At 37.0% G+C, this 72,089-nt stretch overlaps 1 protein-coding gene across 1 annotated transcript; it reads right to left on the bottom strand.

The window, feature by feature from the left end:
• Window positions 1-18,201: 18,201 nt before the first annotated feature.
• On the bottom strand, window positions 18,202-54,314 carry SGPP1 (sphingosine-1-phosphate phosphatase 1). Its single transcript, XM_082833013.1, has 3 exons — window positions 53,519-54,314; window positions 27,425-27,514; window positions 18,202-20,636 (listed from the first exon to the last, which is right to left on the bottom strand). Exons 1-3 carry the CDS (start codon window positions 54,212-54,214, stop codon window positions 20,085-20,087), a joined length of 1,338 nt encoding a protein of 445 aa, XP_082689139.1. The 5' UTR covers window positions 54,215-54,314; the 3' UTR covers window positions 18,202-20,084.
• Between the last annotated feature and the right edge of the window lie 17,775 nt (window positions 54,315-72,089).

Below are 72,089 nucleotides of genomic sequence, written 5' to 3'. Positions count from 1 at the left end.
AAGCTGAATAAAGAATCCAGAAAAAGACTAATATTTATATGGGAATTTAGTATATGATAAAGATGATATTTCAGAATAATGAGTAAAAGATGGCTGATTCAACAATAGTTTTGGAAAAATAGGATAGCCATAAAAGAAAAAGACTGAATTTAAATTATCTCACCACTTTAGAAAAATTATGAACTTTGAAAAGGTGATTTGCATTCTTGATAAAACAAAAAACCTTGAAACAGCACAAAAGTGTATACACTAAAAAGTGAATAGGGAAGCAGGTACTTTCATATACTATTAGTGATGCTATAAATTGATATAACCTATCTGGAGGGCAATTTGACATCTATCAACAATGAAATCCACAAAAACTTTGACTTGTCAGTTACTTTGCATAAATGCATTAAAATGTATATACAAGGATAGACTCTGTATCACTGTAATTTTTAAAAACCTAGCAATATCTTAAATTTATAAATAGAATACTGGTTAAACTATGCTACAAGAATACAATAATATGCAGCCATTAAAATTAGGTAGATCCTTCATACAATTTTTAAATGAAGAAACTGTACAGAACCATATATATAGCTCATTTTTATTTAACTTTCAAAGGGATTTTTATGCTAGTGTATACATTTTTTAAAAGTCTACAGGGTCAACAGTGGTTACTTCTGAGGAGTAAAAGGAAGACTTTTATTCTCCCCTTTGTATCTCAGTTATATTTTAATTTTTTATGTAACTATGAGCAAGTTTTATTAACTTGTGATAAACTTTAAAAAATATCAGTGCACCAAAATGGCCACATAAAATAGCTACATTAAAATGTCATGTACCAGGCTTCCCTGGTGGCGCAGTGGTTAAGAATCTGCCTGCCAATGCAGGGGACATGGGTTCGAGCCCTGGTCCGGGAAGATCCCACATACCGCGGGGCAGCTAAGCCTGTGTGCCACAGCTACTGAGCCTGCACTCTAGAGCCCGCAAGCCACAACTACTGAAGCCTATGCGCCTAGAGCCCATGCTCCGCAACGAGAGAAGCCATGCAATGAGAAGCCCGCACACGGCAACGAAGAGTAGCCCCCGCTCGCCGCAACTAGAGAAAGACCGTGCATAGCAACGAAGACCCAATGCAGCCAATAAATAAATAAATTTATAAAAAATAAAATAAAATGTCATGTACCCATTCAGAAATCTTTGCTGCAATCCCCCTTCTAGAAAAAAGCAGCCTCTAAGCTCCAAGAACAGGGTCTCTGTACAGACTGGAATAGCACATGAAAATTTGTTCTTCCAGATATTGACCGTAGGAGAAAATTAGACTCTCCATTGTTAAAGGAGAATTAAATTGTAGTTACAAAGTTATGGAAGTAATTTATTTGTAAATTTTCAAAGACTTTCATTAAAAAGGGCTTTCATTTAAACACAACTAATTTTTAAAAAATTAAATAGATCATCTCAAAGCATTCAGGTCAATTTCTTTTTAACTGACGTTTAGCTATAAAACAATACACTTTATCACTTTTTCTCTATCAAAGACAGCGAAAGTAAGCTGTTAATGTTACTTCCTGATTTTGCAAAACTCTGATATATGCTTTGAATGGCTACAAGAAATAGAGTTCTTTCTCTTGAAAACACAACTACTGTTCCACTCTTCTGTGGTTATACATATCACTAAATTTTGAAATATAAATGTTGATTCTCGAGGGAGCACTCTCTTCATAAGATAAAAGTATTGTGAATACTATTCTTGAAATACCACTTACAGAAATAGAACCTTTTTAAGAAATGCCAACTTATATCACCAGAATTTGTATTGAACACTTATTTGAAACATTTATATATTGAGAACCTTGAAAAATGTAGCATATGTAGGTTAAGGTCCCACCAATATTATTAATGATACATTAGTAGGTATATAATATTGGAAATCACCATCTTGCTCTCCTTTGAACATAGTGGAGAGGAAGAGCTGTGTAAGTCTGGCAACAAAGACTAATTTCCAATCTGGTAATAATACATATTCGCCTTTTATATTGAACTGGTAGTTAAATTATTAACAATTAGGAGGTCTTCATTCTTTGTCATCTGTTAAGAACTCCAATAGCATGAGAGGTATGGGTTTCTTGTAGTTGTTTTACACTTTTATAATTATTATGGTACTAACTTATGGGGTTTTTTTTCCCCTTGCAATAGAAATGTCTTTAAGTGCAGTATTTCAAATTTGGGATTTTAAGGAAAGTTTGCATAGCAGAAAATAAAATGCTGATTTGATAATCTGGATAAATTTAGGGCAATAGTCCGAAATTTCAGTTCAACTTACTCTAGAAGAAACCGAGTTCATTAAATACACATTATTGAATATACTAGATGTATTTTTATAGGAACTTTCATAAACGTTCTTCCTCTTTTCTTTCAAACCAAGCCATGATTTATAAGGATTATTATTTTTGAGGCAGGAGAAATTATTTTTATATTGACAGTTTTTCATCAAAATACTGTCAATTTAAATGTTGATAAATGTTTAGATGGTATTTGAAACATGGTAGTTTATGCTATTGCATGATTATTAATAAACATTAGTGATATATGATTTTCCATTGCACTAATTGAAATGTGGATTTAATAAAGACAGGAAAATAATGCACCTGCATTTGATTGGTAGAAATGAATTCAAAACAATTTGGAAAAATTTTTTAATGAATTGTAAATATGTTGAATACATGAATTTAAAACAATCATAATCACTATCAATCATTTCAAGGTTACATGATAATTCTGAAGCACAGATTGTCTAGACATTCATATAGTTACAAGATAAATTAAGGACAAAGTTCAGAAGGAGAAACGAAGATGTCACTCTTAAGGTTATTGTTAAAAAATGCTTTGAATCTGATGATGTAGATATCCATTAATCCCATGCTATAACTTTCACTATAAATAAAATGTTGATTAGTAAAGAGCATTTTCAATTTTTATTTTAAAAAAACACTGACAATAAATGTTCTCAGTTTTACAAATATGAACCACACAATTATTGATCTCAATGGTGGGGTTCTGTCTTAGACCTTCCCTGGCATACACAGCATTGGCAAGTGTGAGGATGCCACTTCAAGCCTCGTGCCCATAGCACAGATTGACCAACGGAGGTAACTAGGACGAAACCAGAGTCAGAGAAAGTAAGAGAGGGCCTTGGGTAGTGAGCACAGGTTCAGCAGAGTCAACACTATGCCTGTAAATACTGGCTAGATCATCTATTTTCTGACACTGGGTTTATATTATACAAAGAAGCGAGCTTTTAATTTCTTTATGTAAAGACCTTCAATAATTGCGAGGCTGAAAGGAGAACTCAGTAGGAGAAGCACACTTTCTAGATGAAGGGATCTTTTTTTTTCTTTCTTGCGGTACACGGGCCTCTCACTGTTGTGACCTCTCCCGTTGCGGAGCACAGGCTCCGGCCGTGCAGGCTCAGCGGCCATGGCTCACGGGTCCAGCCGCTCCACGGCATGTGGGATCTTCCCGGACCGGGGCACGAACCCGTGTCCCCTGCATCGGCAGGCGGACTCTCAACCACTGCGCCACCAGGGAAGCCCGTGAAGGGATCTTTTTAAAGGATCTGATCATTTTGAAATGCAGTATAATATATTATTATGTAATATTATATGTAATACAGCAATGTAATAGATGTACAAATAAACTTGTAAAAAAAGGGGGGGGGAGAATTTTTGCAAGGCATATGTTACAAATGGGTAGTGAGGCAAAAATTCAACAAATAGTTCTGTTCTTCACAAATATGTCAAAAATGACTGTACGGGAGCAGTTTCTCAGAGCTATCTGAAATGCTGGGCTGCAGTCCTCATTTTGCCCCCAAATAAAATTTAACTTGCAACTCTCAAAAAAAAAAAAAAAAAAATGACTGTACGTAGTTTTGATGTGTCAGGAATCGGCTCTGAGTACCTGAGACTTCTGAGTTCAAGCCCCAGGGACTTAAGGAGAGGAACTTCTCTCACTTGTGGGATCGCTGGTGCCCAATGTGAGTAATCATTTTTCCTCCAGCTCTGAGGTTTCTTAATACATCACAACTGGCCAATAGACCACAATACCCTTAAAAGACTTTCAGTTGGCTCTGAGGCCTTGAAAGGGTTTGGCAGTATAGCATCTAGGCTAAGCCCACCAAGTAGATTAGTAACTTAATAACTATGTGGCTTATTTAATAAGAAAGTACCATTATAATATGTTACAATATAATAACTCAAGTGTACACCCAAATTACCTGTTGGGCTTGTTAAAAAAATTGCTGGTTCCAGGCTCCAAATCTTTTTTGATTCAGTAAGTCCTAGATGGGGCCTGGGAATATGCATTTCTAACAAGTTCCCAGGTGATGCTGATGCTGCCGGTCAGGGAAATGCACACTGAGAATCACTGCTCCAGGTAGTTTAGCTAATCCCCTAGACGTGGTTCCCTGATGTTTTCTCTTTGTTTGACAAATGTGAGATAAAAGCTAGATTATGGTACTGAAATTTATTGCTTAAGATCAGGTGCTACAAAGTCATTGGATGGATAGTCTTAGCCTTAGGTTTTACATTCTTTCCGATTCATATGCAGTCTAATCTTAGATTTAATGTAGATTTAAAAAACTGTATATAATAAAATTAGTTCTAGCATGTAGTACCTACCAATTTCACAAATTTATAAACTTCAGAAATATACTTACTGCCTCATTCCCCAATTATTTTGTTCCCCCTCTAACTCATTATAATCTGACTACTAATCCTACCACATATATTATTGAATTTGCTCTCTTTAAAGTTAAACAAGAAACCCATGGCTTTTCTCTACCCTTATCCTGAATCCTTCCACTAGCATTTGACACTATTGATCTCTTTGTTCTTCTGGGAACCCTTTCCTCCCTTTCAGTCTGGATTTTAGAGACCTTTTCATTGACTTCTTATCTTCCACCCCCTTTCTCTTGCCCTTGGCAGATATCACTATCAACAGAATTTGAATAATTCTTCACAACACAGCCCTTTAACACTCTTAGTTGATTGGTTTTTGTCCTTGAGGTGAAACATGTGTTGTAAAGACTCCCTCCAGAAGCAGATTTTAAGTACTAATTTTCTTAAAATAAATTATACATTTTTGATATACTTCAGTATACCAACAGCTATTAAATATAAAGGGAATACAAATAGCAATAAATATCCATTAAAAATGATAGTTACGAAATGTCCGGTACTGGACTTTTAAACATTCTAGTATAACTTGCTGAAGACGTGTACAGGCAGGGAGTCAACAGAGATGAATAAGATGACAATGATGAAAGATCAAACTTAAAATTATTTGTAGAGGTAATTTTAAGGGTCTTCTATCTTCTTACAATCCCATGGTGATTTCTGAGACATAAGAGAATTTCAGATCTAACTAGACTGGGACAGAGAATACATTCTTGATGATAAAGCAAAAACTTTCTCTTTGGATCTAGCTATTAAAAGAAACAAACTTGCTTTATGTTTCAAAATTACTTTGGGTACGAGGGCTCTTTAAATCTCTGTGGAAAAAGGAAATAGAAATGCTGTTAGGAAAGAGGACAGGATATAGTCTTATTTATTCACCTCTGTTGGCTCCCTGCCTATTTGCAGTCACATGCAATTACAAAATAATAATAATAATAAATAAAGACACATAGAAGAATCTTTAGAGTAGCATTGTTATAGCAAAAAATTAGCAGCAATCTGAAAGTCCATGAATATAGTAAGCATTAAGTAAACTCTGGTAGATTTATGTAATTATACCATGCAGCACTGTAAAATAATAAGGTAGATCTATTCAGTCATTCATAGGATCTATTCAGTCATTTATTGAGTTGGTGCTGGGAATAATGCAGAGAACATGATAGATATGGTTCCTGCCCTCATGGAGCTTCCAGGCTAGTGGGGAAAGAATATAACAAGCAAACAATTAAACAACAAAATTTCAGTGCTATGAAAAAAATACAACAGGATAATGTGATAAAGAAAAACATGTAGGAGATGGGGGCCCATTAGATAAGATGACCAAGGAAAGCTTCATTGAGGAGGTGCTATTTAAGCTGAGATCTGAATGATGAGGGGAAGCCATGCAAATGAAGACGTAGGGAGAGATGGCAATGGCAAAGGCTGTGATGCTTGAGTTAGAGAAAAAGGCCATTGTGACTGGGATGAAGTTTAAGTCAAAGAAGTAGGTAGTAAAATCCAGATGGAGTAACTATATACAGATGGGAGTGGGGGACACAAATTCTATAAATACTAGAAGAAAACATGGGGAAATATCCTCTGTCTACAAGGTAGGGAAAGCTTTCATAAATAAAACTTAAAAAGCATAAACCAGGAATTCCCTGGCGGTCCAATGGTTAGGACTCGGCACTTTCACTGCCGAGCGCCCGGGTTCAATCCCTGGTTGGGGAACTAAGATCCCAGAAGCCACTCAGCGTAGCCAAAAAAAAAAGAAAAGAAAAAGCATAAGCCATAAAGCAAAAGGTTAATAAGTTTACTATCTTAAACTAGAAAAAAACTCTATACTGCAAAAGATATAACAAACAAGGCTCAATAAGTGATGTAGATAAAGATTAAAGACTTCCTACAGGGGCTTCCCTGGTGGCGCAGCAGTTGAGAGTCCGCCTGCCGATGCAGGGGACACGGGTTCGCGCCCTGGTCCGGGAAGATCCCACATGCCGCGGAGCGGCTGGGCCCGTGAGCCATGGCCGCTGAGCCTGTGCGTCCGGAGCCTGTGCGTCCGGAGCCTGTGCTCTGCAACAGGAGAGGCCACAACAGTGAGAGGCCCACGTACCGCAAAAAAAAAAAAAAAAAGAATTCCTACAAATCAATTTTTTAAAGACAATCCAGTAGAAAAATGGGTAAAACACTGGAGTAGGCAAACCACAAAAGGAAACTCGAATGGTCCTAGAGGGAAAGGTATTCAATTGCACTGAGGAGTAGAGATGCAAATAAAAGCAACAAGATACCATTTCATACTCATATATTAGCAAAAACTAAAAAGCATAAAAATAGGATATGTTGGCAATGATGTGAAGCAAAAAAGTACTGTTATTGGGATTGTAATTGGTACTATTGCTTCGGAGAGCAATTTGTTTGTAGCTACTAAAATTATGAATGTGCATAATTCACAACCCAATACTTCCACTTCGGATATGTACCCAAGAGAAACTCTTGCATAATTCCACAAGGAAATTGTCACAAAGGTTTTTATAGAATTTTTTATTTTTCATTTTAGTTTTAAAAAAGTGTACAATTCAGTGATTTTTAGTATACTCTCAAAATTGTGCAATGATCACCAATAACTAATTAGAAGATTTTCATCATTTCAGAAAGAAACCCCATATCCATTAGCAGTTATTCCCCAATCACTCCTCCCCCACCTCCCCCTGTCGCTGGCATCTACTTTCTGTCCGTCCATATTTGCCTATTCTGAACATTCCATGCAACAGATTCACCAAATATGTAGTCTTTTATATCTGGCTTCTTTCACTTAACACAATTTCAAAGTTTCATCCATTTTGTAGCATATATCAATACTTTTTATGGTCAAATAATACTCCATTGCATGGACACCCCACATTTTGTTTATCCATTCATCAACTGATGGGCGTTTGGATTGATTCCACTTTTTGGCTATTATGAATAATGCTACTATGAGTATTTGTGTTTAAGTTTTCGTGTGGATGTAAGTTTTTTTTTAATTGAAGTATAGTTGATTTACAATACTGTGTTTCAGATGTACAGCATAGTGATTTTTTTTTGCAAATTATATACCATATAGGTTATTACAAGATATTGAATATAATTTAACCCTGTGCTATACAGTAGATCCTTGTTGCTTATCTATTTTATGTATAGTAGTTTGTTAACCCCACATTCCTAATTTGTCCCTCCCTTCCTCCCTATCCCATTTGGTAACCATAAGTTTGTTTTCTGTACTGAAACAAACTCACAGACGTGGACATATGTTTTTAATTCTCTTGGGTAAATACCTAAGAGTGAAATTGCGGGGTCATATAATTACTCTGCTTATATTTGAGGAAGTGCCAAACTGTTTTCCAAAGACACTGCACTATTTTACTTTCCCATTAGCATGTTTGAGAATTCCAATTTCTCCATAGCCTCACCAACACTTGTTATTGTCCGTCTTTTTTTTTTTTTTTTTTTTTTGGCGTTACGGGGGCCTCTCACTGTTGTGGCCTCTCCCGTTGCGGAGCACAGGCTCCGGACGCGCAGGCTCAGCGGCCATGGCTCACGGGCCCAGCCACTCCGCGTCATGTGGGATCCTCCCAGACCGGGGCACAAACCCTTGTCCCCTGTATCGGCAGGCGGACTCTCAACCACTGCGCCACCAGTCATCCTAGTGTGTGAAGTGATATCTCATTGTGGTTTTGATTTGCAGTTCTCTAATTGACAAATGAGGTTGAGCATCTTTTCATGTGCTTCTTGGTCACTTGTATATCTTTTTTGGAGAAATGTCATTCAAATCCTTTGCCTATTTTAAAAATTGGGTTATTAATCTTCTGTTATTAAGTTGTAAGAGATCTCTATATATTCTAGATACTAGACCCTTATCAGATATTTTCCTCCCATTCTGTGGATTGTCTGTTTCCTTTTTTGATGGTATCCTTTGAGGCACAAAAGTTTTTGATTTTGATGGTCCATTTTATCTATTTTTTCTTTTATTGTTTGTGCTTTTGGTGTCATATATAAGAAATTATTGCCTAATCCAAAGTCACAAAGATTTATTCCTATGTTTCCTTCTAAGAATTTTATAGTTTTAGCTCTTAGTTTATCCATTTTGAGTTAAGTTTTGTCTTTTTTTTTTTAACCTTGAGATTTTTTTTTTGAGCAAGTTTAGGTTTACAGAAAAACTGGGGGCAAAATACAGATATGCCCCCTAATCCCCTCCCCAACTCCCCCTATTAATTTTTGCATTAGTGTGATATTTGTTACAATTGAGGAGCCAACGTTGATACATTATTATTAACTAAAGTCCATAGTTTACATTAGGGCTCACTCTTTGTGTTGTACATCAAAGCATGTTATTTTAATATTATTATTTAATTAATTTATTTAATATTTAATATTATTTTAATATAAAATTGCATATTAATATGTGAAAGAAGCCAATCTGAAAAGGCTATTACTGTATGATTCCAACGATATGACATTCTGGAAAAGGCAAAACTATGGAGACAGTGAAAAGATCAGTGGTTGCCAGGGCCTTAGGGGGAAAGAGGGAGGCATAGGCAGAGCAAGGGAATTTTTAGGGCATTGAAATTATTTTGTATGATGCTATAATTGTGGATACACGTCATTATATATTTGTCAAGCCCACAGAGTATACAACACAAAGAGTGAACTCTAAAGTAAACTATGGGTTTTGATTAATAATGATGCGTCAGTGTTGGTTCAGCTATTGTAACAAATGTACTGCACAGGTGCAGGATGTTGATGGTGGTAGAGGCTATGTAAGGTTTGGGGAGAGGAGAGGTGGGGGAATGTGAGAACCCTCTATCCTTTTCCTCAATTTTACTGTGAAACTAAAACAGCTCTAAAAAATAAAGTCTATTATATTTTTTAATGAAACATATTGATAATTTAATTGTCCCTTCTAGAGGAGTAAATTGTGGTATAATTATATAATGAAATACTATACATTAGATAACAAATGAATTAGATCTATAAATTATACACAGGGATATATCTCAAAAACATAATGCTGAATCAAAGAAAAGCAATTGTTGAATGATACCATTGATGTATATTTAAAAGAACACATAAAATATTGTACACTGGTTATGGATATACAAATATGTGCATAAAAGTAAACAATGGACTGGAAGGACTCATAACAATTGCCTCTGCAAATCATGAGAGGAGATGGGAATATGGCAATGATTAAAAGAAGCTTAGGTTCATCTGTAATGTTTTACTTCTTTTTAAAAATAAACTAAATCACTAATCATCAGGGAAATGCAAATCAAAATCACAATGAGATATCACCTCACACCTGTTAGAATGGCTATTATCAAAAAGACAAATAAAGATATGCAGAAAAGGGAATCCTGTACACTGTTGGTGGCAATGTAAATTGGTGTAGCCACTATAGAAAGCAGTATGTTAGTTGCTCAAGAATTTTAAAAAGGACTACTGTATGATCCAGCAACTTTACTTCTGGGTATTTACCCGAAGAAGGCAAAAACACTAACTTGAAAAGGTATCTGCACCCCCATGTTCATTGTAGCATTACTGATAATAGTTAAGACATGAAGCAACCTAAAAGCCCATCAATGGATGAGTGGATAAAGAAAATAAATACACGTATGTACACACACAATGAAATATTATTTAGCCATATAAAAGAATGAAATCTTGCATTTGCGACAACATGGATGGAGCTTAAAGGCATTATGCTAAGTGAAATAAGTCAGACAGAGAAAGATGAACACCATATGATCTCATTTATATGTGGAATCTAAAAAACAAAAATACAAACCCATGGATACAGAGAATAGATTGGTGGTTGCCAGAGGTGGGGGGAGAAGAGTGGTCAAAATGGGTGAAGGTGGCCAAAAGGTACAAACTTCCAGTTATAAAATAAATAAGTCATGGGGATGTAACATACAGTATGGTGACTATGGTTAATAATACTGTATTATATACTTGAAAGTTGCTAAGACAGTAAATCTTAAAAGATATTACCATAAGAAAAGAATTGTAACTGTGTAGTGATGGATGTTAACTAGGCGTATTATGGTGATAATTTCATAATATATACATATATCAAATCATGTGTACACTCAAAACTAATATAATGTTATTTGTCAATTATATCTCAATTTTATTTATTTTATATCTCAATTTTAAAAAGTAAAATACAATAGACTGGAAGCAAATATGACAAAATACCAAGGGTAGTTCATTCTAGGTAATGGGAATATAGATATTTATTATATTCTTTTAACTTTTCTGTAATTGTTATAAATTCTCAAATAAAACACGGAATGGGTGGTGAGGAAGTGAAGACAATATACAGACAATTCGCAAGAAGCTGAGAACAGAGACATGAGGCAGACCATGTTTGTGTGCTCTTGGCAGCAGTTTAGTAGATAGGGAAAAGTCCATGTTTCAGGATAAAAAAGATAACTCCAGGAGAGAAATTCTCTATGAACTCCAATATATATCATTAACTGGAAAAAAAAGAGGGGAGCAATTTGCAGAACAATATGTACAACATCCTGCTTTTGTTTAGAAAACCCAACTTTTATAAAACACAATTATGTATTTCAACACGTGTGAATATATACATACAAAAGAAAAAAAAAAACCCTCCAAATGGCAACACTGGTTACTTCTGGGAGGAGAATGCAATTGTTATAATGGTCAAATAGGACTTCTGCTTTTCTTGTATTTGAATTTTTTTACACCACCAATGTATCCATATATATCTCATGTAATTTTTTGTGGCAAGTTAACTTCTCATTTCTGTGAAAAAATTTCACTGTAAGAAAACAGCTGACTGACATTCAATAACCTCATGTTTTCTAACAGAACTTTTGAAACATTTTTTAAATGCCTTACTGCAATGAGCACTGTTGAAATTTTAGAAATGTTTTCATGAACAAAGGTAGTGATTTTATGTTCTGCTTATTTTATTTTTACAAAATATAACTTGATAATGTGCTCTGCAATTTTTAAATGTCTTGAATTTATTACAAGGGTCTTATTTTCTAAAATACAACATGAATCTTCAATGTTCATACGAGATTTATGCTTGTAATGAAGTAGTTTTACATTCTTTATCAAGCATTCTCTTCTCTGTTTTTTCTTTTAGTTCTGATTGAGATTCCCAAAGGGAATTTTCTTCTTTCTCTTTCTCTCTCTCTCTTTTTCATTTACTGTTCATCTCCATAGCTAGCAAGATTTGTTGAATGAATTATAGAATTACTGAGGTCTTTGGCGTCTACCCTGTCCTTGCCCCCCTCCCTTTATTTTTTAAAGAACCATCTGTTTAGGGTGATTACAGTTCACAGCTATTTGGATAGTAGGCTGGATTAGGTAATGCCTAGTGGTCACTTTAAACCTTGTGATTCAAACAAGAATTATAACGGATACTTATAACCTCTTATTATGACCCTTCTAAAGCTATTAACTCATTGTTTCTCTTTGGAGAAACTTGAAACTTTCTTAAACGGGTGTCTACAAACCTTTTACGGACAGGACAAGATAGGTTCCTTCGACTCTATTCCCTTAGTGAAAAGGGAGTAAAATTTTTTCCGTTATATTTCAGTATCCTCATAAAACCAATAGAAATATTCCTTTTGCTTTTGCATGCTTCGTCTAGTACAGTTTATTAAATTTTAGTGTTGAAAGGGATCTCAGAGAACATCAAGTCCAACGTCTTCATTTTATATGTGAGAACATGGTGTTTCACGAAGACGGAGCTAGTGCCTAAAGGTATACAGCAAATTATAGTCAAAGACAAAACAAACTCAAAACAAAAATTCTGCTCTTCTGACGTCATCTGTAACATACTGGCTTGAGTCTGTTTCTTTTATTCAACATACTTGTTTTGTTGTATTTACTGGAGAAAACAGACATAGAAGGGGAACATAAAAGTCAATACCAGTTTGGCACCAGCATCTTCATGCAGAATGGAATTCATACACAAAAATTTTCACAAGGATGAACAAGAGTTCTGTAAAAAATGAAGAGTTCTTTATCAGGGTCAGGATTTGAGAGAAACCACTGCTTGCGAGCTGGGAATCTGAAGTCAGCTTTATGATAGACTTGCAAGGGCAAGAATAAGAATGTAACATATTATGACACGGAACACCTTAAAGTTCCCCAAAACAAAATTCTATGATCTTTCTGTTCTACTTACAAAACCATCTCATGGAAAAATCGCCAAATAGTTCTTTGAATGAGAGTTTCAAGTGAATGATACGGAATGGCTATACTTGCAGATCTGCACTGTCTAGTAACATGTTTGAGGGCTAACTGGAAGGTAAATATAAGACAATATAGTTATTATGTCCTTTTAAAATAGGTAATAGACACACATACACACTTCTAATGAGGAAGCTAAGAGCCCTCCTGAACAATAATGTTGAATCAGAAAAATCAGGTGCTCATGGGTGTACTGTGGATTATCTGACATATATAGAACATATTCATGGTGTCTCTGTGATTCTACTAGCAAACATCCTTCCTACACTCACCCCACAATCCATGTCTCAAGCAGTTGAGGTTGATCAGATGTGTGATAGGTTCTGACTTCAAACCAAAGAAGAAAGTTCAGTCTCAAGTATGGTGGGATAGGAGATAAATTGAAGAACACCAACATTACTCCCAGAGCATGTCTAGAAATCCCAGTGCATCCCCTGGGAGGTAGTCCTTGTCATGGAACACGTGAAAGGCCTGCAAACTCTGCAGTCCTCATGCTGCATTCCTTAGGGTCATTCACGGGGTTCTTGGTGTGCCATTATTTGCTTTACAACCCTCTAGTGAGGGTGGAAGGTTGGGGGCGTATAACCTCACATTCAAAGTTCTCCTAAGTCACTTGGGGCTCCTTTAAATAACTGCAACTGTAGCAGTCATGATCTCATGTCACCAAAGTTCAAGGCCTTGGCCTTCTTCATATAAAATCCAGGATTAATAATAAAAAATTGCCTTACTTCTCTTCTCAATAAGTAAACAAGACTTAAAGCTAAACACACAACTCTCTTCCTTTATCACAGATTAAAAATATATCCTTATTTATTGAACAAACAATAGTTTTGATTACCTTCAAGTTGGGTGTAATTTCATCCACAAGCAATAAATAGTGCAGCTCTTCTACTGGTAAAGAAAGGCAACATCCACTATTACCATTGTTTACTGAATAATTTAACAAACTTCTCAGCTTTACATTCTACCACTCCCTTCCAGGTACCTTGATGCTCCAGACAAACTGCAATCCATTTGTTTGCCAAACAGGTCTAATACATCCCATTTCCATGTTTTGGTTCATCCGATTACTTCTACCTAAAATGTATCCTCTGTCCCACCACACTGCTCTTAGCCCATTGAAATTTTATTTCACTTATTTCATTCGTTCATTTATTTCAACAATGCATCATAAAGTTACAATCTGCCTAAGTATTTAAGAAGCCTGCACATGATTATCTGCTAATAATATTATAGATTTATGCACTTGGTAAGAAATTGCCATATATGAGCTCTAAGATGCCAGATACATCTAAAGTATTTTGTAATTCTTACCATATGACCCAGCAATCCCACTCCTGGGCATATTATCCACACAAAACTATGATTCAAAGAGATACATGCACCCCTATGTTCATAGCAGTACTATTCACAATAGCCAAGACATGGAAACCACCTAAATGTCCACTGACAGATGAATGGATAAAGACGATGTGGTACATATATACAGTAGAATACTATTCAGACATAAAAAAGAGAACAAAATAATGCCATTTGCAGCAACATGGATGCAACTAGAGATTATCATAAGTGAAGTCAGAAAGACAAAGACAAATACCATATATCACTTAAATGTGGAGTCTAAAATATGACACAAATGAACATATCTATGAAACAGAAACAAAATCAGGAACATTTGAATAGACTGGTGGTTGCCAAGGGGGAGGGGGGTGGGAGAGGGTAGGAGTGGGAGTTTGGGATTAGCAGTGCAAATTGGTATATATAGAATGGATAAACAAGGTCCTACTGTATAGCACAGGGAACTATATTCAGTATCCTGTGATAAACCATAATGGAAAAGAATATGAAAAAGAATGTGTATGTATATATACATATGTATATATAAAACTGAGTCACTTTTCTGTACAGCAATTAACACAACATTGTAATTCAACTATACTTCAATAAAAAATAGATTAAAAAAATAAAGTATTTTGTAAATCTACGATTAGCCTTAACATATATAACATAGTTGGAAAATGTAGACAACTTATTTTTAGAAAAGGAAGAAAAATATTTCCGATATAAATGTCATGTTTGGGTTATAATTAATTAATGATATTTATAAATTAAGTTATATGTTAATTTAAAAAATTTACAGCTTGTATCCATGAATAATTTAAATAAGATTTTGGGAATATACTGCCAAGAGAAAGAAATATTTTTAAAATATTTATTTTGTAAAGCTACTTGAAAATTTTGCAGAGTGGAAATGTTGAGGGACTATAACTTCTTTTTTTTCTTTTACTTTTTCAAGTTTGTCATCACAGCATTTCAATTAGAAATTAGCAAAAGTAACGCCACCATTAAAATGAGTTTGGTGAATTTTGTCCCTTAAGTCAGCCCAGATAAAAGCAGGGAGGGGGACACTGGGGGAACTTTAAATATTAGGGGAATTAGAATCCACTTTATTGTCACCAACCCCAGTTGAGTCCCACAAGTCTGGGCCTGGAGACATTTGGAATCCAGGGGAGTCTTTGTGCTTAAGTAAAAAAATTGATATTTAAGCTCTGACTATATCTCATCTACATTTTAATTATAAATATCACTTTAATTATAAAAATCACAGATTGTGAAGTAGTTGGTTATGTGAAAGATTAAAGATCAAACTGTACAAAGTAATATTCTCAAGAACATATTTATATAGCTTATTACTAGAAACTAAAGTTATATCCCCATATATGCAGAATATTTTCTTCTCAGATTTTATTTTAATTCCAAAGAAAATAACATCTTAAAACTTATTTGGATACAAATCACATTCTATACAATGGGGTATTATAGTAATTACATGTAAAACATTTCAAGAATCTAAATGATTATCCTTTAAATATTTGCATGAAAAGTGACAAAATTTTTACTAGATGAATTGGATGCATTTATTTACAATCTAAACCTTTAAAACAGCTAGAACAAGAAGTAAAATGTAGACTATTACAGAATTTTAAACTTTTTTAGATCACCGATCTGAGAAGCTGATGAAAATTGTAGAATTTTTCACCCAGATAAATACACATACTGAAGCCTGTCTAGGGACTGGGTATTCATTCAATATATATTATTATGCGTGCTCTGTCCCAGGGATCCAGAAGTAAATAGAGGCACAAGCCACTTTTCCTCATAGAGCTTACATCATGGAGATGAAGACAGAAAATTTAATAATACATAAATAATCACAGGTTGTGATATGTGCTACAATGGATTTCAGTTATGAGAACCCCTAATTTAGGACAAGGGACAAACCTCAAATCTGAAGAGGTAATATTACCGTAGTAACTATTTTTTAAAAAGAGAATCCATTTTACATCTCATAAGAAAATGTCATTATGTAACAAAGGAAACTTTAAAAATATGTATTAAATCAAATATTTTGCAAACAGCATAATAGGTAAGTGTATGAACTTTTAAAACCTGAGATAATGGACTTTATGACATTTAAGGTTGAAATAAACCCAATGATGTTGTAGACATCATGATATAGTATACATCACAAAGCTATTTTAAAATTCACTTGGCTTTTAGAAAATGACAGGAAAATACCCTTTAAAAACACACTTTAGATTTCTGTCATATCCTGTCACTTACAGTACTAGGAGCTAGGCTTTTTAGACATCCATGGAAAGTGCACCAAGACTAAACATGATGAAAGGAAAAAAGGACAAATTAGCAGATACCAGATAGTTGAGGTTAAAAAGTTAGTGTTTATTTCTGTAAACATTTTTATTTAAAAAATATATTTCTTTTATTTTTCTTTGAATTTTCCCTCCTGTGTGTCTCACAAGGAAGACATGTCATGCTTTGTTTATAAAGATTTGTAGTGGTCTGGTGTGCTTAAAAATGAAGAACTTTCTAAAATGTCCTTTGTAATTAGCATGTTAAAACTTATTTTTATTGTGCTATTTATAGTCTATGTAACCACCATTAAAATCCAAGTGTAAAAGTTATTTAAAATTCAAGTTTAAAAGTTTTCTTTTTTTTTTTTGCCGTACGTGGGCCTCTCACTGCTGTGGCCTCTCCCGCTGCGGAGCACAGGCTCCGGACGCGCAGGCTCAGCGGCCATGGCCCACGAGCCCAGCCGCTCCGCGGCACGCGGGATCCCCCCTGACCGGGGCACGAACCTGAATCCCCTGCACCAGCAGGCGGACTCCCAACCACTGCGCCACCAGGGAAGCCCTAAAAGTTTTCTTTTTAACTTATGTATATAACAGCAAAAACTGGAAGAACATGACCAAAACTTGACAAAATAATAGCGTAGTAACATCCACTACATCATATTACTTTCTCAAACTATTGCCTCTTCCCTTTCTCAAAATAATCTCCACAGTAAACAACAAAAACTCCCTTCAGAAAAACTAATTCAGCTATAAAGTTGCATTTTAAAAACTGGGCCTTATTGATGTCCAGATTAAACAGTTTGGTTTTAAATCTAGAGTAAACATTCTTCATTAACAAGAATGAAATTGCTTTGGCAATAAAAAAATCTTTGCATATAAAGTTGTGTGATTATACACAATTTTACTCAAAATAAAAACATTTTAACATTTACTCATCTTTATCAAACATTTTATGAAAATCTGCCTTTAAATTATACTCATATCACTGAATTAATTTTTATGTTGTCTTTGAAAGACACATTTAATAAACATTACTTGTAAAGAAAGCTAGTAGATAAAATTAAATTACATAAATCTACTATAGTAGCATTGCTTTATATTAGGTCTTATAATGACTTTCAGGAAGCCCTAGTTTTTGCAGTTCACATGTCATGGTACTTTATAATTACAAAATGAAATGTCCATATGTTTATTTTGCTTGTAAAAGTACCTGTTCTTCGTATTATGATTAATTCCTGGATTAATGGATTAACAGCCAACTACCTACAATACTCAGTCGTGGATTTTACTGAAACATGTTTTATGCATAAGTTTTAAAAATAAAGTTATGAAACTTTTCACTAAAAGTACAGTGTCAGAATGATCATATATAGAGTCCAAAGCAGTTTGAAACTTAAAGAATTTCTTCAATGTCTTCTATTTCTAAAAACAGTACTTATATTGAATAAAATGCTTCACAGGAAAAGACTGCTAGAATGAAAATACTAGATATATTTTATAAATCTCTACCAGACAATACAGAAACAAATGCATAGAAGGCAAACAAAACACCCTCCAATCTTGAATTTGGCTTTTATTTTAAAATACATTTAGCATGGAACTATCATAGGACAGAAAATAATAAATCACAAAGAAATGGAATATTTTTGAATACCTTTTAAGCTAGATATAAAAATTAATAAGATAGTGTATACTCAAATTATGGGAAATAGTCCCTAAAATTTGACTAAGTGAACACATTTTGAAAGAAAAGTTCTTTGCACATTTTCCAACGTACCGATATGTTCCTAAGTGCCTTGGTTTTCTGTTAACTAATAGGTAAATGTCGAAAATTTAGTTGTTTTACTTACAATTATCAGATTCACTATTGGCAAAAATTACCATGTCCCTAAATTCTCAATCATAATTATAAAAATATGAGCTCAAATAGTTATGTTGCCCAAAATAGAAACATCTTAAGTTGATACCTCTGGATAATCAGACAGATATTGCACTAGGTCAGTAATTCCATACCTGATGCTCATTTACATGGAAAGTTAATTCTCTTCTTTATGAAAAACTTACTACAAATAAACTTAATGTTAACCTAATTACAATTACACTTCAAAATATAAAGGCACGAACAGAATAAAGAATAGTTTAATATTTATACTCAAATATTCCACCATGAAAATAACAAAAGGTTGAAAAAAATAATAGGACCTAAAATACTGATACTTTAAAATTTTATAATTTACCACAGTAGCTAATAAATGGTATTAAAAGTTAACACTGCTAAACCCAATCATTTCCAAATAATTTAGAAAAATGGTTTGTTTACATATGAAATGTGCATTGTCCCATCTATAAAGTTCAATTACAGTTCCATTCACTGGAAATATCTACCTGTAGTATAAACGATCAAGACAATGTACAAAAAATATATCTTGTTCCTATAACTTACAATGCACAGAAAAATACGTACAAAAATGGAAATATTTATCCATTTAGGTTCCCAATAAGTGAGAAAGTTTAGTCCATTCCACATTTCTTTCTAAACAAAGGCTGAAGAACTGAAGGTGGTTTACTGCTAGCCCTGTTAGCTTGACAGATATTTTTTAAAATATTTGTCTGATTATATGTAACTTAAGATAAAGTTAGTCTTATTTTTATATCACAGTATACATGGCATTTCTTAATTCAGCAACAGAAAGGCACAATTAGCAAGCAATAAAATTCAGTACCTGAATTATTAAACTAATGTTCAGAACAAGTGCAAATAAAGTACATTCAACACAGTGTACAGAACTGGGAAACAAAAAAAAAAGGAATTCAAAAACTAATTTTTCTGAAAATTTGGTCCATTAAAAATGCCTCCTATGTTCAACATCATGAGTAACATGAAAGGTGATGGCAGTATAAAAAGAGGCAGGAAACCAATATGTGGTAGCATACGAATTCTGGTCTAGTAATTATGCAATTTGATTAGGAAATGGCTTCCATAGTAAATAAACATTAAATATATCTGTTAATAACAACATACCTGTATTAAGTCCAAATACACAGGCACAACTGTTTGCATATTATTATTGATTTTATAATACACCCCCATGGTTTAAAAAAAAACTTAGGTATATTATTTTATATATAACATATATTAGATACATAATTATATATTATGTTCCTTAATATATATTATATATAACTTGAATCCATAACAGCATAAAACTCTCCAAATATTACATGAACATTCCAAATGGATACTTATCATTTTCTCAATGTTGAAATAGCTCAGCTCACCTAAAACAATAACTGGATGTGCAATGATAAAATGCACTGACTCCTATGAATTTACTTAAATAATTATTTAAGTTAAATTCCTGCAAAAGCCTAACTCTGATTTGGCTTTTAACTAGAATATGGTTTTAGGTATCAGTAACTGATACCCTCCTTTCTTATCGTAAACAATATTTCTCCATCAAGAGATACCAATAAAGAAAAATATGTAAGGAACAAAAAATGTGATCGAGAAACCAACCATTCCATAGGTAATATACCGATAAGGAAGTTCAACTTCCATGTGCTGTCTTGCTTTTCGAACATCATCACATGGTATATTGAAGATTTTACAGGCTAAAGGAATAGTGATCCTTTTCATTATATCTCTGACTACTAGTACAAACAACATCCCTATGAGAATCCGCAATATGGCTTTTCCAAACAGAGTCACTGAAATGGGGGGCCTAGGTAAAGGTAATATATCCAGAGGAGGATCTAATATTAGACCCATTTTATAGGTAAAATGAGATCCACATGCAATCCCAGCACCACTTCCTAGAATCTCAGCTGTGTCTCCCCGGGATGTACTCCAAGTGTCTAGAGTGAAAGAAAAGATCCCCAAGGCTAAATGAAGCCCGATGATGATTAATGGAGCATATTTGTGAGTTTGGTTGAAGTTGTCAATCAGGTCCACAAATGGATAGAAGATAGCTAAGATTAAAATGGTATATACGAATCCAGCAATAACATCCTGAGAAAAGAAGAAGGTAGAGTTGTTTAGTATAATACTTTTTTGGCATTTAAGGAAATATATATATATATATTTCACATTTCAATGTTAATAAATGTACATTTTTAAATATGTCACATTCTTAAAGTAAACTTTATATAATAGGTACTAAAAGCTGTTTTAATAATACTAAAAAGATTCACTGATGATAATAAAATGATTATGCTTTTATAGCTCTGCCCTTTTACAAATTAATACATATATGCTATACACAAATGTATATTCAAATGAACAATAAACTATGCTTAACGTATGTAGTGATTTCTGGGGAAAACAATATACAGCTGACCCTTAAACAACATGAGTTTGAATTGTGTGGATCCACTTAACTGCTGATTTTTTTCAATAGTAAACAGTAGTACAGTCCTACATGATCCCCGTTGGTTGAATCTGAGGATGCAGAACCCCTGATACAAAGGAACTGCAGATACAGAGGAACCAAGTTTATGAAGGGCACTCTGTAACGATAGGTGGATTTTTGATTGTGCTGACCTCTGCGTTGTCCAAGGATCAACTGTACTTATTTTTCAAAGACTTCATCTTCATGCATTTAATATAATAATCACACATTTAAATACATAATTATTTCCATGACTAAAGAGGATACAAAGCCTATTTTTCCTTTTCCCATTCATTCATTTATTCACTGAACAAATACTTATTGAGTACCTACATGTGCCTGACGCTATTTTAGGGGCTGAGGATACACTGCTTAATAAATGAAAAGATTCCTACGCCATAGAGCTTACATTTTAGTGGGGATGACTGACAATAACCATGTGAGTAAAAAATAGATAAATATTACAATTTCAGATTGTTATAAAGAAATTAAAACAAGACAATGGGATAGAATGATGAAAGACCCTATTAGAGTGATTAGGGAAACCTGTCTGAGGAGGTGACCCTTGAGCAGAAATTTGATTCCAAAAAAGAGTCAGCCCTATCTTTAGATCTAAGAAGTGTCCCAGGTAGAGGGAATACCAAGTGCCAAGGCCTTGAGGCAGAAAAGAACCTAGTGAGTTCAAGGAACTGAGAGAAATTCCGTGTGGCTCAAATAGTGAGAAGAGTGATGTGATATGAGATCCAAGAGACAGGCAGATGTCAAATCATGTAGATAGGGCCCCTGTAGGCTAGGTAAGAAGTTCAGATTTTATTTCAAAAGTGATAGGGAGCCTGAAAGATTCCCAAGTAGGAGTGTAATAAAATCTGATGGATATTAGAAGAACATTGGATGGATATAGAAGAACATTCCATCTGCTGTGTAGAGAATATATTATAGGGGTAAAGTATGGAAGACAGGAGACACTAGTGGGAGGCTACTGTAGTGGTTCACTCTAGATATGGTCCATATAAAGAGACATACATAGATGGATTTAGTAAAATATTTTAAAATTAGAGTTGACGAACTTCAACTTGGTGATGATCTGAATGTAAGAGAGAAGCAAAAGAAAAAGGGATCAAAAATGACTCCTACTCCTACTTTTAGGTACAAACAACTGGGTAGAAAATAGAAGATGGTTTATTGGAGGAAATAACACTATTATTAAAAGAACTTTCCTTTCTGAATCATTCCTGACATGAACAAAACTGTTTCAGAATTTCCACCTTAAAACAAACAAAACGAAACCCTGGGATCTAGTATCACTGAAAAATTTATCGGAAGAGTTGCTTATATTCACTGCCTCCACCTTCTCACTTCTTATTTTTTCCTAAACTCATCACTGCATTGAAACCACTCTTTTCATGGATACTAGTGACCTTTATGCTGCCCAAAACAATGGTTACTTCTCAACAGCATTCAGTACAGTTAAGCAGCAGAGTAGGTGCTTAATGTTTTTCTGTCCTAAGATTTTTATTATGTAATACTTAGTACATAGAATAAGATACGTAAAGTATATGTGAAATTACAAAAAGAATATCTATGAAATCACTGCCCCCAAAAAGAACTATAATATTACCAGTACTTTGAATCTATTGGTATGCTGTTTCCTAGTTCTATCACTCTGCATAAGCCTGAGTATTAGCTGAATAAATACCTGCTTTTAAAAACTGTTTTATCACATATCTCCAAACAAAACATTACCTAGTTTTGCTTCTTCCTGAGCTTTATAAAAATGTTAGGCAGTATGCAGTCTCTTTTGATTTGCTTTTTACACTTAACATTAAGTTTTTAAGATTCATTCATCATATGTAGTTAGTTATAGGTCATTCACTGTCACAACCATGTAATATTTTATTGTGTGGTTATACAATTTATCTATTTTCCCACTGATGGTCACTTAGGATGTTTTCAGCTTTTGGATTAGTTCATTGGTTATGGTTGAGCTTTCTTAATTGGTATATATTCTTAAACCAAGCAGCATTATAAACAATGCCTCTATGTTCTTTCTTTTTATGTTCCCATATGGGTCTATGAAAGTTTCTCCAGGACATATGCCTAGGAATGTAATGGCAGAATCATAGTATATGTGCACGTTCAATTTTACAAGACAATAAAAAATTTCCAAAATGTTTACAGAAATTTATATCCCATCAGTTGTTGGTATTTCTTGATGTTTTATTTGCATTTCCCTGATAATTAATTAAGCATTATTTCATATGTTTATGGACTGTTCCTTTTCTATACAATGTATATTTGTGTCTTTAAGGCAACTATTCCTTTGGATTTTCTATTTCTTACTGATTTACATGGTTATATATATATATATATGATAACACATCAATTATATTTTTAGATGTATATTTCAGTATGACAGAAAACATCCAATATTTGTTATCCTCTGCTTTTCTTTTATAGCTCTATGAATAATAAACTTAGATTACTACAAGTCTCTATACAAATCTGCCTCCTTTTCTGATTGAATTATTAATTATTTATAATATTATCCTGGATAAAAAGGCACATTTAATTTCCATGCTACAGAACCAGAAGGAAGAATGATTGAATTCAGGACATAAACATGGTGGCTATCACTGTAATATCAATTTAATGTACAATATTAAAATGTGTAAGTGGTTTTAAGCATTACAGCACAAAGTATGCAATAAAGAAAAGCTGATGTTAAAGGTAGCATAAAGAACTCAAAGTAGGAAATTTTCCAAAAAGAAACAGGAAATAATTTTAGATACTTATTAATTATAGATAACATATATGCCATAAAAGTTAATAATTACACATTTGAACGGAATGTTCATGGTTATCAAATTTATGGTAGAAGATATCAAATACCATAAATTCAATAAAGATTTCTTATGTTTTAAATCTGAAATTGTCTCCTTTTCATTTCTTCCAATCAGTAAATAAAACTAGAGAGGCTAGTGATTCGCTGAGGCTAGAATTCAAGACTTCTGCTGGCTCCTAGGGTTTTTTTTTTTTAATTGTAACATATTTCAGGTGTTCTGCTTCTAATTCAACATGTCAGTGATGCCAACAGGGTTTCTAACAAAATGTATTATTGGAATGCAATTCTTGATTATAAAGGCATTATTAGGGATGGATTTTGAAATTTTTATCTTTAATTAAAATTCAAATTTAATACATGTTCAGTACAGAAAAACTAGAAAATATGGATAAACAATAACAAGTAATTATTACCCAGAAATAACCACTATTAAAACTCTTAGTGTTTACTGTTCTGGATCTTTCTCTATAACATGATTTCAGGATTTTTCCTGTTGTTTGGTTAGTTTGATTTTTATGTCTTGTTATAAAAATGGGTTTGAGAGGTACATTCTACTTTATGATCTCATAATACCTTTCTAAAAAGACTTTCCACATATAGAAAAATAAACTTTTAGTACAATTTTGGGTAAATGTAATTATAACATATTCATAATTTTACTAATGTAGAAACAAAACAGTAATTTGTCAAGTACTTAATCTAGTAATTTAAAAATGGCTTGTGTTTCAAGAAATTTTTAGAGCTAGGTTTGATGATGAATAAAGGAAAAATGGGGACTTCCCCATTAAGTTACGACTCTGCACTCCCAATGGGTTCGACCCCAGTTGGGGAACTAAGATCCCACATGCCGCATGGCACGGCCAAATAAATAAACAAACAAACAAATACATACATAAATAAATAGAGGAAAAATGGATGTGGTAACTCCTCTACTTTTCTGGGGATTAAGAAAATCTATTTAGGAAGGTAGGCAAATGTTAAAAATAAACTTAAGTGTTGCTCTTTGTGTTATAACAATAAAAACAAAGCATATGGAAAATACTCAACAAAGTGCTCGTTAATATAAATTATTTAGACTACATTATTAGAACTTTCTTCTTAATATTAATAAAGACATCTGCTTAGATAATATGGCATCTAAGCACCTATTAGCAACTTCTAGGGCATACTCTGCCTATAGTTCCATAGTAATTTCACAATAAACAATGAAGATACAAATTATGATTAAGAAAATAGTTCAAAATGCAGGTAACTACTGAAGCATTAAAATATAGGAAAAAGTGAAAATTGTGGGAATATATTAGATCCATAATGTAAAAAGGGGGGGTTCATTATGACTATAATTTCATATATCAATTATCAAATGATAAAACCAATATATTATTGATTAGGAATAACTGTGCTTCTAATACAGAAACATAATTTACGATGCTTGCAAGTCATCTGTGATTTTACTTTTAAAAGGAAAACAACTTGCAATGCTATACATAATAAAATTCAGTAGCTAGTCAGAATAAAACTGATAAAGACATTTTATGGGACAAGATCGTTTTTGAATAATTAAAAGATGGGCTGGGGAATTCCCTGGTGGTCCAGTGGTTAGGACTTGGTGTTCTCATTGCTGGGGCCCGGGTTCAATCCCTGGTCTGGGAACTAAGATCCCACAAGCCTCACAGTGCGGTCAAAGAAAAAGACCGAGGGTTATCAGACTCATGATTTGGTTGTCAGACTCATGATTTGAAAAATAATACATCAATATTGTTTTTACTTCAGCTGATTCAAGAACAGATGTTATCCAGTATCTAAACATGAACTGAACTCAGCTTAAATATTTAATTAATTCACTATACATTTCCTTTTTTTTAAGAACAGCATGGTTGAGATTACATATTCAATATATTAAGATTCTTATTCCTCTTTTATGATGATAATGAATCTAGGGATAATATTATCATTCATAGATGCATAACCTTTTGTTAGTTTTTTAGGTGCAATATTGCTAATTGGTAGTGGAAGGGAATAACTGTAACATGGCACAGAGATGGAAAACATTTTCTTGTGACTAATATTAGATTTGATATAAAAATGTGATACTTAGTCTATTATAAAACTAGTAGAGATTAGTCAGAAAGAATTATATGCCAATTCATAATTTTCATTAATATAAATAATTATAAAAAATAAAACACAAATAGCTTGCTTCTTAACATAGCATTTGGCACTTCTGGTAATTTACTAGTGAAGGGGCAGCTGCTGGAAGCAAGCAATCTGAGGAAGAAGTAGAAACCCAATACTTCTACAGCTACGAAATAAGCTAATGAGACACTTTTATGAGTAGAAAAGTCTAAAAATGTGAACTTGTTAAGGACAAGAAAAATTTTATATAACCTATTATAAACTTTTGGATTCCATGAATTCATTTCTATCTCTCCATCTTTCTTCTGATCCTTTATCTACAAGATAATACATAATACATTCACAGAGTGTCATAAGAGACACCACACTAAATGCAAGGGATAGAGGGTTACTTTTCTCATGTTATTATCTAGTGGGGATGAAAGATAAAGAAAAAAGCAATAGCAATTTAGCATAAGTGCTATGCCAGAATTATGTTCAATATGCTCTGGGAGAAAGGCTACCTAACCAGTCTTGAGAAAGGAAAGATGGGGAAGGTAATGAGGCTTTAGGAGATAATGTTTTTTTGTGTGTCATGAAGAACAGGAGAGGATAGTCTGTTAGGCAAAGAAAAGGGAAAGGGCATTCCATGTGGCGGTTAAGGCATTCCTAACGGTACTGGGATATGAAACACCCTTTGCATTTGAGGAAACATAAGTCATTCAGTATGGCATCATACTTGTGTTTTGGACAGTAAACTACAACAGGAGGCTAAACACTGTACGGAGCAGTGTCTTATTGGAAGTGGGGCTGCTAATTAAGAAGCTGCTGCAGTAATCTGGTTAAGAGATGGTACAGGCCAGAACTAGGAAATGTCAATGGGGTGGAGGGGAAGGGAAGTGAGTAGGCGTGGCTGGCTGAAAGAGCACAAGGTCTCTGTGCTGCTGCTTTTGAAACTGAATTGTATTCTCAAAATAAAATATCTGATGTAAGCCCTAAAATACTGTCGGGAAAGAGAAGAAAACTAGAGTTTAATATTCAAATACAAGTGGCACCAGGACAGTTCTAAGTTCATTTAGCTTCTAGTCACTGGGTCCTCACTTATAAGTAGAGCTCCTTGGTGTCTATATTTACATTGTTGGTTTTGACTCAGTGGTAGGAAAGGCATAGAAGAGAATGAGAAAGAAAAGAAAAGTGAAAATGGAAGGAGGGAGAAATGTTATCCTGAGTATAATACTTGGTTATTGTGGGAACTGTTTGTATGAAATACGTGATAACTACATTAAAACTTTACAAAGCATCCTGTTTCTATTTTTGCAAAACAAAGAAGATTTACAGTAACTATATTTTCTCATTTAGGTTTCCAGTAAGTTTGAAAATGAGTAAAAATTATACAATTGCCTGTCGATTTTAGAAAAAAATAAAGCTCTATGAACACAATGTTTTCCTTACCAGAATGGAGTGCATGCCCATGTAAATTCTACTTAGGCAAACTAGAGAACACCAGCAGGGAATAAGAATCAGTCCATATATAAGAGGATACTAAAGGGAAAAAAAAGTAAAATTAGTTAAATAAATTAGGTTAAATATAAACAAGCAAATAAAAAATCACTACACTACAAAACTCCAGGAGAACAAGAACTATGTGTTTTTTACTCTCCGTTGTATTCCCAGCACCTAACCATAAGCATGGCACATAGCAGACATTCAGGAAATACTTTTACATGAATGAACAAATGAATCAAATGGAATGCTTCTACAATCTTCGTTGTGGGAATTGGCTCATTTTTGCTTCTACAGTAAAGATTCAATCACTGGTATGCTACAGAAGAAAAACAGGTAAGAGACATATTTTTACTGTAGCTCCAAAATGAAAGTGCCTCTGGAATAACACCTGAATCTGGTCCAGGTGAATATCATTGCTCCCTTGGGCAGGAGGCATTATCTCCCTCTCACTTCCATCAGTGACTGACTGCTATTTGCCATTTCCACATCTTCCTTTTGATATTCAGCATCACGTAATTTGTTGTCCATTTTTGCCCCTCCACTAAAATTTCAAATGGCAACCTTATTGCAAAAAATTTTGGTGGGATACTGGGAGCAGAAAGCCATAAATTGGGAAAAAACTTAAAATGTAGACAACTCTTAGTATTAATGGCACTGGTATTAGACTTGGCTTTGAAGCTCCTGATATTAAACGGAAGGAGGAAATGATTGATGGATGGGCATGTGCCTGATAACTTCAAATTTCTCAATGAAATTGAAGCCGAGATAGTTCAATTCAATAAGAATTCAAGGTGGTTCAATAAGAAGTGGAGTTGAAAGAGTTAAGTAACGTTGCAAGAAGAGTGGTCAAGATTTAGTACACAGTTGTTTTGATTTGACTTCTCTACTGCTTTTAACATGGCCCACATATTTCTTCCTGAAAGTCTAAATACCTTGATTTCTACAGCATCACACTCTCGTGGTTCCCCTTTCACCACCTATTTTTTTCTGTGTTTTCTGCACAAGAGCATGTATTCCTCTAATTGTTCCTTAAACGTTAGTTTAACTAAGGGTTCTGCCCTTAGTAGTTATTGGCAGTCTCACCTTTTCTTATCTTTTAACTACTACTTAGCATGCTGAACACCTATCCATGTCCTTGGATTAAGAACCATTTAGCCAACCCCTGCACATATCTCCATCTTGAGATCCTTATGGAGTTAAACATACTATACCTCAAACCCAACTCATCATCCTACCACCTAGACTTGTTCCTCCTCGCATATTCCCTATGTCACTTGGAAGTATCATAATCTAAATGAGAAGTATGAATTATCCTTGATTTCTCCCTTATCCCTCATATTCAACCAATAAGCAAGTCTTGCTGATTTTACTTTCTAAATATTTCTTGATTCTGTCATCTCTTCACCCTACTTATACTGTCCTTATTCGGATCCTCATAGTTTCTTTTCTAGGCCCCATGTATTTCTCCAGACATACTTCCATATGCATGAGGAACTTGGTTAATGGGGCAGACAGACATGTAACCCTATAAGGAGGTTAAGGGCTATGATAGGAGTATAATAAAAATTCAGAGGGAGTCTAAGGGATGGGCCTTTAACTTAGTTTAAGGATGTTAGTCGAGTCTCCCAGATTAAGATTCAAATTGTCCCAAAAGATAAGTCAGATTTACTCTTTAGAGGAAAAAGGAGCACAGGGCAAAAAAGATAGAGGACATTACAAACAGCAGGAGCAAATGAAGAAATGCTTGTGTCCAAGAAGCTGTAAGTAGTGAGGTTTTCTAGGAGAATAAGTTTTAAATTCTTGCTGAGGAAAGGCACTAAATAATAAAAACAAAATATGCAAATTATACAATATGTAAATATATAAATGACATTTTATATAAAATATACAAATTATACAATAAAACATGATAAGTACTATGGAGAAATAAAAAGAGAACAGGTGTTGAAACAGTAATGTTCACCAAATATTCCTTGTGCTCCTTTTGCAGTTAGATTGGGGCCATGTGACTGGTTCTGACAATGAACTGGGAAAAAGGTGACTTCTGCCCCTTTCAATCATTCTATGAACTCTCTCTTCCCTACAGATGGGACGCTGGAAGCTGCATGTTGAGATGCATCACAAGATGGGCAAACTTCCATCAGCCTGGGTCCCTGAGGTTCTAAGTGGAACAGAGTCGTTTGCTAACCCATAATGGGTATGAAACACAAATGAGAAATAAGCTTTCGTTGTTAAGCTGTTTTCAGGGTTAAGTCATTACCAGAGCATAACCACACCTATCATAATTAAAACTGTAACAGAAATAGGATTAGGAGTATGGGAGTGTGAGTGGGGCAGGTTAAAGTATTAAAAGATAGTCAGTGGAGGCTTTATATTGACAAGCTGAGATTTAAGGCAAGACTGGATGGAAGTGAGAGAATTAGCCAACCAGGTATCTGAGGAAAGAACCTATATGAGGGAGTGGGATCAGGTAGAGCAAAGTCTTTAATGAGGAAATGTGACTGGCAAGGAAGCTAGTGTGGCTGGAACAGAGAGAGCAGGTAGGAGGAGAGGTGAGAGAGGTCATGGCAACCAGAGCCTGAGAGCCCTCCGTAAGAAATCTGATTTTGTGGGGAATCAAATGGGGAGCCATTGCAGGGTTTTGAGCAGAGCAGTGTCATGGAATTAGACAATAACGGAGCAAGGGTGGAAGCAGGAAGACCAGTTAGGAGGCTGCTGTTACAATCTAGGTGAGAGATAACAGTGGCTTTTGTCTCTGTAGCAGGCACTCAGGTATTTTCAATTTTTCTGTTAATTTTTTTTTAAACTGTTAATAGTAAGGGAGAGGCAAAGAAGTAAAAACTACCACCACCACCAAAAAAGTCTCCTATGCGTCTTTCTTCTTTCTCTTTTTTCACTTAGACCCCATAAGGAAGTAAAAAAGTACAAAGTTATTGGTGGGAATTCTCTTACACAATAGATAGAAGAAAAATTCATTTATTAAGTCTCAAAAGCTAGGACTGAAGGTAGGCAAAGAAGCATTTTAAGTTAACTGAATTTAACTTAACTTAATCCACCTTTATTCAGGTTTACTAACTCCAAGGTGTTTAACTGGGAGAGTTAGGAATGCAAACAAGCTAGATGTGGAAGCTTTTCCCCTATTCCAGAGCACCTTTAGATCTCACTGGGGTAAGATGACTACTTGGGAAAAGAACAAGTCATTTTTTTTTCATTGATGTTTGATTTTTTTAAGCAATTAGTCTCTACCTTCACAATATTTTCCCTAGATTTTTTTTGTGGAAAGAAACACATTTGGGGGAAGACCTGATTCAGTTCTGACTACATAACTTTCACATTCGCTCCCCACAGAACAGAATTCAGTATAATTACAGTATCAAAGCAAAGAAGTATTTTATCAAGCAATCTTTTAAGCAGATAAAAAAGATCACAGATTTTAATGACTATAAAAAGTAAAACCGGGCTTCCCTGGTGGCGCAGTGGTGGAGAGTCTGCCTGCCGATGCAGGGGACACGGGTTCGCGCCCCGGTCCGGGGAGATACCACATACCGCGAAGTGGCTAGGCCCGTGAGCCGCGGCCGCTGAGCCTGCGCGTCCGGAGCCTGTGCTCCGCAACGGGAGAAGCCACAACTGTGAGAGGCCCGCGTACCGCCAAAAAAAACAAAAAAAAAAAGTAAAACCACCTAGAAAAACTAGATAAAGTAATATTCCTAAAGTGGGTTCATGTTGGGGGAGGAAGATTATGCATAATAACCAATTCATCTGGCACACTTATTTTATATTTAAGAATATCCAAATTATAACTACCTTTTTATTTTATGTTAAACTGTCTCTAAAATTTAGGACCACTAATATTTAGGACCACTGTCCTCATTTAGATATTGCTGGAAAGAAAACAGATTTATGTGGAATTATCCTTTCCTAAGAAATGACAGAATCTATTACAAATATATAAAATATACATAGACCACTCCTTTTCAGTCATTTTTGTTAGTTCCCCCCTTTATTCACAGCTCTTTAGTATTAGTGTGCCCATTTCCCAATCTACACTCACTCCCTTAGTGATCTCATCCAGTCCCAAGGATTTATATACAATCCATATGTTCATGACTCAAATTTCCATCTCTAGCCAGGACACGTCTCCTGAATCTCAGACTTTTATTATCCAACTGCCTACGTGATCAATGTCTAACAGGCATCTCAAATGTAACATGACTAAATCTGAACTCCTGATTTCTCTGCCGTCTCCACATCTGACCAACTTAAATTCCTATGGTTATCTCCTTCCTAATAAATGACTTCTCCACTGTTCCATTCCTCAGGCCAAATACCTTGTTGTTAACCTTGACTTCCTCATTCATACCCATCATCCAATCCATTAAAAGTGTCAGTTAGACCTTCAAAATATATCTAGTTATTAATTGTAATCCCCATGGTAACCACAAAGAAAGTATCTAAAAAATATACACAAAAGGAAATAAGAAGGGAATCAAAATGGTATGCTATAACCCTCCAGTTCCCTTTCCCATTGGATCTGAACCCTGGTCTCAGTGGTCGTAAAAGGAGGAATAGCAGTCCTGAAGCTGTGCTCATAGTGTCTGCTATATAGCATGTGGGCTAGTTTAAAACAAGGTAAAAAAAAAAAAAAAAAAAAAAGGTACACTATAAAAAACTCAAACACAAAAGAGAACAGCAATGTAGGAAATTAGAAGTAAAAAACGCATAAGACACACAGAAAACAAATAGCAAAATGTCAAAAGTCATTCCTTATCAGTAATTACTTTAGATGGAAATGGTTTAAACTCTCCAATGAAAGGCAGAGATTGGTAGAATGGATAAGAAAGCACAATCCAACTATATGCTGCCTAAAGAGACTCACTTTGGGTCCAAAGACACAAATAGGTTGAATGTGAACAAATGGAAAAACATATTTCATGCAAATAGTAACCAACAGAGAGTACTATGTGGCACTACTAAAATCAGACAAAACAGACTTCAGGTCAAAAATTGTTACCAAAGACAAAGGACAATATGTATTGATAAAAGGATCAATTCTTTAAGAAGATATAATGATTATAAACACATTTGCACCAAACAAAGCCCAAAAATAACTGAAGCAAACATTGACAGAACTGGAGAAATAGTTCTATAAGCCAGTCTCATCAGCATTGAAAACCTGCTTTTCCACATAGCCTTTTTCCTAAATAACACTTAGCAGACAACCTAAAGATTCTCCCACAGCCTCTTGATCTTGACTCAGGATTATTGCAAGTTTAACATTTTTCATGCTGTATAGTCTTTTGAAATGTGCAGGCCAGTCAGTACTACAAGAGAAGAATTTAATATTTTCCTTACTCTGGGTAACATGATTTCATTGGCTTTCAGCTTCATAATGATGCTGTCCACTATGCTTTCTTTTTTTTAATTGGTTATCATCTCATGAATCCACAAAGTCAGACACTTTTCCATCTTTTCCATAGCTTCATCAGACACTACAGACACTACTTCAGCATTTCCAGAGTGGCCTTACATACACATAAGTGAATTTCCTCTTCCATTTTCTGGATGTACTATATTGTTGATGCATTAATATTGAACTCATGGCCAAAAGAACTATAACTGGTGCCTGAATGAATCTTACTTCACACATGTATATTTCCTTTGTAAAGCATATCACAGCCTTCTTGTATGTAGGAACACAAAACAGCACTGCAGCTTGGGGACCCTTTTAAACAGCAAAGCCATCAAAAAAAAAGCACAAAGACATGACAAATGTGGTACTGGACAGACTGCAAAAAGGACTCTTGTTTACAGTATAACAGCTGAAACAAGAAAGCAGTTTATTGCCTTGCTCAGGCTTGGCTGGGAACATGTATACCAGATGACTCAAATTTTTCACCACTCTGCACAGGTCTGAATGTACTGATTCTTGAGTGACAAATTCTACTGAGTAGGTAAACTTACAAACAAGCAATGCATGAAAAATGAGGATCAATTGTATGTAGAAATTAAACTACTCTTTTTTTTTAATTGTTGTTTGGCTGTGTTGGGTCTTAGTTGCAGCACGCATTGCAACTCGAGGGCTCTTCCTTGCGGTGTGGGGGCTTCTCCAGTTGCAGCCCTCTAGTTGTGGCCCGCAGGCTCTAGAGCGGAAGGGCTCAGTAGTTGTGGTGCAGGCTTAGCTGCCCCGTGGCATGTGGGATCTTATTTCCCTGACCAGGGATCCAACTCGTGTACCCTGCATCAGAAGACAGATTCTTTTTTTTTTTTTTTGCGGTACGCGGGCCTCTCACTGTTGTGGCCTCTTCCGTTGCGGAGCACAGGCTCCGGACACGCAGGCTCAGCAGCCATGGCTCACAGCCCTAGCCGCTCCGTGGCATGTGGGATCTTCCCGGACCAGGGCACGAGACCAGGGCACAAACCCGCGTCCCCTGCATCGGCAGGTGGACTCTCAACCACTGCACCACCAGGGAAGCCCAGAAGACCGATTCTTAACCACTGGACCACCAGGGAGGTCCCGAAATCACACTACGCTTAAATAACCATAGGCCAAAGATAAAATCACAGGGAAGTTATAAAATAGAGACAAGTAAAAACAAAACACAACATAATAAAAATCATGTAATACAATAAAAGCAGCACTCAGAGGGAAGTGTATAACAGTGGAGCCCTACGTTAAAAAGAAAGAAATCAGTCACAACTCTGTACCTTGAAGGCTAGAAAAAGAAGAGCAAACTAAATGCAAAGCTAGCAACTGAGGGAAATAATAAAATGATAAGAGTGGAGAAAAATGAAATACAGAATAGAAAAACAAGAGAAGCAACACAATTAAAAGTTATTTCTTTAAAAAGAACAACAAGGGCTTCCCTGGTGGCACAGTGGCTGAGAGTCCACCTGGCGATGCAGGGGACATGGGTTCGTGCCCCAGTCCAGGAAGATCCCACATGCCGTGGATCGCCTGGACCCGTGAGCCATGGCTGCTGAGCCTGCGCGTCCGGAGCCTGTGCTCCACAACGGGAGAGGCCACAACAGTGAGAGGCCCGCGTACTGCAAAAAAAAAAAAAACAACAACAAGACTAATAAATCTACAGCCTGGCTGACAAATCAGAAACGAAAGTGGAAACATTACTATTGATCTTACAGAAATAAAAAGGATTACAAGACGGACTTCCCTGGTGGCACAGTGGTTAAGAATCTGCCTGCCAGTGCAGGGGACACAGGTTCAAGCCCTGGTCCAGGAAGATCCCACACGCTGAGGGGCAACTAAGCCTGTTTGCCACAACTACTGAGCTTGTGCTCTAGAGCCCACAAGCCACAACTACTGAACCCACGTGCCACAACTATTGAAGCCCTCACACCTAGAGCCTGTGCTCCACAACAAGAGAACCCACCGCAATGAGAAGGCCACACACCGCAATGAAGAGTAGCTCCCGCTCGCCGTAAGTACAGAAAGTACAGAAAGCCTGCACACAGCAACGAAGACCCAACACAGCCAAAAATAAATAAATAAATAAATTTTTTTAAAAAAGGATTATAAGAGAAAACTATGAACAATTATATGCTAACAAATTAGATAACCTAGATGAAATACACAAATTCCTGGAAAAACACAAATTACCAAAACTGACTCAAGAAGAAATATAGTCTAAACAGACTTACGAGTAAAGAAAGTGAGTAAGTAATCAAAAACCTCCAAAGTACTAGAGAATGGACTTGAGGATATGGAGAGGAGGAAGGGTAAGCTGTGACAAAGTGAGAGAGTGGCACGGACATATATACACTACCAAATGTAAAATAGATAGCTAGTGGGAAGCAGCCGCATAGCACAGGGAGATCAGCTCAGTGCTTTGTGACCACCTAGAGGGGTGGGATAGGGAGGGTGGGAGGGAGAGAGACGCAAGAGGGAAGAGATATGGGAACATATGTGTATGTATAACTGATTCACTTTGTTATGAAGCAGAAACTAACACACCATTGTAAAGCAATTATACTCCAATAAAGATGTAAAAAAAAAAAAAAAACCTCCAAAGAAAAACCTGAGTCCAGACAGCTTCACTGGTGAATTCCACCAAACATTTAAGGAAGATTTAATGTCAGTATTTCCCAAGCTCTTCCAAAAAACAGAAGCAGAGGGAACACTTCCTAACTCATTCTGTGAGGCCGTTATTACCCTGATATCAAAACCAGACAAAGACATCACAAGAAAACTACAGGCCAATATCCCTTGTGAATACTGATGCAAAAATCTTCTACAAAGTATTAGCAAACAAAATCCAACAGCACATTAAAAGTATTATACACCACGATCAAGTGGTATTTATCCCAGAAATACAAGGGTGGTTCAACAAAGAAAAATCAATCAATGTAATACACCACATGAATAGAATGAAGTAAAAACAAAACAAAACACACAGACTTCCCTGGTGGCACAGTGGTTGGGAGTCCGCCTACCGATGCAGGGGACACGGGTTCGTGCCCCAGTCCGTGAGGATCCCACATGCCACGGAGCGGCTGGGCCCGTGAGCCATGGCCGCTGAGCCTGCGTGTCCGGAGCCTGAGCTCCGCAACGGGAGAGGCCACAACAGTAAGAGGCCCACGTACCGCAAAAAACAAAACAAAACAAAACAAAAAAATCACATGATCATCTCAATTGGTGCAGAAAAAGCATTTGACAAAATCTAGCACTCCTTCCTAATAAAAAGCTCTCAAAACCTTGGAATAGAAGGGAACGTCCTTAACGTGATAAAGGGCATTTATGAAATATCTACAGACACTATTATGTTCAATGGTTGAAAGACTGAAAGGTTCCTCCCACCCTGCCTTCCAAGATTAGGAACAAGACAAGGATGTCTACCTCTCACCATTGCTATCTAACACTGTATTGTAAGTTCTAGCCAGAGCAATTAGGCAAGGAAAAGAAATAAAAAACATCTAAATTAGGAAGTAAAACTATCTCTATTCACAGATGACATGATGTTAAAAGCAGAAAATCCCAAAGAATCCACAAAAAACTACTAGAGTTAAGAAATGAATTCAGCAAGTTGCAGGGTACAGGATCAATGCACAAAAATAAGTTTTGTTTCTATACACCAGTGATGAGTAATCTGAAAAGGAAATTTAAAAAACAATTCAATTTACAATAGCACCCAAAAGAATAAAATACCTAGGAACAAATTTAGCCAGATAAATAAAAGAATGGTATACTGAAAACTACAAAACATTAATAAAAGAAATTAAACTGAAAACTACAAAACATTAATAAAAGAAATTAAACACCCTTATCTTTGACAGGATATATTTATGCATTAGGATATATTTTATGTATATTCTATATGTACATATATATTACAAATACTTATATGTACGTAAAATAATAGTATTTATTTTAATTATTGTCTAGTGTCTGCATATAGTAGGCAGTCAATAAATACTTGTTGAATGAAGTAAATGTAAGCCTTTAGCCACTAAGAACATCAGTCTTACAGTAACTCATTCAAGATAACTTGGGGTCAAAAGCCATGGTATCATTCAATTCCTGGCCTCAATCCTGGGCTATGTTAAACTTTAGTTCTAAGAGCATCTCTGGAATTCACCATGATAAACTGCAATCTGAAAATCCTGTTGAGTAAACTAGGAAAGGGAACTTCCAATACTTGTTTTAGAACAAACATTATTAGGTAAGGATTCTGTAGCTTAAGCTTTTAAAAGTAATCTACACTTTCTAAAACAAAGTAACTCCAGATGCATAGAAATATAAAAGCCACTTCATTCAACAACACAATATGAACTATTATTTTCTACACTAAAAGCAAAAATAAATAATCAAAAAAATTTAATCAAAATAGCATGTTTTCCTTCATGGTACTTTCCACACCAGTAGACTAATGTAGAGTAATATGTCGGTTCAAATAGGTAAAACAAAATCTGACCCATATACAGTCATTTAATGTACATATTAATAAAAATGTGTACTAAAACATTTTCAACTCAATCTACTGTTTTGACCTATACATATTTGTTGTCATCTTAGTTACTGTTTCACTGTCAAACTTTTATATCACAATTTAGCAAAAGAACTCATCAATAGAACTTAATTATAATTTTAAATGTCTTTTATATTACAAACCACAATAAGGAAATACTATTTATTAGCAAACTAGTTGATGTGACCTTATGTTAACAAAATAAGTCCATTTCCCAATTCCTATTATAGGGAAGGGATTTGTGAGGAAAAAAGATAAGGGCTACATGTAAGATTATATAGATTGCATCATTTTAGAGCTGCTAAAGGAAGCTCTAAAGCCCACAGCTTTCCAGATAGTTAAGGTGAACAACAAATTCTTAATTCCCTCTGCAGAAACCATAGTAGAAACAAAAGAAATTTAGTAAATCCCGTCTTCCAGGCAGTATCCAATTCATTAATTCATTATGATTGTAACCTGTCAAATCATTTTTAATCTAATTGTCTCTTGGATAATATAGCCTATTTGCTCACAAGGTCCCAGAAAATCTCTCCAGTGTCTAGTACAGATTCTGTAGAGACTTTTTTTTTTTTTAATTCCTAATTCAAATCTCTAGGGTTGGGAGCAAATCTAGTCTGGGATGACAACAGCTCTTCTGGAGCTGCCTCAGCACTTGGGAGAGTAAGTGGAATAAAGGCAATTAAGTACAGTAATTTTCAAAATGCAAAAGGCATTGCAATAGAAAACTCAAACTGGATTTTTTTATACCCCAAATTCAATTCTAGGCAGATGTTAGAAGAAATGTGTGTGAGTTTGTTTTCTACTGAGATGTTAATAGATTAAATAATTTAACGTACAATTTACCATGTACAGGCACTATTCTAAGAGCTTTACAAATATTAGCTCATTTAATCATCAGAACAACCCTAAGGGGTAGGTGTTCTAATTTAAATGACACAGGCAGAGAGAGGCCCAAAATCAAACAGGTATTAAGTTACAGAGATGAGATTCAAACACTGGAAGTCTGATTCCCAAGTCTGAGCTCTTAACCACTATACTAAGCTGTATAAAGTGTATTATTTGTTTAATTCCTTGTATCCCTAGGATCAAAAATACCACAGATACATTTTACTTAGTTTTTCTTAGAATGGAGGCTAGGTACAAACTTCACTTAATTGCAAGTACAAAGGATCTTACACTAATTCCTCTCCCTTCTCTTTACAAAATAAGAAACAGACCCAGCAATGCTAAATAACATTTAGTATTATATTCTAGTGGCCTATTCTGATGATTTTTCCAATTTACCATGCTTATTACTTTACACTTTTATCACTACACAAATAAATTATAATTTTGAGTTTGGTAAGGGTTCCTAGCTTCTATTTTCTTTTTCTTAGAGAATGTTGAGCTTTATCTGCTGAATTTATGTTATTTCCTCTAAAAAGAATGTTTTTACTTAAGTCTTTAGATCTTATCAAAAAGGATGAAAGAGGGAATTCCCTGGCAGTCTAGTGGTTACGACTCCTCACTTTCACTGCTGAGAGTGCGGGTTCGATCCCTGGTTGGGGATCCTGCAAGCTGGGCAGTCAAAGAAAGAAGCAAAATGACAACAACAACAACAGCAAAAAGATGAAAGAAAAATGTACAAATCCTTCCTATTTTCAAATCAATAAAAAATTACCAAACCCAAAACAGATTATATGACCTCCTAGATGTTTTTAATTTCATGCCACTATTTAATCTTTTCATTGCAAATCCTACCACAGAACACTTATCTAAACATTTCCTTCAGTTATTCTACCAAATGTTTTTACTCTTACTGATATGCTTTCCTTAAATATTTATCACTCATAATTGGAATTATGTTTTATATTAGGACATTTTCCATTCACACTCACTGATGTCAGTAAGTTAATAAAATTACTTACAATTAAAGCAGTTATAGGGCTGCCCTGCTGGCACACTGGTTAAGAATCCGCCTGCCGGGCTTCCCTGGTGGCGCAGTGGTTGAGAGTTCGCCTGCCGATGCAGGGGACGCGGGTTCGTGCCCCTGTCCGGGAAGATCCCACATGCCGCGGAGCAGCTAGGCCCGTGAGCCACGGCCGCTGAGCCTGCGCGTCCGGAGCCTGTGCTCCGCAACGGGAGAGGCCACAACAGTGAGAGGCCCTCGTACCGCAAAAAAAAAAAAAAAAAAAAGAATCCGCCTGCCAATGCAGGGGACACAGGTTCGAACCCTGGTCTGGGAAGATTCCTACATGCCGCGGAGCAACTAAGCCTGTGCGCCACAACTACTCAGTCTGCGCTCTAGAGCCTGTGAGCCACAACTACTGAGCATGCGAGCCACAACTGCTGAGGCCCACGCGCCTAGAGCCCGTGCTCCACAACAAGAGAAGCCACCGCAATGAGAAGCCCGCGCACCGCAACAAAGAGTAGCCCCCACTCGCCGCAGCTAGGGGGAGCCCGCGCGCAGCAACAAAGACCCAAAGCAGCCAAAAAAAAAAAAAAAAATTAAATTAAAAAAAAAGCAGTTACAAAGACTGTTCTTAGTAGAAGTCAAAAATTTTTAAAGTAACTTAAACATGGGACAAAGGCAAGCACCAAGAAAAAATATTATATTTTCCATTTGAGGAATGGACAGTGTTTATATGAACAACAAAGGACAGGAAGAACACATTAATGATATATCTTGCATTGTTCTCGTACACTGCTAGTGGAGTAAAAATTGAGGCAACCTTTCTGGAAAGCATTTTGTCAATACACAATGAGCTATAAATGTTCATATACATTGAATCAGTAACCTCTGTCCTAGAATTCTTCACTAAAGAAATAGAAATGAGGGCAAGGATTATATATAAATGTTTATAATAAAATTATATATACCATAAAACAATGAATAAATCAACATTTATTGATAATAAAGTAGTGCTTAAAATATCAGTTTTTGGGAATTCCCTGGCAGTCCAGTGGTTAGGACTCGGCGCTTTCACTTCCGAGGGCCTGGTTCAATCCCTGGTCGGGGAACTAAGACCCCATAAGCCACGCAGCGAAGCCAAAAAAATAAAATAAAATATCAGTTTTTGGAGCTACACAGACCTGGATCTAGCCACTTACTACATGCATTTATTGGGACTCTAAAAATGTAAATTGCAGATATTAAATTATCTTGAAGGGAAAAAAAGAGATGTATCTGTAAAGATACAGAGCATCTCACAGAACCCTGGGGCAGAATGAGGCTAAGCTTCAAGAAGAAACTGGAATTATAAACTGGACAGTCACAGGACCATCTCTTCTCTTTACATATCCACTTCATTCTTCTTTTTCTGCAGACTAGTTTCTCTGTTCTTCAGTCCACATGGTAGATAAAGCTTTCTGAATTCACTACTTCTTCATTGAGGAACCTGCCCAAACAATGCTCTTCTCAGTTCCTGATGGGCAAGAACACGTAGAGAAAATATGGCAGCCCTATAGGTGAGGGAACCTTCAGAGGGCTGGGAACTCGGCAGACTCTCCGAAAGGTGCCTACTTCTTCAGGTGTGGGACCATGGGCTAGTTTTATTGTCTCTTTGCAATGCAGTTTCCTTGTTTATAAAGATAATAATATCAACAGTAAGGACAACCCTATAGTATAAAAAGTATTTTGCAGGAATATGAAAATATTTCATTCATTAATAGTTTTCTAGGAATTTTTACTGATAGAAAATTTATGACATAATGTATTAGTCAGAATTCTTTAGAGAAAAAGAACCAATAGGATGTATATGTATACATATATATTGAGAGATTTATTATAAAGAATTGGATTTATATTGGATTTATTTTAAGGATTATGGAGGTTGGCAAATCCAAAATCTTCAGGGTATGAAAGCAGCCTGGAGACCCAGGGAAGACTTGACGTAGCTCAAGTCCAAAGGCAGTCTGCTGGCAGAATCCCTTCCTCCTTGGGGGAGGACAGTCTTTTTTCTCTTAAGGCCTTCAACTGATTGGATAAAGCTCCACCCACATTATGGAAGGTAATCTACTTTATCCAAAATCTACTGATTTAAATGTTAGTGTCTTTTAAAAATATCCTCACAGAAACATCTAGAATAGTGTTTGACCAAAAATCTGCGTACTGTGGCCTAACCAAGTTGACTCAAAATTTACCATCACATTATATTAAATAAAAAAAGAATAAAGTCCACATACAATATGGTCCCAATTATTTCAAAATTGTAAGGAAATAAAGTTAACACTAGCTTTCTCCTATTCTTCTATTTTCCAAGCCTTCTATAAGGTTCAGTACTTATCCCGTTTATCTTTAGTAGCATTTAACAATATTAACTACTTTCCTTTTCCAGAATACCCTCTCTTTCTTTCACTTGTAGTTTATAGTATATTCTTTTTATGATACTGTCCAATCTATATGCCTCTCTTCTGCAAACATCCCCATTTAGACCCAGCAGTGTGGCCCTGGAGACATGCTCATACTGTGTGATCCTGCTCTCTTGACCACAGCCCCTGAATCAGACACTTGGCTCTAGGGAAGCAAATCCATTGGCTGGGCTGAGCCGATTAGATTCTTTTTCCTAATAGTAAGAAAGTCAGAAAGTCAGTCAGTCTCTGTTACGTGCTTGAATTTGGAAATGACATAGAACTAGGGGTGAGGCTGACATACACATGCCAAAGTACAGACAGAAAAGAAAGAAGCAGAAATGAGAGACCATGCAACCTCAAGAAACAAAGATGGATGGCATGCCTTTAGTTCTGATAGCATTCCAGAGCCTAGCTCCAATCCCTCATGAGACCTGGTAGCACTTTCTTATCCTTGACTTCCACGAGACAGCCCCCCTCTAGCCTTCAAATAACGTTTTTTGTTTTTTTTGTTTGTTTGTTTGCTTGCTTAAGCTAGTTCAAATGGGTTACTAGAACACTGCACCCCCACAACACACACACACACTCACACACACACACGCTGCCTTAGTTAGACAATCCCTAAGATATCCTCTTAACCTCTCGAACTGCTACTTGTCAGATTCTGTTCCAGGTTCTTTTTACTCTATCCATTCCTTAAATATTGATGTCTTTAAATTTTTTTTTCCTATAGACCCTCTGTTCTTCTTACTCTGTATCCTCACTGAGGGCAATATCATCCACTCTAATCACTTTGTTCTGCACGTCTATGTTGTTGACACCAAACCTGTCCAGGTCTCTTTCATGTATACAGCTGCCTCCTATATAGTTGCAAATGGCTGTCTTACAGACATGTCAAATTCAACGTATCTAAAACAGAACTCATCTCCTCCACGCTCCTGCCCCTTTCCACAAATCTGACCTGATTTCAATATCTTCTATCTCTATAAATCAAACTAATATTTCTCACCTTTCCAAATATCTGGAAATTTGGGAATAATCCTTTATTCCACTTTTTCCTCTTTACAGCCACACCCAGTTAATCACCATGCCTTGTCAGTCTACCTCCTAATAACTCTCAAATTCACCATTTCTCTCTACTGCCACCTAAAGGTCAGGGGCCAGCAAAGTCTTTTTCTGTAAAGAGCCAGAAAGTAACTATCTTGGGCTTTGTGGACTATACAATCAAGGTCACAATTACTCAACTCTGCTGTTGTAGCACAAAAGCACCACAGACAATTATGTAATGAATGAACACGGCTGTGTTCCAATAAAGCTTTACTGTATAGCCCCTAAAATTTTGAATAATATAATGTACACGTGTCACAAAATATCATTCTTCTTTCGACTTTATTCAACTATTTAAAAATGTGAAAACCATTCACAGTTCACAAGTCATATAAAATCAGGCAGCAGGCCTGTCTGCAGTCTCCTGATCTAGGTCCCCATCATCTCTCCCTTACACTGGCAGAGTAACCTCTTACTAGGCCTGGCTTACCTGCCTCCAGTCTTGCTTCTCTCCAGTCCATTTTCCATCCTACAGACACAAGAGTATTTCTAAAACACCAATCTAATCTCCTTGAGCAAACAGACCATATTTGTTTTAGTCACTCTGATATCTGGAGGGCTTATGTTATTGCCTAGTACTTATTAGAAATGTGAAGAGATCATATTTGTGGAATTGAATGTCATTACCTTGATTAAAGCTTTTCAGTCAATGAGAAGGAAAAAAGTGTACAACTACAACAGAACTAATATACTTGTCATTATTCTCAGCTGAGATGATTTTCCCTATAGAGAACAGATGAGACTATCCTACAAATTATTAAACTAATGGCGAGTTGAACAAAGTTTATATGTGATCAATGTATAAAAACCAAGGGCATTTCTATATTCCAGCTACAAAAAGTTAGAATATTTGAATTTTAACAAGATATCATTTACAACAGTAACAAAAATAAATAAAGTAACTAGAAATAAATCCAACAAAAGATATGCTTGATCCATATGGAGAAAATTACAAAACTTCATGAAATGCATTTAAGAAAACATAAATAAATAAGATTTACCATATTCAAACATAAGAAAATTCAAAATTGTCAGGCTATCAATTCACTCCATATTAATTTATAAATTCATTGCAATTTCAGTAAAAGTCCAGACAGGTTTTTACATGGAAATTAAAGGGCTGGTTCTAAACTGTATATTGAAAACAAATATTCAAAAATAGCCAACACAGTCTTGAAGAATATGATAGAGAACTTTCATAAACAGATACCAAGACTTATTCTAAAGCAACTATACCAATTAAGAAAGGTGATAATATTGCTAAGGAGAGAGACAAACAGGCCAGTGAAACAAAACAGAGAACCCAGAATTAGACCCATACATATATGGGAACTTGATATGTAACATAAGTGGCATTATAGATAAGTGGAGAAAGGATAAACTATTCAAAAATGGCACAAGGTCAGTTAATTATTTATATAAAACATTACATCAGATCCATACCTCACAGCACGTACAAGGCAACTGAAGGTGGATCAAAAACTTAAATGTGAAAGGACAACTTTATCTTTCCAATTAATAAAAAAACCACAAAAGGATTTTTCTTTTAGAACTAGACAGAATCGAAAGTACACGAAAACAGATAAATAAAAACAGCAAGAATTCTGAAAAACTATTTATAAAACTACAATAAATGTAATAGTATAGTACTTGCACAAAATATTAGATATATCAATTCTAAATCAAATTATGGACATAGACCCAAATATATACCTATACTTAATATATGATAAAAGTGACAGTTCAAGTCAGTAGGGAAAAATGGATTATTCAATAAATGGTGCCATTGGGAAATATCAAGTTGGATTCCTTTCTCAAAACAAGAGATGATTCAAAAATTTAAGCATAAAAAATGAAACCATAAAAGTGCTATAAGAAATCATGGTAGAGGGGGCTTCCCTGGTGGCACGGTTGAGAATCTGCCTGCCAATGCAGGGGACACGGGTTCGAGTCCTGGTCTGGGAAGATCCCACATGCCGTGGAGCAGCTAAGCCCATGCGCCACAACTACTGAGCCTGCGCTCCGGAGCCTGTGCTCCGCAACAAGAGAGGCCGCGACAGTGAGAGGCCCGCGCACCACGATGAAGAGTGGCCCCCGCTCACAGCAACTAGAGAAAGCCCTCACACAGAAACGAAGCCCCAACACAGCCAAAAATAAATTAATTAATTAAATTAAAAAAAAAGAAACCATGGTAGAAAGCCATCCTAATATTACACAAAATTGTGAAACTAGGAAATAAAAGATTGATACATAGGGCTTCCCTGGTGGCGCAGTGGTTGAGAGTCCGCCTGCCGATGCAGGAGACGTGGGTTCGTGCCCCGGTCCGGGAAGATCCCACATGCCGCAGAGCGGCTGGGCCCGCGAGCCATGGCCGCTGAGCCTGCGCATCCGGAGCCTGTGCTCCGCAACGGGAGAGACCACAACAGTGAGAGGCCCGCGTACCATAAAAAAAAAAAAAAAAAAGATTGATACATAAAAAGAAAAATTTCTCCTTGTTAAAAAAGTCAGAAGAGAAGTAATGATTAGGGAAACATACTTCCAAATCACACCACAGTCAAAAGGCAAATTTCACCACTACACAAAAGGCTTCAAAAACTAGTAAGTGGGCTTCCCTGGTGGCGCAGTGGTTGAGGGTCCGCCTGCCGATGCAGGGGACACTGGTTCGTGCCCCGGTCCGGGAGGATCCCACATGCCGTGGAGCAGCTGGACCTGTGAGCCATGGCCGCTAAGCCTGCATGTCCGGAGCCTGTGCTCCGCAACGGAAGAGGCCACAGCAGTGAGAGGCCCACGTACCGCAAAAAAAGAAAAAAAAAACTAGTAAGTAACCCAAGAGGAAAAAAAAAATACGTCCACACAAAAACTTACGCAAAAATATCCATGGCAACACTATTCAGAATAACTAAAAAGTGAACTCAAATGTCCAACAACAGATGAAAGCATAAATAAAATGTGGTATATCCATCCAATGGAATATTACTCTGCAATAAAAAGGAATGAATTACTGATACATGCTATAATATGGATGAATCTTAACACATTATGCTAAGTGAAAGAAGCTATTCACAATAGACTACATATGTATGCTTCCATTTGCATGAGATGACAATAGTAGGCAAATCTCTAGAGTGGATTAGTGGTTGCCTAGGTGTGCCTAGGGATTGGGGGAAAATAGAGAACAACTGCTATGGGTATGGGGTTCCTTTGGGGGATGATGAAAATGTTCCAAAGTTGATTGTGGCGACGGTTGTACAATACTATGAATACACTGAAAGCCACTGAATTGTATATTTTAAATGGATGAATTGTATGGTATATGAATTACATCTCAGTAAGCTGTTATATGTTAAAAAAAAAAAACAGTAGAGGTAAGAGAATTTCTGTTTCTGCCCATAAATGATTAACTGTTGTAAAAGAAAACAAGGCTATTCCACTGTAAACAACAAGAAAACGAGACAAATTATATGAAAGAACTGTTTTCAGATACTGGAAAACAAATAGCACAGGACTGTGATTCATGAGAAAAAGGAAAACAAATGAGATGAGCCCTATGACTGCCCTGGCTTGCTGCTAGAGGCAGTCTCCAGGCTGTAGCACAGGAGGAGGAAGCAAAACAAAGTCCAACAGTCTCACTGAGTTGAGGGGAGAGAAACAGGAGTTCCCAGAAGTCAAAGCAGCAATAATTTTCAAGAGAGTACTGGAGAGAGGACTCTGCACAGAGAAAGAGCCCCGTGGGGGTGGAGGGGTCTCTGCAAATCATTGGCTGAGTACTAACCTGTGCACACACGGGATGAAAATCCATCAGGCTTTTCTATTGGAAAGCAGTAGGCCAAATAATTCCCAAAGCTTACACAGGCCTGTAATTGCTTTCCCACCAGGCAGAGTGCTGAGGGAATTGGGTAGTCTTTGGAAGGTTATCACCTTAGTAGTGAGGCTAAATTAGCTCTAGACTATGGTTATTCTAGACCCACTCTAGCAAGCCTAAAAAGATTAAACTGACAAGTAATTTAATTGTACACTAGACCAAAGACCCAATAGGAACTTCCAGATATAAAATACATAGTATCTAAAATCATATCTCATTCTACTTGATGAGTTTACCAGAAAACTAGACATTGCAGAAGACCAGTGAATTTGAAGTTGTAGCAATAGAAACTATCCAAAATGAAGCACAGAGAGCAGAAACACTGCAGTCATCATCATCATCTTCTTCATCATCGTCATCATCATCATCACAGCATTAGTGATTTACAAGTGCCCAGTGTTAAACAAATCTAACATACATGAGATTGAAGTTCCAGAAGGGGATGATGTGAGAGAAGAAGGGAGAAAAAAATATTTCTAGAAATAATGCTGGAACACTCTACAAAAATAATAATGTATTCTGAGTATTGTAACATATGTAGATGTAAAATGTACGACAACAATAATACAAAGGAGGGAGGGTGGCGCAGTGGTTGAGAGTCCGCCTGCCGATGCAGGGGACGCGGGTTCGTGCCCCGGTCCGGGAGGATCCCACATGCTGCAGAGCGGCTGGGCCCGTGAGCCATGGCCGCTGAGCCTGCGCATCCGCAACGGGAGAGGCCACAACAGTGAGAGGGCCGCGTACCGCAAAAAAAAAAAAAAAAAAAAAAGTTGGGAAAAGGGAAAAAAGAAGTATACTGTTGCTATACTTGAAATGGTGTAACATTATTTGAAGGTAGAGCAAGGACTTAAAGAAAAAAAAAGAAAACCAAAGAGGTATAGTTTTTAAAAATTAGTAAAATACCAACAATCTGATAGGAAAAAAAATAGAGAAAGTCTTTGAATTGGCAGTACTGGAATAGTCAACTTTTAAATAAATTACGCTGTTAATATACTGGAACATCATGCACATGTGAAAAAAATCAGATAGCTCTCTGTATAAAACATGGAAAATGCTAATACGGAGAGGCAATATAACAGTAGTATAATGTCACTTCATAGCAGAACTGCCTGGGTCTGAATCCAGGCTCTGTTAGGTACTTGCAGAGTCATTTTGGGCTAGTTACTTATCTTCCCTCTGCCTCAGTTTCTTCTGCAAACCAGTGACAATACTCATGGGATTTTATGGAGATTAAAAGTCATGTAAGGCATTTAGACGATCGCAAGCACAAAATTAGTATTCATTAATTTTTGGGTAAAAGAAAAGGAAAATCTCCCCAATATATTTCTACATTAAAAAAGCAAGGTCCAGAACGGTATATTGCCATTTGTATGAAAAATAAACTATATAAATATATGCCTACAAAAGTAAAGACTATCTCTATAAGACTAAATAAGAAACTTCTAACAATGAATCCCTCTGGAAATGAGATTCTCATAGCTGTGGAACAGAAAAAGAAGAGAAACTGTACTCTCCTCTTCATATTTTTATATAAATATTGAATTTTCTACAATCTATTACCTGTTCAAATAAATTAATTTAAAATGAAGATTTAATAATAAGTACTTATAAAATCAGGAAAATGTGCATTTCAAACACAAGTATCATACTAGGTAAAAAGAAATAAAGTAGCGAACCAATTTGATTTTTTAATAAACTGTGTTTCTTCCAAGAATTACTATAATGATCAGTTTCCTTGGCTCTTGAAGCCTTTTCTGGTCTCTCTCATTTGTGACCTACTTTTTTAACTCTTACGTCTTGCCTTTCTTTTATTGTTTCATGATCTCACAGATATCTTCCTTTTTAATCTACAATAAACTACATTATGATGGAATATCTTATGTTCTTTTTTTCCCCAAAGACTTCATTATGCTTAATTTTTTATTTATATTAGGAAGATAGAGGAAAGGAAAGGTGATCAAATCAGCATTTGATTTCAGTCAACAACTTAATGTTTAAAAGAAATATTTGTCACTATTGCACATGTATGTACACATTATTTTCTCAAGGTATATAAAAGCTGTTTTTGTATTTTAAGAACACACATATCTATTTCAAAAATTTTATTATTGCAAAGATTATTTAAAAATCACAAAGTATGATATGAAAAGAGTTTTCTCTGTAAGCTCTGGAGTTTGTCTGTAAGTTTAAAGACAGCTTGTGGGACTTCCCTGGTGGAGCAGTGGTTAAGAATCCGCCTGCCAATGCAGGGGACAGGGCTTCGAGCCCTGGTCCGGGAAGATCTCACATGCCGCAGAACAACTAAGCCCAAGTGCCACAACTACTGAGTCTGCGCTCTAGAGACCGGGAGCCACAACTACTGAGCCCTCGCACCACAACTACTGCCCGCACGCCTAGAGCCCATGCTCCGCAACAAGAGAAGTCACTGCAATGAGAAGCCCGCGCACCGCAATGAAGAGTAGCCCCCGCTCGCTGCAACTAAAGGAAGCCTGCGTGCAGCAATGAAGACCCAATGCAGCAAAAAATAAATGAATAAATAAATTTAAAAAAAAAAAGACAGCCTGTGACTCACTAGCTATGTTACTCTAAGTCATTTATCCTTCCTCTATGTCAGTTTCCTAATCTGTAAACTTGTATTAATAGTAGGACCAAACATTGGGATGTTTTAAGAGCAGACTAAATGAGGTAATAAACATTTCAAACAATGTCTGACCCATAGTAAGACCTTAATAAATGTTAATAAAGATAATAATATAACTATTATTATTATTAAAAGTAGTGAAAGCATATGCCCTAGCTGGGAACGGTAACCCTATAGGTAACACCTATAGGTTACCTATAGGTAACCCTATAAAATGTGAGATGTCACTAAGTTTTTAAAAATGAAATTCATCTAAAACTTGCTTAATGTTATTAAATTAAGTATATAATTAGAACTCATTATATGCCATATTATTTAAAAATTAAGACTTTTTATTTCTGGAAAGAACATGCAGACATAAATACAAAAGGAGTGCTTTATTTTTCATTTTAGATTATTCTTCAAAAGACTATGTTCTTAATATCTGATGTCCCTTACTTCTTATTTTTTTTCCCAATTCAGACTACAAAAAATTCCAACAAATAATATGAGAGCAATAATCATTATCTTGGCCAATGGATCAAGGTATTTAATACCTGGAGAAATGCCATAACAATTTCTATCTTGCATTACTGGAAAAAATTCTTCCAGCATATCAAATAATTGTTTGGAGCCATACTGTTTCAATCTCCCTTTTTGTATTATTAACATATCTTTACAAGATTCAAAGAATCGAACTGCAAAAGAACTGAGACAGCAATGTTGTAGAAATATAAAATATATTCTAAGGATCAAGAGTTGATTTTCCTGGCTGGAGGTTGGTTTGTTCGTTCTGCGGACCAGTCCCTTAATTTAAGAAAAAAGTTAATAACTATGAAGAATCTAAGGGGACTTCCCTGGTGGCGCAGTGGTTAGGAATCCACCTGCCAGTTCAGGGGACACAGGTTCGATCCCTAGTCCAGGAAGATCCCACATGCCGCAGAGCAACTAGGTCCATGTGGCACAACTACTGAGCCTGTGCTCTAGAGCCCGTGAGCCACAACTACTGAATCCATGTGCCACAACTACTGAACTCGGGCGCCTAGAGCCTGTGCTCTGCAACAAGAAAAGTCACCGCAATGAGAAGCCCGCGTACGACACGAAGAGTAGCCCCTGCTCGCTCCAACTAGAGAAAGCCCACGCACAGCACTGAAGACCCAATGCAGCCAAAAATAAATAAATAAATAAAACTAAAAAAAAAAAAAAGAATCTAAGGAATCAGACTTCCTTGATATTTTTGAAGGGATTGAAGAAAGTACATTTTTTCCTCAAAAATATTTGGGGAATTTCAGTAAAATGCAATACCCCTCACTTATCTAATGGATCAGAATCTCTGGGGGTAAGGTGCAGAAACTGCACGTTACAGAAGCCCCAAGTGATTTTTCTGGCTTACTGTCATTTTAAGAACAAATGAATAATGAAACAGAAAAGGTTCATTTAAATGGCTCCATGTGAGTGAACCTTGTCCAGATTTCAAGTTAAGAACATGAAGTGAGGAGTGAGTGAAGTAGTTGTCTCAAGCCAAAGGGATGGCATATGAGATAACTCAGTTTCCAGAGACGTTTCAGCATCCTAGGCACTAGAAATAAACACACCTGTCCTGAATAAGCAGTAGGAGCACAAGCAGATGGAAACAACTGTCAACCAAAACTGCTATTAATTAGAAAAACACTAGGCTTGCATTGTTTAATTCTTATCCCACTTTCCAATATATATTTTTTTCATTACCCACTCTGGAAATATAAGCCTTCTAAGTACTATAATACTAATTGGCAGAGAAGAGGACCAAAACACCTTAAGCAAAGGAAGGTACTTTTGTTTTCAATCAAAACAAGGATTTTTTTAAAAAGTAAAAAATTTAAAAAGTCATTTTGGTTTTTTGTACTGCATTATTACAACCAAACATTTATAAACACAGAACTTTCATGTACGGGAGTCTTTCTTTCAAAACAACTAACCAGGGCTTCCCTGGTGGCGCAGTGGTTGGGGGTCCGCCTGCCGATGCAGGGGACACGGGTTCGTGCCCCGGTCCGGGGGGATCCCACATGCCGCGGAGCGGCTGGGCCCGTGGGCCATGGCCGCTGGGCCTGCACGTCCGGAGCCTGTGCTCCGCAACGGTAGAGGCCGCAGCGGTGGGAGGCCCGCGCATCGCAAAAAAAAAAAAAAAAAGAACAACTAACCAAAGACAATCATTCAAATTTTGGAAGTTTATTCAAACTTAGAGTGGACACGTAAAAGAAGAAACAATTTTCCAAGATTAATTCTAATGTAACTGGTCAGTTTCCATATCTGTAAAATGACAGTTTGAGACTAGGTGATTTTTAAAGTCCTGTCTAGCTCAAATTCTAAAACTGTATGACATATAAATTCCTCAAACTTTGAATTAAATATACTAGGTTGTTCAAAAACTGTAATGTAAGCATATTCTGATAATTCAAATAACCCTGAAGTGTTAAAATATTGATAGCTGCATCCCATAAACAATCCAGCAGTACTGTTTTCAGACTTCCGGTTAGCATGTGTTCTGAATGAATGATGAGCAACAACTACTTTCTCTTTCTTGGACTGCTAATATTAATAGCTTGCAACATAGCTACTCAACGAGGAGTTACAAAAGGCTCTATCATTATGGAATCTGGAAAATCTCATAAAAATAAGAGAAACATCATTAGCTAACCAGTTAATATGATAAGTCAATGACAGTCTTAAATTCTGAAGCATTTAGATTAAATAAACTTGAGATATTTATCTATTGTGCAAAACAGGCAGCACTAATTTACAATCTGAATATTACTGTGTATCTCCTTAGGTTAAACAGGAAAAAAAAACTGTTCATTGTACTCTTCCCTCATAATTCTGCCATTCTTACTATTTACATTACATACTTTCCATGTTCCTGTAAGAGAGATGCACTGCACAGAAATGTCCATGAGGACAAGGGTTTATCTATACTGAAATTAAGCCTGAGATAAGTAAGCTTACCATAATGGAGTTTTATACAGAATGTGTATTTCTCAGTGTGAGATGATTTTGTGCTGTAATGGAAAAAAAATCAAGGAAGTCTGATTCTTTAGATTCTTCATAGTTATTAACTTTATTCTTAAATTAAGGAACTGGTCTGCAGAATGAACAAACCTCCTTACAATTTAAAAGGCAGATAACTAACACAACATTGTAAACCAACTATACTTTTTAAAATAAGAATTTTAGAAAGACAGATAAAATATCAGTCTAAGAATAAATTTTGCTTCTATATAAAAAAAGAATTAGCTTTTAAATCTAAGTAACATTTACAGGCCATGAAAAACTGAAAAATGGGAGGCCAGAAGAAGTAGGCAAAATATAAAAGTTTACTGTTAAAAACTCATCCCCAGCTGTCAGGCTGATCTTGCTGTCGTATTTACCATTTTTACAAACCCACTAGTCTGACCAAGAACCCTAATTTTAAGAATAACTTTAAAACCATTTGTAAAGCTAATTCAATAATAATACTGTAGCTCAAAGTGATAGTTCAGATCAGTGATCCAAAAGCTAATTAAACTGTGTCTATCAGCAAATTAGCAACCACACCCCTTTAAAAGAGCAGTCAGGCGGTGCTCCATTAACTTCCACAAAGGGTGGCTTTCATTTAAAATTCATTACTTCATTGCTTGAACGACCATGTTTGTTTCATAAACATTGTCTCGGGATAAAGCCAATGACTTTACCTACGCCTGAAACAGAAATCAGTCTGGCGAAAGGCACCATATAAAACGGGTGAATCTTAGTCACCCAACTATTAATTATAAGGACATTACATTAAGTAATCATAATTATATTCTGTGCATCACAAGAATTAAAATCGCTTAGAAACTCAACCAAAGCCCGATGATAATGTATTACTCCACGAATAGTGTTTACTTTAGGTTCCAAGAAAGGTATTACTATTAAAATAGAGTTTGACGACTAAGTCTGAAGGTTTCCCCCATCGTTTCATTATTTTTTTAAAAGCTAAAAAGGGCCTGTTTGCGGGTACTGTGAAAACCTGTGGGAAGAGAGGTTTGGGAGGGGAAGGGCCAAATTCAAATAACTGCAGACAGCAACAACGGCTCGGAGTCCTTTAACTCCCCTAGGCTGAGCCGGGAGAGGACAGGGACCCTTACCTGCCAGCGGCCATAGGTGAGGAGGATCATGGAGATGGGTATGGCGGTGCCGGACATGGCATGGGTGGAGGGCATGCTGTACTCTGAGTTGTAGAAAACCTCCAACTTGACCACGGGCGGCGAGGCGGGCCGCGGCCAGCGGATGATGTCCTTGGTGCACTGGCCCAGGTACATGGCCAGCACCCAGATGACCACGAGCCTCCGGCCCACTAGGGCGTCCAGGTTCCAGATCCAGAAGGGGAAGAACAGGATGTAAAAGAGTTCATTGCCCAGCTCCGTGCCGAAGCAGAACAGGTAGTAGAGAGGCATGTTGCTCACGTGGGCCAGCTGGCCCTCCTCGCCCGTCAGCGAGTTGCGGCGCAGGACCCCCGCGCGGCGCTGCGAGGCCGGGCCCAGCTCGGTCGCCCGACCGTTCCGCACGCCGTTGGGGGCGCCGCCGCCGTCTGGCTTGGCTGGGCACTGATTGCGGTCGCTCCCGGGCGGCGGGGGGCCTCCGGACGCCCCCAGCTGCCGCTCTCGGCACCTGGATTCTCCGGCGAGGGGCGCCTCCGCCTTCTCATCCTCCCTCGGGTCGGCGGCAGCTGTGGCGGTGCGGCTCACCGGCGCTTCCACCCCGCACAGCCGTTGGAAACGAGCCACTTTCTGAGGGTCCTGCAAACTGCCGACCAGCTGGACCAGCCGCTGCCTCAACGACATGATAACGGGACCGCGCGGTCCGCGGGCCGGAGGACGGCGGCGGGAGGGTGGACCGGCAGCCGGTGCAGCCCCGATCTGTCTCCGCGCGCCTCGCCGGCGGCGCCTCCCTCCACCCGCTCGAGTCTGCCGGGTGACGGCGCCACAGGCCTCAGCGGCCGCGCGCCCCCGCCCCGCGCGTCCCCGCCCCGCGCGCCCCTCCTTTGCCGCGCGCTCCGCCGCTGCCCGCGGCCTCCACGCGCCGGCGCGCGCCGCGCCCCGCCCCGCCCCCATGGCCACTATGGAAGGGGGCCCGGCCGCTTGGGTCCGCCCCGAGCTCACACGGGCGACGTCAGGGCGCCTGAGGCTCGGCGGGGCCGCGGCCTTGAGGTTCTCCCTATTAATACCCACCAGGCGTCGCGGCGCTCGGCGGGCGGGACTTTGCGCGTCCTCCTTCTCCAACTTCAGCCCTCGTTCCCCGCCAGCTGGGGTTGCTGGCTTCTCTCGGTCCAGCGTTGACTGGGAGAGGCCACGATCCTGGTGCCAGGTTCGGCGGTGCCAGTGGCCAAGCACCCGGACGACCTGCTGGCACAGAATCAAATGGTGAATGAAGGCTAAGTAACCACCATGCGCCCGGAATCGTTCGACTCAAGGAATAACAAGTAATTACGGAGCTGTCCCTGACGGTTGGTGTCCTGAAAGCCACGTGCCAGTTGACTAGTGGTGACAAGAGTAGATATAGATCCCAGGACAATAACGTGTCATTGATTGTCAAAAGTTCGCAAACAGCTGAAGTAAAACCAATATATCACTGAAGTAGTAATTAGTGAAAGGGTATTGTGCACACACCAAAAAACAGTTTGCAAACTAGAATCACTCAAACCAAAACATGGAGTGAGGCTCAGGGATATATTGTTATAAAGCAGCTTATATAGTGAAAAGGCCGTCACTGTTTCTTCTTCATAGTGATTGGTTAAAATAGTAGAATTTTCAGTGGTTGCCTCATATCAACCGTGAGAAACAGTTCAAGTTTTGTTTATAATTTCCAAAGGCATAAGCAAGAAATGACTAAATTGGTTTTGTCTGCCCAGGGAATTTTCAAGACTGGCCTTTGTTTGGTTTTAAGAGATCACAGTTATTATTGATTTACATATAGAATTTCCTTTTAGTAAATTCTAATAGCTAGCAGGGTTGCACAGAAGATACATAATTGGTGGCTGAACACAGCGTGTAGATTTTTGAGTTTGATAAGGCTGGTTGAGAGACTTAACTTTCATGTTTCACAAGTTACAAACTTGACTTCTAGAAAGAATGGTTTTTTATCAGAAGGGCTCTGAACTCTAATTCCAGGAAGTTATTTCAGGTACGGTGAATGTCTATAATTTTAAAATTTGAACTTCTTCCAAGAAACAGGCTGGAAACTTCCCCTCCCTTATGTCATTAGAAATATTTTCTTCTTTCCCAGGAAGAATTATTCTCCTTCTACCACTCCACTTGCCAGGCCGTGGCCATGGAAAGATGAATAAATCATCAACCGTGCACTCAAGTTGCTCACAGTATAAATGGGAGACAGAGATAGATCCACCTCTGGAGTACAGAGCAGATGGTAAGTGCTACAACTGAGTCATAAACAACATGCTCTGGAAAGAAGAAACAAGTTGACTAGGGACAGCAAGAAAGGTGTTAAGAGGTGATCCAATTGAGCTGGATCATAATTGAAGAGCAAGATATGAATAAGTGGAGAAGTCCATCTGAGGAAGAGAGAAAATGAATAAAGACAGGGGATGGAAATGTGCAAAGATGTATTTGGTAAACAATTAATAGCTCATAGAATACAGAGTAGGAAGGGTAAGTGGCTGGAATGGGGTTAGAAACGGAAGATAGGACCAGATTGTAAAGGCTGGGGATTTTATTTTGTAAGCAGTGGGGAGCCATCAAAGGCCTTTAAGCTAGGCAGTGACACCAGCAGAACTGTGCTTTAGAAAGATGACTAGGAAGGAAATCAGCAATGAATTGCCAGAGGTTAGAGACCAAAGGCCAGGTAAATCATTAGAAGATGATTACAGTAATCAGGCGAGAGAGAATGAGTGCCTGAACTAGAATCGGGTTCTGGGAATTGGAAGGAAGGGATTTGAAAGGATTTCATTTGAATTCAGAGATCTGCAGGCAAATAATAGTCCATCCCTGATTGGAAATTATTGTGTCTAATATTGAGACATTTCTAATCTAGTGAGGAAGACAAAACATGAGAAAACATGCAAGTATATTCAAAGATGTAAAGCCAGGCATAATAAACAGTTCTAGGAAGTGAGATACAAGCAATCACTATGTGGAGTGAGAGGCAGAGAGGCGGCATTGGGTTAGCTGTGACTGGTTCTGTGAAACAGACATAGTCAAGGAGCAACTGTGTTCATAGAAAGAAATGTCGAACAGTCTCAGTGAGGCACTTTACACGTGCTTTTCTGTGAAAATAATTTGTTTGTAGGGGAATTATTCAGATTTATCCAAGAAATTTTTATTCTGGGCATTAGTCTAAAGATAGCAGAAAAAGGAAAATATATAAAACAAAGTAGAAGGTGGTCTTTACAGATCTTACTCTATTTGAGGTGGGGGTCCTGATAAACCCATCATAAATTGAAAATATCATAAGTCAAAAATGCATTTAATACACCTAACCTACCCATCATCTTAGCTTAGCCTAGCCTACCTTTAAACGTGCTCAGAACACTTACTTTAGCCTACAGTTGGCCCAAATCACCTAACACAAAGCCTATCTTATAATAAAGTGGTTGAATATCTCATGTAATTTATTGTATACTGTAGTGAAAGTGAAAATCAGAATGGCTGGATACAGAATGGTTATAAGTGTCTCAGCTGTTTACCCTTATGATCTAGTGGCTGACTGGGAGCTGCAGCTCCCTGCCCTGCCCAGCCTTTTGTACTGCATATCCCTAGCCCTGGAAAAGATCAAATTCAAATTTGAGGTATGGTGTCTACTGAATGTGTAATATTTTGCACCATCATAAAGTCAAAAAATCTTAAATCGAACCATCACATACTGGGGACTGTCTGTGTATTCCATGGCCAAATTATGACTCCTTCAGCACTGGCAGATTTTATCAGAATGCAATATTCCCTTTAAAGGCAATGGAGACAAAAATGATGGGGAAATGGGAATTTGGCCTATGACTGCACTAAAGAGGAAAAAGAATGCAAGTTGTTAAGAGGCTAACACTGTCCTGATGGTGCAATAAATCTGTTAATGATAAGGACAAAGTCTTAGCTGGAAACCAAAACACCACACTGGAAAGAATAGTAGTTTTGGTGGATGCTATTCACATTCAGTCTGAACTTTTTATAATAGAATATCTTAAAACTTAACAGAAATTTAACTGTATCAAAAGATGCAAACTTAAACATTCTGTGGCAAGCATTTTTATAATAAAGCATAAACATTTTTTAAAAGAAAAAAATATTGCTCCCAAGTAAGGATATGACTATATGGGTGTGATTCAGTGTCTTGCCTGCAAAGCCAAAAATGTCTTAATCCATGTCCCACAATCAACATGTTAAACAAATTTTGTTATATCCCTCTCTTTCTGTATTTCAGTTTAACTTTATGTAATATTGAAACATTCTTTTTGTTTTGAATATTATTTTATTTATTTTTTTATACAGCAGGTCCTTATTAGTCATCAATTTTATACACAGCAATGTATACATGTCAATCCCAATCACCCAATTCATCACACCACCACCCCCACACCCCCTGCTTTCCCCCCTTGGTGTCCATTTGTTTGTTCTCTACATCTGTGTCTCAATTTCTGCCCTGCAAACCGGTTCATCTGTACCATTTTTCTAGGTTCCACATATATACATTAATATACGATATTTGTTTTTCTCTTTCTGACTTACTTCACTCTGTATGACAGTCTCTAGATCCATCCACATCTCTACAAATGACCCAATTTCGTTCCTTTTAATGGCTGAGTAATATTCCATTGTATATATGTAGCACATCCTCTTTATCCATTCGTCTGTCGATGGGCATTTAGGTTGCTTCCATGACCTGGCTATTGTAAATAGTGCTGCAATGAACATTGGGGTGCATGTGTCTCTTTGAATTATTGGTTTCTCTGGGCATATGCCCAGTTGTGGGATTGCTGGATCATATGGTAACTCTATTTTTAGTTTTTTAAGGAACCTCCATACTGTTCTCCATAGTGACTGTATCAATTTACATTCCCACCAACAGTGCAGGAGGGTTCCCTTTTCTCCACACCCTCTCCAGCATTTATTATTTGTAGATTTTCTAATGATGCCCATTCTAAGTGGTGTGAGGTGATACCACATTGTCGTTTTGATTTGCATTTCTGTAATAATTAGTGATGTTGAGCAGCTTTTCATGTGCTTCTTGGCCATCTGTATATCTTCTTTGGAGAAATGTCTATTTAGGTCTTCTGCCCATTTTTGGATTGGGTTGTTTGTTTCTTTAATATTGAGCTGCATGAGCTGTTTATATATTTTGGAGATTAATCCTTTGTTGATTCATTTGCAAATATATTTTCTCCTATTCTAAGGGTTGTCTTTTTGTCTTGTTTATGGTTTCCTTTGATGTGCAAAAGTTTTTAAGTTTCATTAGGTCCCATTTGTTTATTTTGGTTTTTATTTCCATTACTCTAAGAAGTGGATCAAAAAAGATCTTGCTGTGATTTATGTCAAAGAGTGTTCTTCCTATGTTTTCCTCTAAGAGTTTTATAGTGTCAGGTCTTACATTTAGGTCTCTAATCCAGTTTGAGTTTGTTTTTGTGTATGGTGTTAGGGAGTGTTCTAATTTCATTCTTTTACATGTAGCTGTCCAGTTGTCCCAGCACCACTTATTGAAGAGACTGTCATTTCTCCACTGTATATCCTTGCCTCCTTTGTCATAGATTAGTTGACCATAGGTGTGTGAGTTTATCTCTGGGCTTTCTATCTTGTTCCATTGATCTATGTTTCTGTTTTTGTTCCAGTACCATATTGTCTTGATTACTGTAGCTTTGTAGTATAGTCTGAAGTCAGGGAGTGTGATTCCTCCAGCTCCGTTTTTTCCCCTCAAGACTGCTTTGGCTATTTGGGGTCTTTTGTGTCTCCATACAAATTTTAAGATTTTTTGTTCTAATTCTGTAAAAAATGCCATTGGTAATTTGATAGAGATTGCATTGAATCTGTAGATTGCTTTGGGTAGTATAGTCATTTTCACAATATTGATTCTTCCAATCCAAGAACATGATATATCTCTCCATCTGTTGGTGTCATCTTTAATTTCTTTCATCAGTGTCTTATAGTTTTCTGCATACAGGTCTTTTGTCTCCCTAGGTAGGTTTATTCCTAGGTATTTTATTTTTGTTGCAATGGTAAATGGGAGTGTTTCCATAATTTCTCTTTCAGATTTGTCATCATTAGTGTATAGGAATGCAAGAGATTTCTGTGCATTAATTTTGTATCCTGCTACTTTACCACATTCATTGATTAGCTCTAGTAGTTTTCTGGTGGCATCTTTAGGATTTTCTCTGTATACTATCATGTCATCTGCAAACACTGACAGTTTTACTTCTTTTCCAATTTGTATTCCTTTTATTTCTTTTTCTTCTCTGATTCTCATGGCTAGGACTTCCAAAACTATGTTGAATAATAGTGGTGAGAGTGAACATCCTTCTCTTGTGCCTGATCTTAGAGGAAATGCTTTCAGTTTTTCACCATTGAGAATGATGTTTGCTGTGATTTTGTTGTATATGGCCTTTATTATGTCGAGGTAGGTTCCCTCTATGCCCACTTTCTGGAGAGTTTTTATCATAAATGGGTGTTGAATTTTGTCAAAAGCTTTTTCTGCATCTATTGAGATGATCATATGGTTTTTATTCTTCAATTTGTTAATATGGTTTATCACATTGATTGACTAACGTATATTGAAGAATCCTTGCATCCCTGGGATAAATTCCACTTGATCGTGGTGTATGATCCTTTTAATGTGTTGCTGGATTCTGTTTGCTAGTATTTTGTTGAGGATTTTTGCATCTATAGTCATCAGTGATATTGGTCTATAATTTTCTTTTTTTTGTAGTATCTTTGTCTTGTTTGGTATCAGGGTGCTGGTGGCCTCATAGAATGAGTTTGGGAGTGTTCCTTCCTCCGCAATTTTTTGGAGGAGTTTGAGAAGGATGGGTGTTAGCTCTTCTCTAAATGTTTGATGGAATTCACCTGTGAAGCCATCTGGTCCTGGACTTTTGTTTGTGGGAAGATGTTTAATCACAGTTTTAATTTCATTACTTGTGATTGGTCTGTTGATATTTTTTATTTCTTCCTTGTTCAGTCTTGGAAGGTTATACGTTTCTAAGAATTTGTCCATTTCTTCCAGGTTGTCCATTTTATTGACATAGAGTTGCTTGTAGTAGTCTCTTAGGATGCTTTGTATATCTGCGTTGTCTGTTGTAACTTCTCCTTTTTCATTTCTAATTTTATTGATTTGGGCCCTCTCCCTCTTCTTCTTGATAGGTCTGGCTAATGGTTTATCAATTTTGCTTATCTTTTCAAAGAACCAGCTTTTAGTTTTATTGATCCTTGCTATTGTTTTCTTTGTTTCTATTTCATTTATTTCTGCTCTGATCTTTATGATTTCTTTCCTTCTGCTAACTTTGCGTTTTGTTTGTTCTGCTTTCTCTAGTTCTTTTAGGTGTAAGGTTAGATTGTTTATTTGAGATTTTTCTTGTTTCTTGTGGTACGCTTGTATAGCTACAAACTTCCCTCTTAGAACTGCTTTTGCTGTATCCCATAGGTTTTGGATCATCGTGTTTTCATTGTCATTTGTCTCTAGGTATTTTTTGATTTCCTCTTGGATTTCTTCAGTGATCTCTTGGTTATTTAGTAATGTATTGTTTAGCCTCCGTGTGTTTGTGTTATTTACATTTTTTCCCCTGTAATTCATTTCTAATCTCATAGTGTTGTGGTCAGAAAAGATGCTTGATATGATTCCAGTTTTCTTAAGTATACTGTGGCTTGATTTGTGACCCAAGATGTGATCTGTCCTGGAGAATGTTCCATGCATAGTTGAGAAGAAAGTGTAATCTGCTGCTTCTGGATGGAATGTACTATAAATATCAATGAAATCTATCTGGTCTATTGTGTCATTTAAAGCTTCTGTTTCCTTATTTATTTTCATTTTGGATGATCTGTCCATTGGTGTTAGTCAGGTGTTGAAGTCCCCCACTATTATTGTGTTACTTTCAATTTCCTCTTTTAGAGCTGTTAGCAGTTGCCTTATGTATTGAGGTGCTCCTATGTTAGGTGCATATACATTTACAATTGCTATATCTTCTTCTTGGATTGATCCCTTGATCATTATATAGTGTCCTTCCTTGTCTCTTGTAACATTCTTTATTTTAAAGTCTATTTTATCTGATATGAGTATTGGTACTCCAGCTTTCTTTTGATTTCCATTTTCATGGAATATCTTTTTCCATCCCCTCACTTTGTCTGTATGTGTCCCTAGGTCTGAAGTGGGTTTCTTGTAGACAGCATATATATGGGTCTTGTTTTTGTATACATTCAGCAAGCCTGTGTCTTTTGATTGTAGCATTTAATCCATTCACGTTTAAGGTAATTATCAATATGTATGTTCCTATGACCATTTTCTTAATTGTTTTGTGTTTGTGTTTGTAGGTTCCTTTCTTCTCTTGTGTTTCCCACTTAGAGAAGTTCCTTTAGCATTTCTTGTAGAGCTGGTTTGGTGGTGCTGAATTCTCTTAGCTTTTGCTTGTCTGTAAAGCTTTTGATTTCTCCATCGAATCTGAATGAGGTCCTTGCCGGGTAGAGTAATCTTGGTCGTAGGTTCTTCCCTTTCATCACTTTAAGTATATCATGGGACTCCCTTCTGGCTGTAGAGTTTCTGATGAGACATCAGCTGTTAACCTTATGGGAGTTCCCTTGTATGTTATTTGTCATTTTTCCCTTGCTGCTTTCAATAATTTTTCTTTGTCTTTAATTTTTGCCAGTTTGATTACTATGTGTCTCAGCATGTTTCTCCTTGGGTTTACCATGTATGGGACTCTCTGCTCTTCCTGGACTTGGGTGGCTATTTCCTTTCCCATGTTAGGGAAGTTTTCGACTATAATCTCTTCAAATATTTTCTCTGGTCCTTTTTCTCTCTCTCTTCTCCTTTTGGGACCCCTATAATGCAAATGTTGTTGCATTTAATGTTGTCCCAGAGGTCTCTTAGGCTGTCTTCATTTCTTTTCATTCTTTTTTCTTTATTCTGTTCTGCAGCAGTGAATTCCACCATTCTGTCTTCCAGGTCACTTATCCATTCTTCTACCTCAGTTATTCTGCTATTGATTCCTTCTAGTGTGGTTTTCATTTCAGTTATTGTATTGTTCCATCTCTATTTGTTTGTTCTTTAATTCTTCTAGGTCTTTGTTAAACCTTTTTTGCATCTTCTGGATCTTTGCCTCCATTCTTTTTCTGAGGTCCTGGATCATCTTCACTATCATTATTCTGAAATCTTTTTCTGGAAGGTTGCCTATCTCTACTTCATTTAGTTGTTTATCTGGGGTTTTATCTTGTTCCTTCATCTGGTATATAGACCTCTGCCATTTCATCTTGTCTATCTTTCTGTGAATGTGGTTTTTGTTCCACAGGCTGCAGGACTGTAGTTCTTCTTGCTTCTGCTGTCTGCCCTCTGGTGGATGAGGCTATCTAAGAGGCTTGTGCAAGTTCCCTGATGGGAGGGACTGGTGGTGGGTAGAGCTGACTGTTGCTCTGGTGGGCAGAGCTCAGTAAAACTTTAATCTGCTTGACTGCTGATGGGTGGGGCTGGGTTCCCTCCCTGTTGGTTGTTTGGCCTGAGGGGGCCCAACACTGGAGCTTACCTGGGCTCTTTGGTGAGGTTAATGTGGACTCAAGGAGGGCTCATGCCTAGGAGTACTTCCCAGAACTTCTGCTGCCAGTGTCCTTGTCCACACGGTGAGCCACAGCCACCCCCCGCCTCTGCAGGAGACCCTCCAATACTAGCAGGTAGGTCTGGTTCAGTCTCCCCTGGGGTCACTGCTCCTTCCCCTGGGTCCCGATGCACACTCTAGTTTGTGTGTGCCCTCCAAGAGTGGAGTCTCTGTATCCCCCAGTCCTGTCGAAGTCCTGCAATGAAATCCTGCTAGACTTCAAATTCTGATTCGCTGGGAATTCCTCCTCCCATTGCCAGACCCCCAGGCTGGGAACCTGACGTGGAGCTCAGAACCTTCACTCCAGTGGGTGGACTCCTGTGGTATAAGTGTTCTCCAGTCTGTGAGTCACCCACCCAGCAGTTATGGGATTTGATTTTACTGTGGTTGCACCCCTCCTACCATCTCATTGTGGCTTCTCCTTTGTCTTTGGATGTGGGGTATCTTTTTTGGTGAGTTCCATTGTCTTCCTGTCGATGATTGTCCAGCAGCTAGTTGTGATTCTGATGTTCTCGCATAAGGGAGTGAGAGCATGTCCTTCTACTCTGCCATCTTGGTTCCTCCTCTGAAACATTCTTAAGACTCGTGTTCTATAAAGGTAAATGTTGCTGTCATTTCTAATGGAACTTTCCTAAAAGTAGTGGGAAAACACAATATACAGTCTTAGCCTTGGTCATTTTACCTTCAACAGGTAATTTATCATATTGAGTTGTGATAAATCATTGATTCAGCTACTTTTACAATGAGCTCAAAGAACTTTATCATTAGAAATGCACCTTCTAAGTAATTTATGTTCAAAACTATGTTATACTGTATTGTATACTTGAAAGTTGCTAAAAGAGTAGATCTTAAAAGTTCTCATCACAAGAAAAAAAATTGTAACTATGTGAAGTGATGGATGTTAACTAAAATTGTGGTAATGATTTTGCAATATATACGTATATCAAATCATTATGTTGTACACCTTAAACTAATACAATGTGCAATGTGAATTATATCTCCATAAAACCCCCTAGGGTGGGGGAAACTGTGTTACTTAATAAGAAAATGATGATATTCATTTTAAACTGAATATTCATTATAATTAATTTATTTTCTTTTGTCTACCAGGAACCCAAGTTAATTTCATTCTTTTTTTTTTTGTTTAGAATTTAAAAAAAAATTTTTATTGAAGTATAGTTGATTTACAATGTTGTGTTAGTTTCAGGTGTACAGCTAAGTGATTCAGTTTATATATATATATATATATAAAAAACTGAATTCATATATATATATAATTTACACATATATGTGTGTGTGTGTCTATATATATGTTCTTTTTCAGATTCTTTTCCATTATAGGTTATTACAAGATAGTCTAGTTCCCTGTGCTATATAGTAGGTCCTTGTTGTTTATTTCATATATAGTAGTGTGTATATGTTAATCCCAAACTCCTAATTTATCCCTCCCCCTGCCCTTACCCCTTTGGTAACCATAAGTTTGTTTTCTATGTCTGTGAGCCTATTTCTGTTTCAACTTAATTTTGTATTTGTTAAACTACAGAATTTATATGTTGCAAACTATTTACCATAAATTATTGCTATTACTGGAATATTTTTGACATGTAGATGTCATTACATAGCACTTATGGCATCAATAAGTGGTCATTATGAATATTTTTGAAAGATTAAACCCATGTTTATTAACTTCATATAACCTAATGGTTTTATCCTGCATCTTTGATTAGTTTTATATTTCTCAAAAATAGGATTTCTTTTGAATTCTCAAAAAGATACCTATCATACCACAAAGGTAAAGAAAATGTATGACAAATGTAGATAAAATTTTATAAGTAACAGTTAAATTTTTTATCCTCTACATTTTCTATGCCCTGGCCTTTCAATCACTTTCTCCGAAAGAAAGATTCTATGGGAAAAATACCTTATAGAAAAATGGTCTGAGTGTATATCAGTCAACAAATTAAATGGCCTCTCACCCACTTTGTTTCTGGTGCACACAGGCTGAGCTCACCATGGAATTTTTTTCCTTACCGTGCAGACCATTTGCACTCAGGTTTATTTTACCCCAATTCTGTAGTACTTTTTTTAAATCATTTTTTTCTCCCTAATATTTTACTTCTTTGTTTGTTAACATCTCTCTTTGCAGCTGTACTTTTTTGTTGTTGTTGTTTTTTGCAGTACGCGGGCCTCTCACTGTTGCGGAGCACAGGCTCCGGACACGCAGGCTCAGCCATGGCTCACGGGCCCAGCCGCTCTGCGGCATGTGGGATCTTCCCAGACCGGGGCACGAACCCGTGTGCCCTGCATCAGCAGGCAGACTCTCAACCACTGTGCCACCAGGGAAGCCCCCCATTCTTTATTCTTAAATCAAGTTCAGTTGACAAGGAAGGAAGGAGCATTCTAGGAAGTGGTTGAAGATTTACATTGTAAAGTGGGGTTTCAGAGTCACAGTTGACTCTATACAGGAAATCTATAATGGTTGCTTCAACCATAACAAATTCTGTGTTTATCTTTTAGGTTCAACATAATCAGTTTCTACCTTAGCAATCCAATGTTATTTCCAAGGAACAAGGATGAAGCCTCCATTCCAGTCAGGCTTGTCTTTCATTCATAGACCACTTACATCACTAACTCAGAGCCTCCTTTGCCTACCTGGAACACTGGCTTTCTTTCCTTCTACCTACCAATATCATGCCCCATATTCAAGGTTCATGTGAGAGAAAGTGAAACTGCCACAGATAGCAGCAGAAACAAAAGGTCTCAAAGACTCCTGCCAAGGTTTGAGCCCCTCCTCCCAGTTGTTCCTCAGGCCACCTTTGCTGCCCTGTCTTTCTTCATGCTTGACTGTTCAGTTCTTCCTTGGATTTCATGAGCCAATAAATTCCCCTTTCTATTTAAATTTGTTTGAGGTAGGTTTTCCAATTTGCAAATCAAATATAATCAGGCAGGTAGTTAGAGGCAGAGTTAGAACTAGAAGTCAGATCTGATTGCTAATCTACAGCTTTGCTGACAATTTTTTGTTGCTGCAAAACTTCTTTCTGTCCCCCAGAGGCAAGGCCCTGTGCTGAGCTTCTAATTCCTTTTTATTTCCAGTAACAAAATGCTGGGAGCAAAATTGACACTGAATAAAGAGTTAATGAGTTACTATAAACGTATGCAGTTATGGAAAGAACACTATCTCGATTCAGAAGAGCTAGATTTGGGGCTTGGATCTGCCACTGACTTCCTCTAAGATTCTAAGATCCTAGGCAAATAAATCACTTACAACTTCAGAGGTACAAATCCTCACTGCAAAGTGGAGAGAACAAGAGCCTTACAGGATTATGGAAAGGCTAAAATGACATTATATAGGTAAGAAATTTTTTAACTCTTAAGTGAGTTAATCACAGAATATACCTTGGAAATTTTATTTAAAGAACTGAATCTGGTATATTATCATTTTAACATCACCGTACAAATATCCATCATTATCTCAAACTCAGCATATTCAGTTAGAATCATTGTCTTCTTCATACCTCTGGCTCCATTCACCACCCCCTCAAATCTCTTCCCTGCTTTAAAAACTGCTTTTGAAAGGCAAACTGGATCACAGTTCTATCCTGCTTAAAATCCTTCCTTTTTTCCCTGTGGCCTTCAGGATAAAATTCAAATTTTACTTTGGCATTCCCGAAGGGCTAATGTTAGATCTCTCAGGATGCAAGAGGAAAAACAGGTGATTGAGGTCTAGTCTATCCAGAGCTTTGGTTTTACAGAGGCTGTTTGGCTACTACCAGACTTTTTGTTGTCTTCTCCCCTCCCCCCATGAGGTATGCAAGCTAAGGAGACTGTTGACAGGCAGAGTGAGGGAAGCCAGGTGCTATTCAGGCCTCATATACAAGGTCGTCATCATCCTGCTCCTGCCTCTCGCTCCTACCACTGCCCTGATACCCTCACTCTATATTTAGTTATTCTGAAATGAATTGCTCTGAATATTTCATTCTCCCTTGTGCCTCTGTGTCAGTGCTCTGTGTCCGTTCTCTGTGTCAGTTTATGTTATTTCTGTCTTGAACTCACTTGCTTCCATCTCTCATCTGGCTGAGTCCTTCAAGACTGTTTCCTGGGCTTCCCTGGTGGCTCAGTGGTTGAGTATCTGCCTGGTGATGCAGGGGACGCGGGTTTGTGCCCCGGTCCGGGAGGATCCCACATGCCGTGGAGCGGCTGGGCCCGTGAGCCATGGCCCCTAAGCCCGCACGTCCGGAGCCTGTGCTCTGCAGCAGGAGAGGCCGCAGCGGTGAGAGGCCCACGTACCGGAAAAAAAAAAAAAAAAAAAAAAAACTGTTTCCTATACGAGAACATGAATTAGTTGAAGACAGGAATAATATCCTTGATTTCTATATACCTAGCACCTAAATGTTGTCAACCAAAATATATGTGTGTGTGTGTGTGTGTGTGTGTGTGTGTGTGTGTGTGTGTCATAAAATATAGAAGGCTGCAAATAAGAAAAAGGTGTATTGGGGGTCTTAAGAATTGCAATTCAGAAGATACAGATTCAGGTAAAACCAAAAGAGTGTTTCGGGGAAGAGAAGGAGTCAGGAGCTTATAAAGGCACAAGCCCCAAGGCTGTACTCTGACACAAGAAAGGAAATATTTGTCCTCAAGGGGTAGGCTCTCCCGACTTTTTTTAGGGTCCAACAATTACTTTGAGCTCCTGGGCAGATTTTCTAGATGCCTTTGTCAGGACAATAAGTGGTCAAAAGGTCAGATTCCATCCAGGCAGAGACATGCATAAGTCACATTTCCTCAGTGGTCTCCTGGCTCCATTTTAGAGAGCTCTCCTAGCAATACCAACTCTATTTTGATTTTCCTCCCACAGTGTTTACTGAATAACTGAATGAATACATATGCGTGAATGAGCTTTAGAAATCCATTCCTACAGAACTCTCCTAGAAAGACCCTGAAGCCTAAAGAGATTGTTAAAACGTATATGAACTTGATGATTTGGCTTTGGCTCACTCCCAGCACAGCTGTAGGTTGTAAGAGGTCATTCCCTTGTCTGTTCCTATACAAATCTTTGAGAGACCTGATGATCCTTAGAGATGACACAGATCAATTCAAACCAGTGTGTCCAGTAACTATTTGGTAACAAATTCCTTGGAATGATTTGACTTAAATGATCACTAGAGGGAACAAGAAAGTGAAAGCTTTTCCTTTTTGGATACCCAATTTTGATATTAAAGTTAATATTTATTGGATCTTGTTATGCGATGTGTACTATTTGATATGCTTTACAAATAGTAACTAATTTAATCTTCACAACAACCCTGTAAGGTAAATCTTTCTATCTTCATTCTACACATGAAAAATTGAGGCATAGAAACATTAAAGAATATGCCTGAGGTCACGGAGTTGGTAAGTAGTAGAGCCCGCTTTGGACACCTGAAACCAGAGCCCACAGTCTTGACACATTATCTATATTGCCTCCCAGGAGGTCGTAAAACAACCAGTTCAATCTTTGCTATTCTCTTATTACCATTATTAGTCAGGAAATTCCATCTCCTGCCTTACTGTAAACAACATTCAATTGACTTCTGAGTCCTGGACTCTCATATTTTATCTCCATTCATTTTAATTACAAGAGCAAATATTGAGTGTTTACCAAATGCAAGGCATTAGACTAAGGGCCAGAGAAGATACACAGAGGAATGGGCACAGTCATGCCCTCAAGAAGTTTATCATCTGGAAGGAGAGAGAAAAAATGTAAAGTTACTGTAATAAAAGATGACTGTGTTAAATATTTTAATGGAGGTACAGACACAGTGTCAGAGGAATAATAGTGGAAGAGATTAATTCCCAAACAGGGAAAGAATAGCATGTGTTGGATAGAAATTCAGAGGGGGGAATTTTGGAGGGAAAACATTCAAGGCGCAGAAGATAAAATGGGCAAACACAACAAGACTGGAAATATCAAGGAAGGTTTTAGAAACAGCTGAAAGCTTTCAACGGGAGGAAGAAGAGATGAGGTTAAACCTCTTGGAAAGACGTAAAAGCTTCACTAAGGAATTTGGACTTTATTCTTAGGCAACAGAGAACCAAAAAAGAACAAAAAGAGTGCAAAGAATGCTGAGGCTGCAGTAGTGATCTTGAGGGAGATTAATTTGCTAGCCATGTGAGAAATCAAATTAAATTGGAGGCTAAGGATACCAGTTAATAATGGGCAAGGATGAAGTTAATAGGGGCCTGAATGAGAGCAGTAGCTGTGGCAAGATGATGGCAGATGTAAGATATTCTGAAAATATGTCTACTTAGGATGAAATAGTGTGAAATCAGTTCAATGAATGTCATATTCAAGGACAGACTATGTCAAATCTGAAAGCATTGTTCAGGGGAAGTGGGGGGACTGTTGCAATAAGGGGGAACCTGTGACCAGAAGACCTGCAAGTATCTCAGCAGTTGTGCAAAAAGGGGTTCTCGTTTATAGAGAGGAGTGAACAAGGCTAGAAAGGACCAGGTGAGGGGATGTAGGACGCAAGGGTGGTGTGATGGGAGAGTAAATCAGGCATGTTTTACCCCGAGGCTAGCCTCTTCTCAGAGAGCGGCCCTTAAGGAGGGGCTGTATGCTGCCTCAGGCTCAGGGTGGGTCCGAGTTCAGGGTCCTGGGGGAAGGAAAGAAGCTTAACCAAAGTTTTAGAGGGTCTGTGTGTGGCACTGTCATAGACAAACAAGGCAAGCATCTTATCTAAGTCCTATGGGGAAGAAGGGTGAGGGGACTGCCTAACCTTCAGATAAAGGTCAACATTGTCAAATAAAATAAGAAGACATTACTTTATACTCAGATTCCTGTTGAGGAGCAAAAGTGTTAGTATTTGGATGTCAAGTGCAAACCTGTTTGAGTTTCATTTCAACACCTAGGCATACTCATTCATTCTAACACACCCACATCTAGTAAAAGGACAAAGACTCCAGTATTATAAAATTTATCTGGAGCTTAATCATTCCACTGTTTTCAAAGTTGTTCTTATTACAGTTTAGTGCTAGTCACTAAGAACAGAAATGGTTGCCAGATACTAAAATTATTGCTGAAAGGTAAAGTCCAAACGTTGGATCCTAGGCTTCAAACCTGTAATTTGAACACTGTAGTTTTAATTGTTGCTAGTTCAGGATAACAAGGCGAGTTGACATGAAGCAACCTTAGATTATCTCAGTGTGAGGCTAGGAAAAGCTGACATTTCAACCATCCAGTCAAGAGGCAGACATCACAGCCACTGACAAAGACTCTCCTTGACCAAGCCTAAATCAGCCTTGGGCTCAGTCCTTGGCCCCTTAGTCTAGTTTTAGCAAGAATCCTGCTGAGTGGGTTTAGTGAAAATCCCCCACCTTTGGTATCTGATCACCTTTCATATCAGATCAAATTCCTCATACTGCACTCTTGATATCTTACTACCGTGGGCCAGCCTTCAGCAAGAATCTCCCTTACCCCTGATGTTTCCTCTTAGTGATGTTCTATTCACTGACCTCTACCCTGCTTCTTGGCTGTAAATCCCCACTTGTCCTTACGGTATTCAGAGTTGAGCCCACACAACCTGCCCTACTGCAAAATCCTCGTTGCAGGAGTTTGTCTTGAATGAAATCTTCCTTACTCTCTTTAAAAATGTCATGAACATTTTTTTTTTAACAACGCCCAGTTCGCATATACATCCAGAAGTAGGCTATCACTTCAGAAGCAGGTCCCTATTACTTTATTCTTCTTTTTCATATTGTTTTGATTGTCTGGTGCACAAAATTATTTAGTTTCATGTATAAATTATGAGTATATAAATCCATATCACTCCCACTTACTGTCTGAGAAGAACAAAGCAATCTTTCAACTTCATAATTTCCGTTTTTAAAATCTTTTTATATTAATTCTGCAACTAAATTTAGCTGCTTTAGATTTTCAAAATAGGTATTTTCAAAAATAGGTATTTTCAAAAATAGGTATTTTCAAAATAGGTATTTTGAAAAATAGGTATTTTCATCCAAAAATATACTCAACTGAAAAAGAATTTAAATGGAATACCCTTACACATTGAGTTATCAAGAATACCAGAATATCAAAAGAATAATGATGATTCACTATTTCATTTGATCCTAACAGTGATACTATAATAAATTATTATCACCAGTCTATAGTTGAGACATCTTAGAATGTGGCAGAGCTGGAATGAGAATTAAGTCTGCTGGGTATTGGTAGAGTACTGTCTTCTTTTTACTACACTGCCCTATACAATACATAGTCAGAGAAATATTCTATGTAGGAGTGAAAGAAGGTTAAATTAAAAGGAATGATAGTGTAGATGAAAGCATTTAGTTTGAATATATCTATCTTACCTGCATTCTTTAACTGGTTCATCTTCAACATAATTCAGAAATCGCCATTTACAGAGGAATAATATTTGTATCTGTAGACGTATATATTTCTCTTCTATGGATAAATGGTACTCCTGAACAGTTTTTAAGTATATTAATGGAAATGATTGAATGAATGTTTAGGGTTATATGCTATAACTTAATTTATTAAATATATATATTATTTGGGGGATTCCAGAGCTGATATAGTTTCTAGATGTACCATTGCATAGGGTAATATTTAATCAGACTAACATGGCCTTGATAACCAAAATCAGAAAAGGACAAAACAAGAAAGGAAAATTGCTGGCTACTTGCACTCATGAAATAAGATACGGATATTCTAAACAAAACATTAGCAAATCAAATCAAACAATGCATTAAAAATGCTAGCATATCGGATTTATCCTGGGAACACAAGGTTGGTTTAATAGTAGACAACTGATTAATGTAATTTACCACATTAACAGATCTAAGAAGAAAAACATATGATCTTCTCAGTAGATGAAGGAAAAATATTAAATAAAATTCCACATCCATTCACAACAAAACCGTTTTTTTAA

Source organism: Leucopleurus acutus, assembly GCF_964270905.1.
Source record: "Leucopleurus acutus genome assembly, chromosome: 1".
NCBI classification, from domain to species: Eukaryota; Metazoa; Chordata; class Mammalia; order Artiodactyla; family Delphinidae; genus Leucopleurus; species Leucopleurus acutus.
This window is presented reverse-complemented; position numbering and strand designations above follow the sequence as displayed.

Excerpts from the sequence above, each read along its gene's own strand:
- SGPP1 (XM_082833013.1), bottom strand. The coding sequence starts at position 54,214 with ATGTCGTTGAGGCAGCGGCTGGTCCAGCTGGTCGGCAGTTTGCAGGAC. Across the intron at positions 27,515-53,518 it reads TCACCTATGGCCGCTGGCAG|TATCCTCTTATATATGGACT; the intron begins GTAAGGGTCCCT and ends TTTTCCCTTTAG. Across the intron at positions 20,637-27,424 it reads TGGGCATGCACTCCATTCTG|GATGTTATTGCTGGATTCGT; the intron begins GTAAGGAAAACA and ends TTCTTTTCTCAG.